At 39.9% G+C, this 72,089-nt stretch overlaps 1 long non-coding RNA gene across 3 annotated transcripts; it reads right to left on the bottom strand.

Moving 5' to 3' along the window:
* Positions 1-3,707: 3,707 nt before the first annotated feature.
* LOC137444717 (uncharacterized) lies at positions 3,708-52,263 on the bottom strand. 3 transcript variants are annotated; one of them, XR_010988230.1, is made up of 4 exons: positions 51,271-52,263; positions 13,352-13,451; positions 10,526-10,589; positions 3,708-3,804 (listed from the first exon to the last, which is right to left on the bottom strand). It is a non-coding gene; the product is annotated as an uncharacterized lncRNA (long non-coding RNA). The 3 variants fall into 3 exon arrangements; XR_010988232.1 differs by lacking the exon at positions 51,271-52,263 and adding an exon at positions 25,841-25,905; XR_010988231.1 differs by lacking the exon at positions 10,526-10,589.
* Between the last annotated feature and the right edge of the window lie 19,826 nt (positions 52,264-72,089).

Raw genomic sequence — 72,089 nt, forward strand, 5'->3', positions numbered from 1 at the left:
TGTCATCTTACTTACACGTCCACAAACTTGGCAACAATTACCTGAAAAAGACCAAAGTGATCATGTTCAGGATGTCTGCTCAAGATGAGTGTTTAATTGTTGGTGTTACTTATCAGTCTAAAGACCAATAATTCATTTTTACCTTTGTGAGGATTGTGCACTTGGGCAATATTTCATCAACATGAGTAAGCGGTACAAATCCATCCCCTTCTTATTAATAGTAACATTTTGTCACTTAGGTAGAATGCTCTTGCAGGGAGACCAAAGATTATTGAAGAATCTAAAGGCTTATGTCTCACATATGTTAAATCTGCTTTACATTAGTCTTGGTCCCAAAGTAAGCTTAAACTAGAAAAATCCAGCTGTGGAAAGTTTGATTTGGTGAATTTTCTAGTAGTATGAGGCTGCCTTCCCTGATCGCTGTTGCAGGACCATAGCACTGAGAAAGGATTATATGGTTTGTAATTCTGGGCTCCCCAGGCAGCCCAAAGGGCCTGTTCACAGATGACACAGCATAAATCCTAAGATTGTATCTTGTTTTCCTTTATGTACAAGCACATGTAGTCTGAAACAAGGGACGCTTTAGCAGGCAAGAGCAAGGCACCATACCTAACGTGCAAATTCAGTTCAGCAGAACTCCAACCAAAGCACACCAGCCTCAAGGGATTTTCTCTCAAACAGCGCTCCCAAGTTCTCCACAGAAAGAAGCTTGCTGAACTACATCTTTCTGAACTTTAAAGAAAACAGCCTAGATTCTAAACTGAATGAGGGAGGAAATGAAGGAGTAACTTCACTGAAGGCAGGGAGTGGCCCTGGTCTATTGCTAGGAGAGCTATAGAGGATCCAGACAATGCAGTCAGGACAAGAAAATGTTCCTACATTAAAAAAAAAATATATCTTTTGGTATAAGAACATTATGCATCTCAGTGGCTTTGTTCTCAGCAGCAAACCTTAGACTGGTCTTTGAGGACTATCTTAAACAACCTCCAGAATGGATGTAAAGTGGAAGCACAGCAGAACAAGCAAACCTAAGGTTTACTTTTCCACATATTTCTGAATTCTTTTTTTTTATTCTCAGCATCCCCCTTCACCCTTTTCCCAAGTCAGTTTCATTCCCATCTTTTTCTCCCTGGATGATTCCTTCACAGCAGGCAGAGAGGCACCACTTCCAGGCAACTCCTGCTGTGCATCAGTTGTTTCCCTGTAGTCATTGTTTTGAGGCTTCTTTGCTTGGCTCAGCTTCCCGAGACCTAAACTCCTGTCACAGCTTCTGTGGCCTTACTTTCTACATTTCTGTGTCATTTAGTGGCTGGTCAGTGAAAACTCATTAAGTTGGAAGCTGACCCTCTACTTATTCTGAAGAATTTTAGATTCAGTTCTGGGATCCAAGTAGGATCTTGTGTTTTAAGACTCATACCTTTCTTTCCCTAGGGATTAATTAAGCTTTTCAAGTTTCCTCATGTGGTATAACATCATAAGGTACCTTAGTTTTGCCAAAAAAAATCAAAAATTATTATTGTTTAGACCTTAAATATCTCCTATTTAGCTTTTTCCTTAAAACTATGAGCATCTGGGAAATTATGCTGCTGCCATTCTGGTTTAGCAGATCCTTGACAGTCTGACTCATATAATTTGACAAACTTGGATTTAGACATTTGTCCAAATTGGAAACTAGTGAGAGCTCTTGGCTCTGGTAAATAAATAAGCCAAAAAAAGCTATGGAAAAGCCCTGCTCTTTCTAGAACTTTGACTACACATTTCTGCTGGTAACTTTGGGGGCTGCAGGTGAGGAAAGGAATGAATTTCACTAGATGTTTGCCATCATACAAGACTGTTGTTTTGTTTTCCTGGATACTCCAGACTAGTAGAATAAAGAAGCACTGCTTCCAAGCCAGTTCCTTTAAGTCAACAAAAAAAATTTAATCTCTGCATCATACAGCTCCTCATCATTCCTGGCTACACCCACACACTTTGCTCTCGTGCAAAACTTTGCTGAAGAGGAAGAAAACTTATTTCTGAAGGAACAGGAGGAAAATCAGGGACAGTGGTGAGACAGGAGAAGAGAAAAAGTCCCATTTGGAATGGGGATGAAAGGACTGTCAGTCACATATATGTGACTCAACCATGCATCAGAGGAGCATATGCCACTATTGGTGATGGAAACTGGATGGAATTCTCTCAGGTTGTACTTAGATAGTGTGCCTAGAATGTGTGTGAATGAATGTGCCTAGAATAGTGTGACTATGAAAGCACAAACTTAAAAGCCACAGGGAAGTAACATTTACTTGAGAGATCTGGGGTAAGATAGGCTTTTTGAGGCTTTAGGTCAGAGTTAATTTGGAGGTCTCCTGGTGGACTTTTTATATCCAGTCACACAGCTCTGGGAAATTGCAGGGGCTGGGGCCAAGCCTACAGCATTATGAACAAATGCATATGGAGGTGTGTCCAGAATTGCCTGGAGGGCTGGCTGGAATGGTTGTAAAAGGTGGCCCCAAACAACAAGCCAGCTGGATTATGTCATTCCTGACCAGAAGTTGTCCCCATGCCCTCAGGATGTACAAATGTTAAAACCAAGTCCTCTGGGTCTATCTGAAAACAAATGTGATAGGATAGATTGAAGTTTAGCAATTTACGTTTCTAGACTAGGGGGAATGGAATGAAGCTGGAGGTGGGGAGATTCAGGCTGGATGTGAGAAGGAAGTTCTTCACCATGAGAGTGGTGAAGCCCTGGAATGGGTTGTCCAGGGAGGTGGTTGAGGCCCCATCCCTGGAGGTGTTTAAGACCAGGCTGGATGAGGCTCTGGCCAGCCTGATCTGTCCCTGCCCATGGCAGGGGGGTTGGAACTAGATGATCCTTGTGGTCCCTTCCAACCCTGACGGATACTATGATACTATGAATAGGTTTCCTGAAACACCAGCCCAGCACCAGTTCAGTCCATGCTTGGTTTATCTGCAAGACATAACACTGTCATTGTCTTTGACCTTGATGGAATCAGAATTTTGTCTTTGAGGTGAGATTTATCAGTATTCTCTGGCTTCTTTCATGTGGCAGGCCAAAAAGCCTCCTAACATAATCAGAGATCTTTTCCTTTTCCTCCCAGCCCTTTCACACAACTCTGCTTAAATAAGTTCTTAGTTACCATTACCATTTTTTCATGACTACTTTTAAGTATCCTAAGTTGTTTTCAGGTAGACTGCTTCCTCTTTGGTCTTCACAACACTTCTTTTGCGTTATTAACATTTTTTTTTCCCGTCAGGGTATATTAAAAAACCAATTGCCTAAATTGTATGAAATAAATTAAACAGGACAACTAAGCTAAAGCAGTTTGAGAAAGAATGTAGAAAGTTACTTTCAAGAACATTTTCCTTTCCTTACTAAATTTCTTTTTGTTACTAAATGTGTAGAAAACCAGGCAGTATTTACTTTGTGTACTGAAAGATTCAAAAGGCAAATGTAAGCATAGTAAGCTTTAATAGTGTACACAGTAAAGCTGAGTATCCTCATTGTTGTCACATAATTATTGTACCATGTGATACTAGATTTAAGAAGTCTGAGAGAATTAATGTTATGTATTTATTCGATTACTCAAACTATTTATTATCTCTCAGGTCCCTGTAGTACTGCTGAAAGTTTTTCTGTTCATTTCACTGGGTAGAACAGCAAAAAAAAATGACACAACGTGCTTCTCTTGTTTACTTACACTTCTTGCAACGTCGTTGTAATCTTTTCATTCTGCCACTACATAAATCTCCTTTCTTTTTGCCCCTCGGGACTCTTCTACACAATTTCTTGAATATGCTTGCCTGAGGGACAAAAAGCATCAATATCATCAGCTCAAATCTTTTTAAAATAGCTCACACTTGCAAATACACTTTTAGCATTATAAAAAAAAAAAATCTTCTTTAGGAATAAATAAATAAATTATAAAGTCTCAAAGATAAGACTTTCCAAGGCACAGGGCCTAAAGACAGGACACTCTCACAGTGCAAAGATACTACTGAAAACTATTATCAGGAGTAGAAGTGGAGCTGGAAAATTGATTTAAGTTAGTCAGGCTTGGCTATATATTGGGGAGTCTGTGCTTGCACATCCATTTTTTTACACCAGTGCTTCTTTTGGATTCTCAGATAAAAGAGTATAAAGTGGGCATTCTCCACTTGATGCAATTTCACTATACAGTGATTCCCATCAATGTATAATTAAAAGTGGATTTCCTTTTCCCTGTTTGGCTGAGGTGGGGGAGGGTCTGCCTAAACCTGGTTCATGTGAAGTGAACAAAGGGAACTTTCATGAGTTCTCCTGCAAACAGTCTATCAGTTACAATTCCTAGTGTTCACACTGCTGCACTGTTCAAAAGGAGCTCTAAAAAAAAAAGTCAAGCAGGGGGTCCAAGAAAAATTCAACCCGCATGCCAACTAAGGGAAAGAAAGAGAAGGCAGGAAAAAAACCCTAGCTTTTGTTGTAAAAAGAACTAATGAAGCTGCTCTTAGAACTGTCCATGGTGAAACAACAAGCCTGTGCACCCACACACATTGTGAGAATGCCAGTTACCCACGGTAATGAGAAAAGGAAACACTGTGGGCAAAGGAAATATATGAATACACTGCTTTTATGGTTTAACTGTAGGGAATCACAGCGCTGGCCCACAATATCTTGTGCCAACTGCCAAAAGTGGTAAAGTAATACATAAGGTTGTCTACTTATATTTTTCTTACAGACAAGATGGACTGGTGGGGGGTAAAATCCCATTATCATTATAAATTGCTAATTAAATAATTATCAATTAGATGGGCAGACAGAACTCATTCCAATGAATTCCTCAGAGGGCTTTCAGTAAAGAAAAACAGTAATTTTGATTATTTTTTTTTATTCATACTTCCTGCCTAGGGGCTCTAAATAGAGATAATATATGATGTATCCCATGTTAGACTTTCACACAGTGTATCCCATGCTAGAGCTCAGGGACAAACACTGAACTTTGGAGCATATATAGATCCTTGCTTTTTTTTTTTCTCTCCAGTTTTTCAGATAAATGGCCTTAATTTCATGATATTAATTAGAAACCCAGGGTTATTTCCTAAGGAATACAAAGAATACTTTCCGGACTTTTATGTGGCTTTGAGAATTCTTTTCTTTTTCCCCAAGTAACTGACAGTACCTTTTTAGTCTGCCATCGCATTTTATTTTCCCTGCTTTCCATAATTCAGAATTGTCTTTGAAAAGCAATTTAAAATGTGTGATACAGGTAAACAGACAGACATTCTGCATGACCGAACACAGTGCAAGGAGTACTCTTGATGAACTTTCCTCTATTCGTTAACACCAAAACTAATGAAAGATTAGACCCTGCGCCTGTGGGCTTTAGATGTCAAGTTTTCAGATCAGGTCTTTGGGCTAAAATGCTATTGTCAGAGTACTGAGCAACAGAATGGATCTTGTCCCTTCCTATACCCCTTACTCAGGGGAGTAATATTTCCTGAGGAGAGGGGTCCCACTGGCTTTAATAAAACTAAGTCAGCTATAACCAGTCATTACTCACATGTGCACAAGTGGTTGCACCCACACTTTTCTTGTCCTAAATGAGTTTTCTAAGACAATTAGAGGCTATAACGATGCAACAACTGCTATTTGAAAAAGCCTCACTTGTCTGTGACATGAAATATTTTCTAGGAAGAGAAGTTCTGTAGACTGAACTGAAGAGTCACACTAATGTTTGGGACATAGTTGTCACTGCTGGCAAACACCAACAGAAATGTAAGGAACGGAAATAGTAACGTGAAAGATGGACTTTTAATTCCAAAGCTAGGAACATTTAAATATGAATGGGGCTTGCTGCAGTCCTCTATCTTTCGTCAGGAAATATGAAGCTCTGGAACCCCTTTTGTTTCCTTCTTTGTTAACTGTATGAAGTTGAAAGGAATTAGATGGCTTAGTTTATTTTCAAGCCCCATTACAATAAGGCTTTCAAAAATTAATGCTGATAAATATAAAAAAAATGCTGAAGTGTCCATAAAGGAGAAAAAAAACCCTTTCTTTTCCAGAATCATCTGTCACTGGATGAATTACTAGGGATAATCATTAGAAAAAACAAACAGAAAATTAGATTTTTAAGGTTTAGAAAGGGGAACTAAATTCCAGCATAAAATTAGAATATTACTATAGGAAGATATTTGAGAACAAAGTGAAGAGATATAAAGTACCTTTAGCAATATGCACACCTTTTCCTTCTTGTTTTGCTATTTCTCTCTGTTAGTTTCTGGGAGATCACAAAATCCCAAGGGAAGTTCCTCATGGTTATATTCTCTAATGTGATTTGCTTTGAGGAATACTTAATGGAGAAAGGTGCCTGCTACATTTTGTTATTGAGTTTTTTGTTCATGGTTCAGGATTGATCCACTTGAGTCTTTCAGCAGGGAGTAGTTTTCCAGTGTGGCACAGCACGACTCCAAATCAATAAGGTTAATAGATGTGGTGGCCACACAGTCAGAGGTGATGTGCCTGGCATTTTCCATGCCAATGAAGAAAATTTCTGATGACGAGATGTCATTTTTGTGCCGGCAGTAATGTCACCTTGATTACCTAGAGCGTATAGCCAGTTGGTAAGTTAGCAAGACTGCAAATGGCCCATTAATCTGAATTATCTTTACAGGAACCATTTCAAAAAAAATTTGCTTGCACCCAAATTATTGGTTGGCCTCTCTGTGATTCTTGAAATGCCAACAGCACACTGGCTATAAGAAAAAAAAATAACACTGCTGTGTAAAAGTGACTGGAGTGGGAATGGCTAGCCTGGAACTTCATTGTGTATTTTTAAACTCTCAGCTACACACTATAAAAATCTGCCAAATACCAAACTTAAGGGGGAAAAAAAAAAAATAAAAAGAGAAAAAGTTGTTGCAAGTTGTTTTAAAAAATAAATATATGACCAGGGGGAGGGAGGAAGAGTAATGCAAAATGCCATTTGCCACAAAGTAATAGCGTTGATGTCAAATCTGGGAGGGCAGTGTGTTGGTCTTCCTGCAGTTCTAATTTTCTCTGAGTTTTTAAAATATGCAGGCTCTTCCCAGAGCATTAATGGGTACACATTCCCAGATGGCCTGCATTGTGAACAAAGTATTGGGCTGGACTGGAAAGAGAACTCTGTTTAATATTCCAATATCTAAATGTCAGGAAGGTGTAATTCAGAGTGCCACCGAAAGATGAACTGAACAGAATACAATTTATGATGACTGTAGTTAACAAATGGCATTAAGGGAAGGATTTCCATAATTAAATCATTAACTAATATGAAATATTGATTTCCTCTCTGCTACTACTGTCAGACTTGCAGTTACCCAAAGAGCACTCTGGGCAGCCTTACCATTTGTGTTATGACAACACTGCTGAGAACTATCAAGCACAGAAAAAAGCAAGGTACTGTGTTGTGTACCAAACCATTTCTGCCTCAAAGAGTTCACAGAATTTTGAAGGAAAATTAATAGCATGGCTGCAAGGGAAGTCTGTGCAAAGACAGTGGTTAAAGTGATGATTTGTATTACGATGCTCCTTCCACACTCTCTGCTGCTTGGTGAATGACTTTTTCTAGCCATCTTTACAGTGCTTCTAGATATCTGCTTATGTGAAAAGTTAAATGCTGTTGCAATTTACATCAAGATCTCTCATTTTCTACCAGCAAGAATTTGAATTTTGTTTTGGCTGCTCTTCATGTATTAGTGTTGTCCAAAGGAAGTTGAATACTCACCATGGAAGTAGTACAGCACATTCGATAATTATTTTGCTTCTATTCCAGTATGCTTATTAAACATGTTAAATAGTGGAATAGATTAAGTTAACTTGAAAATGTGTAAGGACTGGAAGAGACGAGATTAAACAAAAACTACACTGAAAAGAGCCTCCTTAATTGAGTTGTAATCAGTTAGTATTGATCATTAGCCCTTTCTTTTAGCAGTATGATGAAGATAATGATAGTGATGATGATGATGCAACATGCAGTGTTTGGATCTTAAGAAAAGGATGAGGAATTGTTTAGCTATTTGATGATAATTCTTTCTTGAAGGTAACACAGGCTGCACACGATCATATATTACTCTCAAATTCGTGACAGAGCTTGAAAATAAGTTGAATAAGCCAAATTTACTTTTTTTTTGCTTGTTTTATACTTTTCCATATCTACTTTCAAAGAGCTGGTCCACTCTGCTAAGATGGAAAGGGGCTACATTTTAGAGAAATACTTTAAAAAATGTTATTTTACACCTCAGTCTTTCAGCAGGAAATCAGTTCTTTTGCTAGTTAGACATTCAAAAATCATGTCTCATTTGAATAAATTAACATATTTTGTGGCAAAAATTAATTCCAAGGAAGGGACAATAAATAGGAAAGCAATTTAAATTGTGTATTTTAGAGGGGAGGGGAAAAAAAAAAAAACAACCAACAAACTCAACACTGTCATGCATATGACAGCTCAGCTAATTTGATGGGCTTTGATGTTAATTTAGGGTTTACTTTAATTTCAAAACATATTTTTTCACTTAATAAGGGAAACAAAAGAAACTTTCAACCAGTTTGTTATCTGGGAATGTTTTGGCTTCTCAAATGTGAGAACATGATTGTTTTTATTTCCAGGAGGAGATAATAACACTGAAGCAATAAAAAAGAGTCAAGGCAGCTTGCACAGCACAGGAAGTTCACAGCCAGAGACTTAATTTCCCACACAATGTACTGTGCAATGGGCCCATTAACATAGATGAATAGGCTCTTTAAAGGTTTTTTTTTCCAGATATGCAGCTGCCGCTGAATGGTGCTATGTTAATAAGGTACTCACATGCCTATTCTTCAGGTACTCTGGCATTCTCTACCTAGGTAATCTCCATATAGGAAAAGCTATTAGGGGTTGTATCTCCTACCACACCTTCAATTATTTTAACACCTGCACTAATAATCCAGGCAAGGTAGACTAGTAGGGGGCCGAGGGTCTAAGTCCATCCTCTTCCCTCCCAAAGTCACATCTCGGGGGGAGGAGCTGAGGAAGAAGAGGGGGGAAGGAAAAAGAAAAAAAAAAAGTAAAGTCACTTTTATTACACATCAGTGGGAACATTCTGAAAAAGCTTTCATGCCTAGGAAATTGTTATTTCTTCAAACAACTGACAGCCTGCAGAGGAAACTCTAATGGAAATCCAGCTCATGCATTGTTATGCATGGCCCTCATGTAGATACATGGGGGTGGATTAAGTTAGCTTCCAAAGGGTCTATTGTGTGCAGCATTAATTTGCAGTGCTCTTGATATTTGAGTTTGAAGGTTTTACAACCTTTGTGTTTACTTAGATGCACTATATCCTAGGCTTGTTTATTTCCTTACACAATCTCTTATTACCCAGTAAATGTTACATTTATCTTTATTAACTTTCAATATGTTGCTGTAAGTCACAGAGAAGGAAATAATTACAGCCTCCTTGAGATCTATTAGTTTTAGTGGGGTTTTTTTTCTGTTTGTTTTTGTTTTTTTTCCCCTCCCTTTTCTGGTCAATTCTGACATACATCTGTTAAAACACTGGCCTTCTTTATAAAGGCAGTGGAATAAAAGCATAAGAACTGTGGAATTTGTTGTTATTATTATATGACTACTAAATTATAAAGAAATACATTATATTTCTGTTGTCACATATGTACAAATAAATAATCAACAGTCTGCCAAAAGAATCTGACACAACTGAAGAATCTACCATAGTCTCGTACTACACAAGAGTATAAGAAAGGCATATTCCACTCCTCCTGATAAACACACCCTTTCCACTGTTTCCTCAGAATTCATCACAAATTCTTTTGCTATAACATACAGCTCCTCTTCTCCCAAAAGTAAGATGAAAAATACAAATAATGCTTTTCCCGTGCTGCCTTCGCTTGTGTTCTTGTTTTCCTGCAAAGATTAATATACAATGTAGAGAGGCATATTTTGTAAATGCAACTTCCCAGTGAGATTTAAAATCAGATCCTAATGGATTTATATTTGAACACATCAGGGATGTCCAGAAGTGTTAGTTTTTCAACACTGAACTAAGAACTCAAAGTAACGTACAGTCAAAGGAAGCTATGATCCTAATCTGAACTAAAGGGCTCAGCTGAATAAAAATACCTTATGCTCGAGTAACTCAAGTTATGTGTGGCTCCTTCCCTTCCCCCTTCATGTGGAAGTCAGTCAGTTAGACATTTTTGTATTTTAATAACACAAAAGGGCTTCTTGTAGACAGAAAAAAGTGCCTGACTTACAGTAATTAGGGTCTGATTAGTATCAGGTGCAGAGTTTACTCAAAAACTCCAGCACTAAGGGAAGACCTCTTGAAACTACACATAGTTTTCAATTCAGGTTTTGATGCTGTATAATGGAGAAAAGAAATTATCTTCTTTAAGGCTTACTCATTAGGGTCACAACAGCAGAAACAGCTGCCTCATAAGATCTGCTTGCTTGTTAGGTTAGGGGAGTCTATTTGCAACCTGCCTCGGACTGAGTAACACGAAGTGCAAACTGACCTCAGCTGTTGAAGAAGTGAAGATCTTAATCCAACCTTTGGAGCTCAGTATCTTTTCTTATGTCCTAGAATATTATAACAGCAGGAAGAGAAGGAACTACATTTCACAGATCTCTTTGAAGTACTGTGGCACTATTGGTATATGAAACAATAGCACAGCTTCCTCTGGAACATGATAAAAAGTATGTGAAAACGTGGCTGGTTTAGAAAACATACATCTAGCGCTTCTGTTCTCCTTGTTTTGTAACACAAGGGCAAGGAATGATAATAGCGGGATGCAAATTCAAAACAAATGAAAGGAAACCCTTATTTTCCTCACTTTGGATATTTAGGCTGTCAATACACAATGCTGTGATATTTCACCAAAGTCATCTTAAATCTAACAGAATAAACAGTATAACACAAGGATCTCTAGCACTGCAATAGTTAACGTGAATTACTGGCACATGAGAAGAGACCTGGGTCTGAAGGAGTGTAGTCCTCATTTGCTGTCACAAAATTCTGTGTCTTTAACTAGGCCCCATCCTGTTCAATATCTTTATTGATTGGTTAGAGGGTAGAAGGACTCTCCAGAGGCACCTTGACTGGCTGGACAGATGGGCAGAGTCCAACATGATGACATTCAACAAGTCCAAGTGCTGGGAGCTGCGCTTTGGCCACAAGATCCCCACGTGGCAGGCACTACAGGCTGGGATTGGAGTGGCTGGAGAGCAGAAAGGGACCTGGGGGCACTGATTGGCAGCTGGATGAACATGAGCCAGCAGTGTGCCCAGGTGTCCCAGAAGGCCAATGGCATCCTGGTCTGCATGAAGAACAGTGCGGCCAGCAGAAGGGAAAACATTGTGCCCCTGTACTCAGCACTGGTTAGGCCACACCTTGAGTCCTGTGTCCAGTTCTGGGCCCCTCAATTTAAGAAGGACATTGAGACTCTTGAATGTGTCCAGAGAAGGGCAATGAGGCTGGGGAGAGGCCTCAAGCACAAGCCCTATGAGGAGAGGCTGAGGGAGCTGGGGTTGTTTAGCCTGGAGAAGAGGAGGCTCAGGGGAGACCTTCTTGCTGTCTACAAGTACCTGAAGGGAGGTTGTAGTCAGGAGGGGGTTGGTCTCTTCTCCCAGGCAACCAGCACCAGAACAAGAGGACACAGTCTCAAGCTGTGCCAGGGGATGTTTAGGCTTGAGGTGAGGAGAAAGTTCTTCAAAGAGAGAGTTGTTAGCCGTTGGAATGTGTTGCCCAGGGAGGTGATGGAATCGCCATCCCTGGAGGTGTTCAAGAGGGGATTGGATGTGGCAGTTAGTGCCATGGTTTAGTAGTCATGAGGTGTTGGGTGACAGGTTGGACTTGATGACCTTTGAGGTCTCTTCCAACCTTATTGAGTATTCTATGAATACTCAGACCCTGCTTCATGGCAGTGACATGGTGCTGCAATATACAAACCACTTCCCTGACGCAACAGAACAACTCTCACCTTTAGCATTTCTACCAATATCCCTCACCTTTAATAATTTGTGGGCTGTATTCACAGATATCTTTTTAACTGAAACTGACAAGGGCTAGAGAGTGGGAGGCAGTGGGTTTTGTTGCTGTCATTTTTGGGGATTTTCTGTTGTTTGAATGTTTTTTAAAATTATAGATAACTCCAAAGCTTTCCAGAAAAGTGCAAAGAACTGAGGAAAGGTGACAAGGCCCATTTTGCTCTCAGAAAAGCTGGTAAACACCTTCTGGTCATAATGTCCCCAGAATACCCCACTGAAGACCTCCCAGAAGTTATCAAAGACTATATTATTAAGGCAAAAAAAAATCTACTCCTATCCACCCAGCAACATCCATCTTGCCATTAAAAGGGAGAGCTGGGTTCTAGGAGTTACTGCTGCAGCCAGGCAGAGACTGCAGGCTTTTCGTTATTACTTCTGCAACTGTGAAAACATTTTTGGTCCCTGATCTCATTTCTGGAATGACAGATATTATTCTGTGGGTCTATCAACAACAGTCTTTACAGGCACATGAAACTGCCTCCTATCTGTATATTTTTTGAACATGTACATAAACTCTGTATGTACTTCTTTAGCACAACTGCTATTTATTTAATATATGAGGTATGAACGTAACTTACTGCACATTAATTCTGCGCAGTTTGCTTACAATCTCCCCATATTCCACAAGAGGAGTCATATACAAGGAGCACATTATACACCTGAACTGCCTGCTTCAGTTTTCATCTGTGCCTGCTTCAAACAACAGTTCCAAGAAGCATGAGATCTGAAATGTGGTGATGAATGTTCAGCATATTAAGGAAGGACTCTGATTTGTCTTTTGTTTCAAAGTGTACACAGTACTTTGATTGACTAGGACTCCGCCAAGCCCTTGACAATCTGGGGAAGGATAATCTCCTCCAGTGCTCACAATAACTCAAGGCTTTCTGTTCACTGCACTCACGGCATCATGAAGACATCATGACAGACCAGACCAATCCTCTCTCATTACTGATGTCTTTCAAGAAGCTATAGGGGAGTCTCTGCTTCCCCACCCCTCTGGAGCCAGTCAGTGGCAGGCAAATGAAAAACATTTGCCATTGTGTGAACCTTTTACATACAAGAACTAGCCTATCTCATAATGTAGTTATGACTCATACAATATTCATAGTATCATAGTATCAGTCAGGGTTGGAAGGGACCACAAGGATCATCTAGTTCCAACCCCCCTGCCATGGGCAGGGACACCCCACACTAGATCAGGCTGGACAGAGCCTCATCCAGCCTGGGCTTAAACACCTCCAGGGATGGCGCCCCAACCACCTCCCTGGACAACCCATTGAATCTTATGTGAATACCTGGAGTTAACTGTGGTAGGGAGAAGATTAAACTCGTCAGTTTCTTGTTCAGGAAACAAGCAGGTTACCCTTTCAAGGTCTCTGAGTATGACCAGTTGACCTGTGGAAACCAGGAAGAACGGTTAGAGGAACTGTATGTCAGAAGAGGAATTAAGGTACATAATCTGTATGTCTGAGATGCTAAAAGAGACTCTTCAAAGCTGAAGAGTGGTCAATCAGAAGTTTGGTACTATACCAGAAAAAATATAGACACTCTCTAGGGAGTGAAAATGATTGGAAAGAAGCTAGTCAAGTGGAAGAAAAAGTTTAATAAGAGAAGCATTGTAAAGATAAAATAAACGTAAAGAGAGAAAATAAAGGTTTCAAAGTAGAGGAAACAAGTAAAGAATAGTAAATATCTGCACAAAGTAGAGCACAAATCATGGGAGCAGGGTGCATGTGTGACAATGCAGAGCAAACAGGGTTCAGTAAAAGGGTGCCCACTTCTGGAGAATGATCTTACTCTGTGAAGAGAAAGGAAAACCTATTTTCTTTAATCTTGTATGAGAAAAACAATTCTCTGTCTCCTATTACTCCCTTCTGTGCTCATATGCTCATTGCCCAGGGTTGCGAGGACCTTGTTAACTAGGATACATCATCCTGGAAACCTGTCAGGCGCTGTCAGACCTGTTGAATATAAGCCTTTTCTAGGTGCTCTGTGTTGGAGTCACACCACCCTGTAAGATGGGACTATTTGTGTAATCACCAAACAAAAAAAGTGGGAGAATAACAGTAAGAACAGCCAAAAAAGGGGATTACAATCAAGGACCCTCTGTTCTCCTCAAGGACATTAAGGTTGTCTCACATTTGGCTTTGTTTGAAGTCTGGATACTGCAACATACACAAAGACCAGGCTCATTTCCCCGTTCTCTAGCAATCACTTTGCTCTGAAAGACTGAGCATTTCTGGCATGTAGCACTGTAGGCTTAACTACAGTTCTGCCTTCTCCAATCTTCCTAACAGTGTGCTCTGAAGCATGATTTGTTAATAATCATATGGGAAGGAGATGGGATCACAAGTCTCTAATTATTTCCAATGGCTAAAGAATGAATAATATATCTCCTGCTTTTCCTAGTGCACTATAGAGCAGCCCTGCTCTCCTCCATAAAGGCTGGGCTGTCATGAGGCTCCTGTTGTATAGTATGGGACTAACAAATCACCCCAGTTTTAGATTATTGGTTCTTTAAAGCTGCCTTCACTGGGTAATGTTGAAGCTCATTATCAACCTATATATTTTTTCCAAGAATGTTTTCTAGCGTTTTAAAGCACAAACAATGCAGCCTTAGACTTGGAGCTCTTGCAGTTTTGAGGGTCTATTCTGACAGGCAAACTCAATAGGTCTCTTCACTTTTACATCCCAAATATTTGTTGTCTATGCATGCAAAATGGACCCGTGCTTGTTTCCAAAGATGGTCTTGCTTCCACACATGGGCAAGCATCAGTTGCCTTAAAATGAAAGCTCATTTTCCTATCACTTATATTACATATAATAGCATATTGGCCCCAATTAGACCTAGTTTCTCCTTGTACCTGACACAACAAAGGCCTCTGATGAGAGACAGTCCCAGCCTCCCACACTTTAAAATGCATTACAGGCAAAATTCATACAAAATCCTTGCATAAGAAGAGGAAGATTAGAGAACTAATTTCGCCCCCCCCCCCCCATATGAAGTAGTGCTTCAATAACTTGATTTCTTGGAGACTAATGAAAATTACAGGATCATGGTGGTTTTTTTTTTAAACTTTATTCCTCTGTAACTAGAGACTGACTCATTAACAGGAGAAGGAGCAGAATGATCCCAGCAGTCTGCATGTTTAACACCAGAGCCTGTATCTCTCTTGCTCTGCTGCTTGTGGAGGCAGCTCTTAACTGCAGACTCCAGGGTGGTGTGGCTCAGAGATAACCAGCCTCGTTGCTGAGCACCATGATTTTTTACTTTTATTTTACAGCAGCAACCAGGCAGCTTCTTTAAACCACCAGAGAGCAGGAGCAGAGCCTGCAAGAATCTGAGGTAACCATTTTTTTTACAAGAAAGAGTCTTTTAAAGTAAGCCCAGCGTTTCTCAGGAAGGTGTAACATTGCAGCAAGACTGAAGATGGAGCGAGGAAGCAGGAAGCCTGCACATCTACGTCCTGCACATTTTGCCCTAATGTGCTCTTTTGCCTTTATCCTTTTGTTGTAGTTGCTGTTTGTCAAGCCGGCTGCAAAGTTTTGCAGGAGGCTGCCACTGCCAAAGCCAACCAAAAAGACGCTGCTGTGATGGTGCTTCTTATCTGGGGATATACTTCATCCTATTTTGTTTCTCTGAGATGGGCTGCTAAGGAAATAAAGCCCCGTGTAATTTTCAGCAGTGACAACTGAATCAGTTCTTTTGCTCAGAAAAAATGAAATCCCTCATTTTCATATTTCCATATTTAATTTTTGCACTTGCATGTACATTTCTGTTATCTTCCAGCCACATGTTGCTATTTGTCTCTGTAGTGGAGAATTTCTTTCCTTTTCCCTTTTTTTCCCTTTTCTTTCTTTTTTTTTCTTTTTTTTCCCCCTTTTTTATTTTTTTTTCCTTCTTTTTTTTCCTTTTTGACTGCAGGCTATGTGAAGCCTGACTTGCATGTAAAAGATCCACAGGAAAAACACACCCCTCCAGGCCTCACTGGACTGGAGCAAGCTGGCATGCCGCATGCTCTGTGAGGACATTCCACACTCACCACCACTTCAGACGGCACGTGGTGCGTATGTGCAGCTTCACACGCCTGCAGGCTGACATCAAGTGGCCAGTGCAAAGTCCCAGAGAAGTTCAAAAGGCATGAGCAAGCAGGGGCAACTGGACACTGAAAAAAATTAGCAGCCACTGGCTCTTCAAAAAAGTCAGACAGATTTGGCCAACTGTTGAGCACTCAAGAAGCAACTATGCAACTTCCACGGAGCACAACCGGTACAAAACTTGTAGACGAGCTCTGAGATTTATGAGACCATTCTAGGCAACCTCGCTGCATTTTGAGTGTTGTTTATGTTAGTCACCCTTCAGCTATCTGACTTGCAATGAGATTCAGGCTCCTGAGATACTTGGGTACTTTTGAAAAGGTTACATGCAGCCAGAACCAGGTGGCCCAGACTCCTGTGTTCAGCAAGAATGAGTGAGGCAGCTCGTTGCTACAGTAGATCTTAACTCATTGGAGTCAGTGCTTGGACAGACATAATTTCTGCTGTGCTTGCTGTCAGACAAGATTTCAAGCTGTCAGACAAGATTTCAAACAGGCTCGGGTTATGATTTAGTTTTGCTCTACAAGTGCACAGTTCGGTCAAACTCCTTCTGCAGCCTTCACAATGACTGCCTTCAGCAGGGGAGTAAATGCAGTAAGTTTTCTGTTTGAACAATGTTTTGGTGGTGGTTTTGTCAGTGGACCGCAGCCACTTATGGTCTGCTCTGAGCTGCTCCCAGACTGCAGACAGCTCTGCTCTGTCCACGTGGAATGTATTCAATGAATTTGTCCTCCAACTTTATTTTCTGCAGAGGGGACATGCCTCCAGCTCCAGCATTGTACTGCTACCACTAATACCATCTTGGGGCGGTCAAACCCATCAGTGTTCCTGCTCTCCAACAGGCATGCTGTGTCCCTGCAGCAGGACAGACTGATACAAAATTCTTTGCCCTCTGATGACAGAGCTGGAGAGTGATACTCAAGAAATAGAACAGTGCATGGTGTATGCTCACCTGGTGTTGATCTCCCTGCCATCTCACTCAGCTCTCTGTATCTCTGTATTTACAAGTCTTCCCTCCACAGCCCCCAGATACCAGCCAAGTCACTCAACTGTGGTTCCCAATGTTTGTGAAGCGGTTGTTAATTTATAAAGACTCCTATCATGTATGTGAATTGTCACATTTTGAACTTAAAGAGGTTACAACCAAAACAAGTGTGACAATAAGACTCTGGAAAGGTATCAGAAAATTAAGGAAAAGGTAGATGTGGATCTATCTGCAGTTACTACTGAGTTGCTACTATAAACATTAAATATAGTAACCAGATGAATATTTCTATGATATATAATTACTAATGGGAGTCAAACCCAAAAATGGGTGGGGTTTGTTTGTTTGGTTTTGTTTTGTTGGTTTGATTTTTTTTTTTTTTCAGGAGGGGAGAGTGAGTTTATATAATTTGGGAGTTTAAAGGCTTAACTAGCACATTCCCATGAACATTCAGCCAAAGCCCTACACACTTTCCTCCTGCATCTCTTTTCATGTCTTATGGCAAATGTTAGCATTTTCCTTCTGGAGCGGTTAACATGAAAGGTCTTAGTTAAGGGAAGTTTTTTCTCTTGGAAAAGATAATCTGTCTTCAAAGTTATGAGTTAAACAATCGAGTGGTCTAATTGATTGAACATTGACAAATAATAATTGAACTTGTGCCAAACTATGTGAAAAAGATTTACCTTCTGCTTCCCCAAACTGTTTCTCCCTCATTTCGTGCGTCTCTCTGCGTGTGAACTGAATCTTTGGGAACTCCTTCCAGTTGATGCATCATTGAAGTGGTTAAACACATTGCATTATGACAGTCTGTCACATCAGTGTTTCACATTGAAATACTGGACTTGACACATCACTGGAAAAAGAATTCAGACCCAAAATCCAGAGTTCCATTTCATCTGCAACTTAAGATTCTGAACACAGAATTTTCAGCTACTTAACTCAGAGTGTAGAGAAAAAAAAACTAATTAATTATAATAAAGCTTTTAAAAGATGAGAAATGATTTGCATGAACATAATAGCATTTTAGTGGTCCTGCTTGTGTATGGAAGCAGTAAATGTTCTGTAAATTTCCCTACTTATTTTGTCTAACCTCTCTAAGGTAGTTATGAAAGAACTATACATGGGACAGAATCTGACACTCCAGTAGAAAAAGTGCAATTGCATTGCCATGTTTTTATACAACATTCTCTTGAATTTAAGGAGCCCTAAAGCTTTCACCAGCACATGAACTCTTACATGAGGCCATGACATTGATGGAAGTTTAGCCTGCAAACAACCTTCTTGAGACAATGCTTCTTTCAACAACCACATGATCGGATGAACACCTGTATTAGTTTCAGGGCTGCGTCTTCTATTTCCAAAGGGAAAAGTACAAGTCCAAGGAAATAAAAAGCACAGCTTCCATGGTTGTGCAGAATATATTCCATTCCAGTGGCATCAACAGCAAGGGAGATAAAGGGAGGAAATTGTGGATTTTGTACAACAGCAATTTTCCTATCTCTAAAAAAAATAACAACCAACCAACCCAACCCAACGCACAAGCAAAACCCAAACCAACCAGCCAACCAAAAAATAACAAACAAACAACAAGCCCCTACAAAAACCCCCAAACCAAACAACAAACCCAAACAACCAAAAAAACCCTGAACCCAACACACCTTTCTTCATGTTCTGCAATTTTCCCTGTTTGCATGTGGCAATGCCACATTGGACATGTGGTTAAGTCTAACTGCTACTTTCTCTCTGCTCCTTTCTCCCTTTTGGCCAGGAGGTGGAGGGGGGGCAGAGAGAGTGCCTCACCCAGGTTCTTCTCAAACATTGAGCTACTGGGATGTGGCTCAGTTGGTAGCGCATCAGACCCTTAATGGAGAAGGTTGTGAGTTCAAGCCTGCAGTGGGCAGTAGTGTCCTCCCTACTCTAGTCATGAGGTCTGTGGTTACAGGTTGGACTCGATGATCTTTGAGGTCCCTTCCAACCTTAGGAATACTGAATATATACTGAGATAGTTTCCCTTGTCTCTGACCAGGGGGAGTTTTGTGTTGTTAATTGTAAATACTATATATTTTGTACATATTCATTGCATTCCACTGTAGATTGCAGTTTTGCTTGTAAATACAGCTTCCATTTGCTTCCAACTGAGTTAGTCTGGCAAAGTTAATGTTGGGGGTGTGTGTGTGTGAATTTCAACCCACCACAAAGAGTCAACATCTTGAATAACTGTGTTACGATCTTGTAGTGCAAGAGGGTTAGGAACAAGAGCTGGAAAGTCAAAATTTTTTTAGCCCTAATGAGCATATGATACTGTGGTTCAGTAATTCATACAGAAACAAGGGTGAAGATGAATTGCCACAGTTTGGAGGAAAAAGTCTGCCATCTGGACAATGTTGCCAGCTCAAGATAATATGCAGTCTCAGTTATTTGGCGTCTGTCTCTAGCAATGGAGGATATGCAATATATTAAGTCTAACAATAAAGAGACAATGTCTGGAGCCCTTAATAATATCAGAGAATGCTTGAAAATGGGACACATTAGCTTTTATTATATGCATTGCATTTATTGTTCCTATTACTTTCATCTAAAGCCTTTTTGGAACTGAACTCATGAATTTTGAGCACTTTGAGGTTAACAACAACATTTGTTGAAATTTCTAAACTTGCCTGCACACTGGCATGTTTTACAGAGCTCTTGTGCAAAGACTGAGAGGTATTATAATCATCTTAAATATTGAGTGGATTCTAAAGAATATCTCTCTTGCTTGAATACCCCATGGCAATTCGTTCTCTTCTTCCTTCTTTCCTTCCTTCCTTCCATCTCCGAATCATCTGCAATGACTCTCCCTTGCCATCAACAGTTTTCTTATGATAAAGCCCTGACTCTTACAATGTCCACCTCAGATCTGCTGAGTTTATGCTATGTGTTCAAGGCCTCGTGGGGTTCTCAAAGATTTACACAGCTGTGGCTAAGGACTTAAAAATTAACCACCTGACCTTCCCCCAAACACTCAAAGAGCTCAAATTCCTTACTGCAAAGGGAACCAAACACATTTGAAGGCCTGAGGGCCATGATAGCTTTTTATCTACCAGGCATAAAAATCCCCTCCACTTCACCAGTGCCTTTTTATCTACTTTCCACATTTTACCCCATCTTCTATCTTCATAAAGAAGCTGTCTCTACCAGGCAGGCAGTAACTGACCTTTGAGGAATGAGTGGTCACATTCATCCAGAAGCAAAAGAGATGCTAAATTAATACCAAATTCACAGCTAAGAGCTAATCTCTGACTTTGCCGTGGGCAGAAAGGTACTGTTCCCACAGAAATTTACATTCAAGATAGATGTTGAACTGAGGAGCAGAACGATAAACACTCCTGGCATGCACCAGGGAGCAGCTCTAGCTGTGTACCTCTCCCTAGAAGAGGAGAGGGTGGCAGGCACTTGGTATAGACCCTTGTCAGCTTAAACATGTTTCAAGTAAGCTAAAATACAGCAAATTCATACAGTGGGGCTTCATCCCTGAACAGGGACAAAGTCCTTGTCCAGCTCTCCTTGGCTCAGTAAAATAGCACTGGTTTCTTTGCCAAATTGCCTTATAAGGCCACAGCAGGGTCTGGATTTACCCATTACCACAGAGTTTAATGACCTTAAGCACAACATTGAATTACACCTCCAATTGCTATTTCCATCTGATTAAGCACTGAAAAATGCAGAAGGCTGGGTATATCTACACAACACTGGTAAATGGACTAACACATTGAGCAATAGCATGCAGTATTTAATCCTTGTTCAACACTTCACTCATGATTATTTACTGAGGCATTAAGAAAGGGATGTGTTACTACAAAGCTACCAAACTGAAAAGAGCTGTTCTGTTAAAAAAACAACCAAACCCCAACAAAACAAAGCAAAGCAAAGCAAAGCAAAGCAAAGCAAAGCAAAGCAAAGCAAACCCTTAGCAATAAACTTTTAGGAAACCTATCACTGAAATGGGCTCATGAAGCCACTGCTCCCACTACTCATACCAAAGGCTCACCAAAGTCATGACTGCAAATATGCAAATAACGACTGAGAAATGGGAGAAATTGGTTTAGAGCTTTGCACTTGGACATAACCTAATGCAAAATAAATGCAAGCTTCACAGTTCTCCATTTGCAAAATACTTGTCAATTTTCCCATTGTGGCATAAGTGGCAGTAACTCATCCAAATGGTCACCAGCTAGTCTAGAAATCTATCTAAACTGGGCATTACAGTCATTAAGAAATTCAGTGAAAGTGAAAGGCAGGACATGGATTAGAACAATACTACCATTTTTAAATTACTAAGATAGAGCTCCGAGTTGTAATAGGAACCAGAGATAAAAGTTGAACGCCGGCTTGTTTTGTTTTGTTTTGGTTTAAGCTTTCATGTTGACCTCTGCTCTACACAAACTTAAATCTGTTTTACATCAGAAGCTGCAGGGACAGAAGAGTACATGGGAAAAGAACATGCCTGGGAGTTTAGAGAGGGCCGACTAAATTTTTTTGAGCTCCAGTGGGATTGGTGACGTAACTAAAAAGCAACAAACAGCAGGTGAGAGGAAGGATTTAAATATAAATAAGGACACTTTGAAGCCATAGGTTTTTAGTGATCACATTCACATTTGCAAATCAAAGTCCCTGCTTTTTTGAAAAATATGGAACTAAGAAAGAATCCAAGAGCCATAAAACACCAAGCAAGGAAAGAAAATATATTAGAGGAAGAGTGGAATCATGTGAATAAATATTCCCCAGCCTAAAAAATAAAATAATCAACTAAATACCCTATTTTCTTTAATTAAAAATCACTGAATTATTTAAGGATATCTGAGTGAATTAAATATTGAAGACACATCAAGATGTGCCTAGTGGTGTGATTAGTGGTTTATGTAGTTATTAAGATCTGCCCATTTGGACCTGAAATTCAACATCCAATTAAAAAAAGTTATTAGGAATTCAGACCCACAAACAACTCAGCACATCCACACTCTATGCTTTAAAGTGGTGGATATTCTAATTCACACAATTCATCCATTAGTAAAAGGCCAGAGCTTATAATTCTTTTTTCTCAGCCCATGGTTTAACAGATAGCATTTGCCATCCTACTAAAGGTGCTGTTCACGCTCTATCCATGGGATCAGAGTTCAAATAGCAGCACATTCAATCTGGGAAAAAAGTGGTGGTTACAATAGTGCAGTAATAACAGTTGCAGATAACAATCTGAAAAGCTGAAACCACAGAAACATGATGGTTTGCAGTTAGAAGATATTTGTGTGTTTTACCAGAGTGTAACCCATTACACTATCAATTGGGAGAAATAAAAATCCGTTGGGAGGACATGAAATTAGATCAGAGCTCTCTCAAATGAAAAGGCATCCAATCTTGCTGAACTGAAATGTGATCATTCAGACGGCATTTCTATCAGCTCATTTGTCCAAAACTCAATTTAACTTTACCTTAACAAATGCTAATACATATGTGCAACTTGGCTCACAGGAGCAGGCCCATTAGCAGATTGGAGCCAGCCTTCCCCTATGGAGAACCCACAGCCACACATTGTGAATGGAGGCACAAATTCACTCCACCAGCCTTACACAGATAGCTGAGGTGCTGAAGACTATAAAACACGTCTAATGAGCTTGTGCAAGATGTGCTTTCAGCCCCGTTGTCATCAACAGGGACCAGAAGTGGATGCCCAGGAACCTGTGCAAGCAAACACTTAGTGATATTTACCTACAAGACTGCCTCCCCAAATTTGCATCTTACAGGCTTCATATTAGCAATCCTCACTGGATTTATCTACTGTGATCTTCTCCAGCTGCTCACTGAACCTCCATAAAACATCAATACTCACAGCATGAGGGCTCATGGCAGGTAATGCTCCACTACATGCTGCACGCAGAACCACTGTTTATCTCTGAGGCTGTACACGTTGCCTTCATTTAATGTCCACACTTTTGGTATCAGGAAAAGCAATGGGCACTTCTTCCTCTTCATGGCAGTCATAATCTTCTGACTCTTTTCAGGTATTCAAGCATGCTCCCTTGCTCCACGGAGGGTTTTCACACACCCTCATGTTGTATTTAAGGATTTGCCTAGTATGGACTGAATCACTCCCCAAATATTTCTGTTTGTCTCTAGAAGAAAGGGAGACTCTTGATGGCTCTTCTAATCGAATACCTAATTCAGATTCCAGGCAGGTGTTTTGAAGGAGACAGATCAAATTTTTCTAAATTTATCAGGTGAAGATTTGAGTGTTTCTGTTTAGTGAGATGGAGAAATTCCTGCTATTAATGGTTGCTATTTGGCAATAGTTTCTTTTCATTATATGAAATGAGAAAACAGAGTCAGTTCATTATGAACATAGTGAAAGTTATAATAAGGCAAATATAGGCTGAATCCAATGACTGAATATAGGGAAGGTAGTGTAGGAAAATGCAGCATCAATGAAAGATGAGTAGGGAGTGCAGAGCAGAGAAACGTAATGATCTGAGTCAGACTGAAGTCTAAGATAATTTGTTAATGGTTATAGTATTTGCAGCAGTATCCTCCAGCAAAAGCAAAAAAATTGATTGAAAGGAAGAGGATCCACAAAATCCACAACCATGTTATAAGGAATGGAATAATTACCCCCATTTTTCAGGTGGAGGAGCTGGAGCTCTCAACAGAGCTAGCAGTGACTGTTGCACCTGGAACAGCTCCACCAGGATCTGGACTCAGACCTGACACAACTTGTCCTTTGCCCAGAAACTTCTTCTAAACATTCTTCTTATTTTTAACTCTGGGTCTAGAGAGGATTTTATACCCTGCCAGTGTGGCATTATTAACTCTCTTAATGGCAAAGGCACGGAGTAGGGTTTGTGGCCCAGTAAAAAGTTCTTGCTGTTTGTGCAATGTTAAATAAGTCACTTGATCAATGGTGCTCTGATGATTTATTAATGTCATGCTGCCAATGAGAACTCATGCTGAAACTTAAAGTGGATTAAACTTAATTTTAAGATGCTGAAGTGAATATTGTGCCTTTCAAGGACTTACAGAACTGATTGGATATTTATCATATGTTAACACAGAAAGCAAAATACATCTGAATAGTAAAGGAATGTATCTCTATCACTGGTTCAAAGTACTGCCAACAGCACTGAGAGCAAATTGTGTTTTATCATGCTTTCTTGCAGTCACAAAAAATGGCTTGATATGCCAGTGTCATCAGCAATTCCTGTGTTGTGTCCTAACTACCTTTGTGGGTTTTTTAAAAAGAAAGAAAAAAAAGAACAAAAAAAAGAGCCTTAATCTAATTTCCCTCAGATATGAGTACATCATTTGCACATTTTAAGGAAAATAATCCAAAAGGCATGAAGCCCTCAGTGAACAAAAACTACCAAGCATCTGAGTATTGTTAAAACAGCTGAAACAAAACCCTACAAACTGTGTTTTTCTTTTCTCCTGATTCACAATGCCACACTGCCCTAGTTAGTATCATTATTTCTAAAATATCATTAATGATTTATGCCTTATGTAGGGTGACACTGTACCTGCCTGGTACAGATTTATTTAGCACCTGTCTGGTACACTAAGAGAGGCTGCTGCTCTCCTTTCCCTTATAGATATATATTTATATACAGCACTGCAGGGGTAACTGGTCCATAAACAATTACCAGGGACTGGAAACCATAGGGGAAGCCAAACAAAGCTTATACTAAGAAGATTTGATTATTTGCACTGCCATCAACTTTGGTGCCTTTTTACTGTTCAGAAAGACTTAAAATATTTATTGCTATACTTCAGACTTATTGGGTTTTCATCTAAGATGTGTACTGTTTGACAAAGGTGGTTAAGCAGTATCTTCCCAATTTCCCTCTTCAAGAACCTGAACTGTAGACTTCCACATAGCAAACAGTGCAAACCAGCAGAAGCAGAGCAAAACAGTTGATAGTGAGCACCAGAAATCTACATGGGAATCAATATTTATTCATTTATGCATTTACTTTTACATTGGGCAATCTCTTAATTAACCCCACAGACTGAGTACTCATTTCTAGCTGGAGTGTGTCATGCAGACACCAAATTACTTTCAGCTCATGTACTCAAGACAGTATGAAAGAAAAAGTAAGCAGTGGAGGCAGTTACAATATTTGCTTTAGAAGTTCACTCCTGATTCAAGCAAGAATGGAAAGACAGGCTCAGCCTTTGCCATGTCAGCTGAACAGAGCCTGAATCAAAGCACTGTGGAGCCAGCAGTAAGGTGAGGAGATGGTGCATTTCCAGGAGTTCCAATAGAGCTAGGTTTTGGTCCTCCAAGAACTGTTGTTTTGTTACCAGGTCTCCTTGGCTATTTCTGCAAAGGGAGACTCTGTAGCTCTTGAGTTTGTATTCTGTTTGAAAACATGCAGAACTTGTTTCATATCATACATCATATTGTGCACTAACACTCTCCTCAGCCTTACAGATAACTCAGCCTTACACAGATAATGATCATCTTTGGGTAATGCCAACAATTTGTACTTACTGAATGTTTGCAGTGCTCTGCTGAGCCCAGATACTCAACGCAGTCTGCTGAGCAGCAAGAAAGAGTCTCTAGCTCTGCTATGCTCTGCTATAACTACTTCAAGAAATTAGTCTGGGGATTTTGCCAATACATTTACATGAAAAGACAATGTACTCTTCAGCTCCCTAATAGACAGATTATACTCACATCATATTCTGTGAGACTGCATGCATGTCTCTGACATTAAGTTTTCCATGCCTTCAGGATACAGAAGTCTATGAAAGCAGCAACATTTAGACTTCCCAAGTCAGCTTCAGCAGATTTTCATGTCTGTGTAATGAAAGTGAACACTGAGCTATTGTTTGTCATCAGAGACCTGCACTCTGTGATTCAAGCAGGATAATTTCTTCACCATTAGTTTTACTTTGAAGAGGTAGACAGGAGAAAAGAAATTTGAAGTTGGAGAGAGACCTCAAAACATACCAGAAAAGGTCTAGAAAAAGTTCTGGAAGAATCCAGGGTTTATAAAAACAGTGGATTAGTTTGCTTACACTGTTTTGGCTTGAGGGATTGTCCATCATGTGAACACACCATGTCCCTGCTGAGGATTTAGGACCCAGCTTACTTTGAAGTCTAATGTAAATCATGACAACTGTGGCCCTGAGTACTGTCCCGACATCCTAGAATACCCAAGGCCTGGAAATTATTATTATATATATTTTTTTTTGAGTAATCTATTGAAGTTTGCATGTGGGTGGAATGAATTTTATATGGAGATCAATTGAAAAGCAAGTTAAGGTACTTACTTACTATGTAGACATAGCTGTTAAGGCTTTAAAAAAAATTAATAATAAAAAAAATAATCCAAGAGTACAGAAGATTCAGTTAAAAGTTCAGGAAGATTTAGTACCAAATCTTCAGCCCCTTATGCAACCAATTGCTACCTTGTACCTTATAAAATATAGTGGAGCAGTTCAAGTTGATCTGCAGGTGCTATAACTTGTACTTCAAATCTACCTAAATACAAAGAGCAATAAATTACAGCGAGAGCTCCTAGCTTTGTAACCGGCGTGCTAAGACCATTTGCCTTTCTAATGCAGTTTGAAAAAGATAAATCCTCAACACTTAAGCTGCTCATAAGCTTCTTGCACCTTTATATTATTTCCTATAAATAAAAAATATAAATGCTTGTGGTGATGCAATTTGATCTTTGAGTACATAGTGCTATAAATCTAGTCATGATCCATTTCCCTTGAAAACAAATACAACCTTTTCTTTTAAGATGCAGGACGAAAGTAGTTCTGTCCTAAAGACATAAATGCCTCATAATCCAAAGAGCCACTTAGCCCAGGAAGTAAAGGGATTGCTGCTTGGCATGAGTATTCATTGGATCTTAAACTCACAGTTTAACAAGGACATCAAGACACTTGAATGCGTCCAGAGAAGGGCAACAAGGCTGGGGAGAGGCCTTGAGCACAAGCCCTATGAAGAGAGGCTGAGGGAGCTGGGATTGTTTAGCCTGGAGAAGTGGAGGCTCAGGGGAGACCTCAGTGCTGTCTACAACTACCTGAAAGGTGGTTGTAGCCAGGAAGGGGTTGGTCTCTTCTCCCAGGCAACCAGCACCAGAACAAGAGGACATAGTCTCAAGCTGCACCAAGGGAAGTTTAAGCTCAAGGTGAGGAGAAAGTTCTTCACTGAGAGAGTCATTAGTCATTGGAATGTGCTGCCCAGGGAGATGGTGGAGTCACCATCCCTGGAGGTGTTCAAGAGGGGATTGGACGTGGCACTTGGTGCCATGGTTTGGTCATGAGGTCTGTGGTGACAGGTTAGATTTGATGATCCTCGAGGTGTCTTCCAACCTTAGTGATACTGTGATACTGTGGATAAGTGCTCTTCATGCCAAGCAGAAAGTAAGCTCTTAGATGGGAATCTTTTTGGGGACTGAACTATGCTGTTGGTAGCCCAGAGCACCACGACAGCCTTTTGTCTATTTCAAGCAAGTTTATCTGTACATCTTTCCTCATATTTTCTTGCAAGTCCTATTCTCCTTCCTGTAGCTTTTCTCATCTTATGCATTTACCTTTTCTATCACACAAACATCAAACCTCCAATATCCAGCCTTCAAATGCCTCTGCTACCTTGCAAATCAGCCCTTTTTATGTTCACTCTCTTACTCCCTTTACAGTGGCAGTGTTCTCACTCAGGATGTCCCCTTGTTTCCTGTAGCAAAACCCAAGGGAAAATACATATTTTCTGGATATGCCATAGGAAAGGTCTCTGGTACCTTTGCCTCTTTTCCCCCTACCCCCCCCATACTTATTTTTCCCCCCCCTTCATATACCATAGTATGAGGCTGTGACAATAGTAGTATGTATACTAGCTATGGAATCATCACATTATAGGAAAGTCCTTAAGGTGTAACCAGCACCTACCTATTTCTTCTTCTTTAACATTAAAATTACATAATCTCTTCAATTATGGACATCCCCACTTGCCTACCACTGCATACATGATGTTCTGAGTGCTTACTAGGTTAAACACATAAACACTAGCTGCTTTCCATGCATAGAGGTGCCCAAATAAGTCAAAGAAAAAATAAGAATGAAAAAGGTAAGATAGAATTTTAATGAAAAGGATCAACCAGACATTATATAATGGAATGTCTGTATTCTATGACAATTACTCACTGTATTTTGAACTTATGTCCTTTCCCTCACAATGGAAATTGTTCTGTCCCAAAGTTGCCAAAGCATAGTCTTCATCAACACCGATCCAACACATCATCATCTGAAACAAGGTGATAAAGCTGGTATTTATATCTATCAGGGGACTGATTACAGATGATGGCAACTACCACCTCAAAAGGTATAATTCTCTGCCACAGTGTATATCAGTATTTTTCTTAATTATTTCTGACATTCTACCTATTACTCCAAGGACTTTCTCAGAGGCTGGAAATAAAGGGGAAAAATGGGGTTTGTGCCACAGATGAAGAAATACATCTTCTGTAAGTAATTCCCAAAAGAAATCTTGGAAATCTTACAGGGTCAGGAAAGAGGCAAGAAAGTAACATTTGTCACTCTTGTTGAATTGGTCATCTAAACTTACGGTAGCACTAAGGCTGAGTGACTGATCTGTCATCCCTTAGGGAGGAAGAAAAGTGAGTATAAAGAAGTATAGAGGAGGGGTTGGAAAGACCCTTGTGAAAGTAAGTATAATCCAGAAAGCTAAAGATTTAGATATTCCAGCTTCTTATCTCCCATTTTCCCACATACATTCACTTCTGGTTTTAGAAGCCATACACAGCAAAATTGAAGAAACATACAACTGATGTTATGGCAAGAATAAAAGTTCATGGAGTTTAGGACCAGCAAATAACATCTGAGAGGGGGTAGGAGGAAGAAAAGTGTACAGCTGAAGCACTGTAGATATGCACTGAGAGTGGCCAGTGATCACGATCTACAGAGAACACCAAGGCAGGGTGAGGGTGAGTGACAGACAACCCATAAAACCAAAAGATGCCTTGAAAAAAATCAAATGAAAAAGCTTGCTACAGGCCTTTGCTTTTGACACAAGTTTGATGCTGAAGGGACAACTGGATTATGAAGAGTAACTCATCATACAGCCCTAGAGAAATTTCAAACACATTTGGCTGCTCAGCTTAATGACACTGTTATTAAATTCAAGATAAGCAAACAGGCTGTAGCAAACACAAGCTTCTTGTTCTTATCTTAAAAGCCTGCAAAGACTGCAGCTGTCCCAGAGCAAAACACAAAGAACTCCTCATCAGGTTTCCAGCATAGTTTTCTCTTGCCCTCCAAATCTTCCAGCATCCCATGTTGATGACCCACCAGCATGAGCATGGTGAGCAAAACAACTTCCACATGGCTTCTATTTTGTCTTGCATTTCAGAGATGAAAATCAAGCTAAGAGCACTTCATGGAAGCTTCTATGTATAGAAATGCATTGCTGGGTATAACAGTGGTTCTAACATGGGTTGCTTAGGCCATACCAGCAGCATCTGAATTCTACATTTAACAGAATGAAACACGTACCTTTCAGATATTCACTAGTCAGGTGGTGTATCCCTAATCTACACTCAATCGGAAATGAAAATGCCTTTTTTCCCCTCTACTTGCAATGTTGGCTGCATGGTGGCCTGTCTTTAAGAAGGCATTCATTGCCTACCTCTGAGAGATAGAAGGGGAAGGGTGAGTGATTTTCATGCTCTGGCACTCATTGTAGGCTGTTTAATTTGTCAGGACTACTAGGCCATGGTTTTGTGCTTTGACAGGTTTTTGTTATTCCTGCTAATCCCATTTCTGTTGTGTAATGTGCGTGGCAGCATCTGGTGACAACAGAATAGAACACCTAATTGTGAATGAATACAGAGAGCCCTGTTCTGCCACATTGCCTGTTGCATTATTTTTGCATTTTTATGGCTGAGGGTGGGCTTCCAAGAGCTGCAAAGCAGACAGCCCATCGTTGTAATCAAATTTGCCATTTGCATGTGTGTGTTCTCAGCAGCCTTGGTACTTCTATGGCCCCTAGGATTCCCTGAATTTGGCTTTCTGTCTCCCTTTTCTGAGTGGAGAGGATGAACTTATGTATTGATTAAACAATCTCCAATTACTTTAGCTATTAAGTCACAATGTAATGCTAATGGTTTTAAGTGCACTTGGACGTCACTAAAAGGAGCAGAATGGGAAGAAGTCCACTGCAGTACCTGCTCAACTGTTGCTGCCCTTGGCCACAGCATAGTTTCATTCACTTGCTGGACATGGGGACCAGCAACTGCCCGGACATCTCTTCTCCATCTGAGCATCTTTTTTTTCTGTTCCACGCCATCATGATTTATTGGGGCTCACTGACTTTAGATCCACTTGATGTGTGCTAGTACAGTGAGCAAGTCTGGAAGATAATAGGCTGTGCTCAGTATTGCTCATATAGACAAGCCTATGAAAATGGCACAGTGACCATACATGCTCCCCAAGTGCAAGATTAGGATATCTGCTCATAAATAGTGGTCTTGTGAATTTTAGGGGAAAGAGTCCAGTTCAATGTCTTCAAAGGTTCCTGAGAGTAGATGACTAATTTAATCAAAAGTTTAGATAAATACCCTCCTGGTAGGATACTGACCTGAGCACACAGTCTCAAGGTGTGCCAGGGGAAGTTTAGGCTCAAGATGAGTTCTTCACAGAGTCATTAGCCATTGGAATGTGCTGCCCAGTGAGGTGGTAGAATCACCATCCCTAGAAGTGTTGAAGAGGGGATTGGACGTGGCACTTGGTGCCACGGTTTACTAGTCATGAGGTCTTGGGTGACGAGTTGGACTTGATGATCTTTGAGGTCTTTTCCAACCTTATTAATTCTATGATCCTATGTAATGGGTTAAGGCACTCAACCCATGACACTGTATCTGTGTACAATGTCAACTGGTTCCATGTAATGTTAGTATTGCAACTTAATACCCTCACTTAAAATGAGAAGTGTTGAAAAATATCCTTAGCAAGAAGACGCTGTCATAATTTACACCTGGTGTAACATAATATCCCAATGGGCTGAGGCTGTTATTTCATGGAGCATATTCTGAATAAACTGATCAGCCTTTCTGATAAGAGGACTTCACATATTTTCAGCTTACATGCTCCTCAGTCACGAGGACTGACAAAATTTCACTACCCACATCAACCTTGCAGAAACTTTCAGAATCTCAATTAAAACAAAGCCCTTAAAGTCCAGACATCTGAAGTATATGAATGACAACACCAAAAAGAAAAACTTGAAAGAGAGTGTCAAGTATTTTCAATTAAAATGCAAGCTTCATCTTTTTCCTGGTAGCTCATGGTTCGGTTTTCCTCCCAGAAAACAACAGAACTCTTCTATATTCACCACAATAATACAGAATCAAAACATGAAACCCTTTGGATGTGGCAACCCAAAAAAAAAAAAAAAAAAGATCTAAAGATGCTATAAAATTTAACAGACTACTCATAACATAGAGGAGTTAGAAAAATGTATAAGACATTGAATTTACTATGTATAAAAGAGATGGCCAAATAACACAGTGAATATGAAAGCAATTTCAAGACTGAGGCATGAAACAGCATACAATCCACATGTGAAACTGAAATCTTGTCTTATGCTTTCTCTTATCTGCTATAGCTCAGTTCTAAACTGAGTTCTAAGGAAAAGTAAGATAGTGTGAGAGCAAAAATATTTATGTATGCTATGCATACAAAATAGACAACCAAGGGAGAAATGTACCTCCTTATCAAAGACTTGTATTAGATGTATCCTTCTTCTAAGCATCTGTGGACAAGTTCCCCAGAAAAGATGCCTTTCATCAACTATGGGAGCTGTTATTCGTTATCATCATCTGTTTATAATCAATGAGAACAGTTGGATGCTCAGCACTCTTGAAAATTGAACCAATTATTTAGGTCAGTAGTTTTTAACCTTTTTCTATTTGTGGACTCTTAAGCATTTTCCAGTGGATGTGAGGCACTGTTAGAAATTTTGTTCATGTAGATAGCTGTCACTTTCTTTGGCACTTACAACAAACTGCCTAAAATTTATCCTTTCCCATTCATCCTCTTATGAAAATACCCTTAGACTCCAGGCTGAAAGCCCCCCGAACCACATTAGTCAAATGCATAAAATCTTGGCTAGATTAAAAAAGGAAGGCTACCTGAATCCAAGCATTTTTGAGCACCTTGATAAACTATGCAAATAAGACTTTGTTAGTCTAAAACCCTACTTTATTTTGATGACAACCCAGGAAAGGAACAGTTCTGCAGACATTACTCTCCACTGGCACAAGCAATTGCTGCTCTGCCTCTGCCCCACTGGTTCCTCCCTAGCCCTGGCTGCCATGCACTGGCCTTTCTCTGTGCTGTGGCACTGAGAGTGGTCAGACAAAGACAAGTGTCTTTAACTCAAAATTGCTACCAAAAAGAACTTGAGTGACGCTGCACCACAACAGCATTCTTTGTACAATCCCCAAGAAAAATGTGAACATAGTCTTGATCAGAGAGGGAGGGAGAAGAGCAGAGACAAGCATGGAATGGCACAAATTAAAATGTCCTAGTTCCAGACAGTATTTGACTTTACATTCCCAATCATGCAATAGAACCAGTGCAACATGGACTGGGGCTGCCTTGGAAAGGAGCTCTGGCTGAGGTCTGAGCATCGCTAGCTTCTGTAGTCTTGCCTGAAGGTACATTCCACCATCACTGGTGACCAATAGCAGCAGAAACTGCTCTTGGCACTTGCGTTACATGCGAGGATTGTTCTGCTCACACACCGTGCTGTGTCATAGGACAATTGCTACAGTAAATCCAGACACTTAAGATCACACACTCATGTGTTTTCAAGAGTTAAAAATATTTCTAATGTAATTTTATTGTTTATTATAATTATTTTAGTTACTGGGATACATAGTGATTACATATTTTTGACTGTTATCTTCATTACACTACTGTGTTATGATTTGTACAGCCTGTGTGCAAAACAGAAGTTCACACTAAATAGAGCAGGCTCTTAAGTTTCCAAAGCAGCTCAACCTCCGGCCTCAGCTTAGTCAACCAAGTAGTGTACCTAGGTCAGCCCTGTGCAGGTCTTGGTGATCCCTAGCACAAGCTCTCTGAGAAACGCTCTCAACCAACCAGCTCAACGACCTACAAGCTCATTTCACATGTTGGAAGTCACCAAACAACTGGCAAAACAGTCTAACAAAGTCACTGCTGAAAAGTTACAAAAGAAGGGTGTGGAGGGGGAAAGACCACTCCTGTTTTTAATGAATTAAACCTTTAGGCCTGACTACTGTATTTAAATTAAATCTATTTGCCTTTTTACACAGTTTGAATAGATGCTTTTTAATTATTGCTAATTGTTTAAGATATTGTTGTATGCCCCTGAAGATTTAAACTGAATAAATTTAATTCTTTTAAAATCTCCTTCAGCTACAGGCAATACAGTAAGAAGCCCCATAGGTATGGCAGTAAAAATAACCATAAAGGCATAAGCATTTAAATGAGGAAAGTAGCATGGAACACTTCCCACTAGACTACAGGGAAAAAAAGAGGAAAAAAAAAGAGAATGAAAGAAAAGAGAAGAAAGAAAGAAAAAAAGCTATGTGTTTTGGAGACACAAGAACCAAACCATGAAACACACAGTTGAAACATTTAGGATGACTATGAAAAAGGTCTATGTTCACTTGTTAAGGAATGTGCTAAGGCAGACTAAAGCATATGAATGGCCCTTTCACAGGTCACAGATTCTATTCAGTTCTTGGACATTGTTATTATCCAACAGAAATAGATGGGCCTAATTAATATTCTGAACATACCTGAGAGAACATTCTTAAGGAAATCATCCTCTGGTGGTTTAGGTTTGTTATGTTTTGGGGGTTTGGGTTTTTTTTTCCTTGGGTGCTATGCGCTTTTTGGTTTCATTTTAAACAAACAGCAGACGGTACAAACAGCATCTAGTTAATAAACTATAAACAGAATTTTGCTGTTAAAAGTTTAATAAAGAGTCTACTTCTGAAAATATTTGTCTTTGCAAAGATTTGGATGATTTTTTTTTGCATTTTAGTAAACATTTTTTCCATGTAGATTAAAGCCAAACTGCGCAGTCATTTTGCAGGCAATTATATTCTTGGCACTTTTCTGAACATAATATAACAATTACCACAGCAACTGCATTTTTATCAGAGCACTCCAAGCATGTAGCAGGTTAATATCAGTGTTCAGCAACTTCAGATAATATTTCTAAGATGCTAATGTTTAGCCAATTTCAAATGAGCAAACAGCTTCTGATGTGAACTGAGTTCTGGTCTTTTAAGATAATGTAGTTATTTAGGCCCACATCTTATATGGAGTAGTGCTACTGGCCCCCTTAACAAAGTCCTGTTAAACTTGACGGGAGCCTGTGGGAGAAAATCCAAACACAGGGCCAGATTCGTGGAAAGAAAGGTGAACTCTGATGACAAAGCTCACACTTCATAACATGTTCCACAACTGGGTTAAGATCTCAGCTCTGCCAGCCACTGCCTGATGTGACTTGAGCCTTCCCCGCTGGAGAATGTGAGCGATCCACTGAGTGTCCACCCGATGCTAACCGCTGCCCTAAAATGATGTTGTTATTGATCTGTTCCACAACGGATTTTAGAGATGTATAGCTTGATTTCAGTATTTGACTCCTTCTGAGCAATCTCAATTGAAAAAAAAAAAAAAGAGAATATCTTCATTTTTTGAGGCTTGGCTCCCCTCACTGATGACCCTTGCAGGAGCATTGACTTCACATAGCGCAGGAGCAGGCCCAGATAACAGCTCAAAGTCACCCGAGCTGTACCACTGCTTTGTTGAGTTCAGGACACTGCTTCGATACTGTGACTTGTTCTTATCTTAAATGTCTGGATGGCATACAAATATAGATAAAAGTAGATGAGTAATTATCGCATCTATTCTCAAGGCATGCATGGAGGGAGGCAGTAAAGAGGAGGGGAAGTTTGTGGGTTACTCCCACACATAAATCCTCTATGTGTCAATGGGTGAATAGACACTACTTTAATCTATTGTGCAAAGCTGTTTTATAACAACAATAAGCTGGAACAGAGAAGAAACTGTATTAGAAAGGCAAATATCAAAATACATGACTACTAAAATGCCTGCAGGAAATTAACACAGTCTTGCAGTACACCCAGAAACAAGAGTCAAGCATTTTGCACTCAAACCCTAATAGAGTATACGTGGGGAGAGGGTGGGGGGAGATCCCTTTGAAATAAATAGACCTATTCATTTCAGAGACAGTGAAAAACAGACGAAGTTTCTTTGTCTTGCCACTTTAGAGCCCCTTGACAGCATTTTCCTTTTTTTATTGTCTTTTAGATATAGATGCCCCTCTGCTTAAGTATCACCAAAGCTCCTAGTAACAAATACCTAAATATATAACAGATGCATACGTGCATCTTGGGATAAATACATTATGGACAATTAACTGTCATCATACCCCTCAATTATGTTTTCACCCGTGCCTGTAGTGTACACCTGTGGCTTGTTAGTGATGCAGGAGGTGTTCTAAAGCACCTTTAAGGTTCAAAGGTAGCTCTGCAAAAATCTGTTTTCCTCTTTTCCTAAATGTGCATTACATAAATGCAGAAAGAGAGAAACAAACACAAGAAAAAAAAAAGGAACAAGAACAGTCCCTTTGCTTTTACCAAGCAGCACTGTTGCTGGAGTGAAAATTTTTCATGTCCCTGTTACATCACATAGGGAAGGTTGTTTCCATGAAAGACTGGGCCTGATCCTGATTTCTGTAGAAATTAATCCAGAGAATCCTGTAGAAATTAATCCAGAGAATCCTGTAGAAACTAATCCAGAGAATCCTGTAGAAACTAATCCAGAGAAGCAGCAACCAAACTCACTCTGTCACACTTTGTACCATCATTTTGAATGTCACATTTATCATCTGCGTGGGGATAATATAACAATAGCAAACAGCATTTGAGAAAAAAAAAATGTATAGTCAGAAGTAAAAAAAACCCAAACTTGTTAGAAGTGCAACTGAAACGGATACATATCTAGGCTACAGTGTAATTTAGTCTGCAGCTTTGCAAAATGGATATTTGTATAAGTTAAAGTAGCTATTGGATATCCTTACTATAATCACACTTAAACCCATAATAGTTCCTGCAAGGATTATTTGTTATTAAATATGTGAGTGGCATAATTCACTAAGGTCTGCATGTGACATTAATGGTAGGTCTGTAAAGAAAAATATGAAACAAAAATATACTGTACAAATGTTCTTATAATTGTAGCTAGAGGCAAATCCAGCACATAAATACCATTTTGGGTTAATGTCCCAATGGCATGGACACATTTGTGTTACTGCTGTGTTTGTTTGTTTATTAATCTTACATTGTCAGCATTAAGATTTCTTTCATTCCTGTCCCGCATTTTTCCAACCCTAATTGTTACCTTCCTCTCTGGATTACTACACGCCTTGTTCAGGGAGGCAAACAGACAGTGTGAGGCTTTCTTGAACTTCAGAATGAACAATGGGGTGATCTTTGCAAAGCGGGCATTGACTGCTCTGTTAACTTTCACATGTTACCAACACACCATCCCTGGAGGTGTTCAAGAGGAGATTGGACGTGGCACTTGGTGCCATGGTCTAGTCATGAGGTCTGTGGTGATAGGCTGGACTTGATGATCCTCGAGGTCTCTTCCACCCTTAGTTGTACTGTGATACAAGGAATTCCCCCCAAATCTCACTTGCTGGAGTCTGGATGACCCACCCCCCTGCGCAGCTGGCTGAAGTACCCAGGCTGTGTCAGTGTGGGATACCTGTCCTCACGGGCTCCTTGTGCTGTGAAAGCCACCTCAGACCCACTGCTGTCATCTCTTCTGGGTGGTGCATCCAGCAAGTCCTGTACTCAGCCACAGTTCACTGAGCAAAGCTACTCACACATAAAATACCTCATCAGCTATGAGAAGGAAATCACAGAACATTAGAGGCTGCAAGGGACCTCAAGAGAGCATCCAGTCTAAACCTGCCAGGGGGGTTTTGGATGTCTCCAGAGAAGGAGACTCCACAATCTCTCTGGGCAGCAACCTCTCTGTTCCAGTATTTTGTCACGCTTACGATGAAAAAGTTTTTCCTGTGTTCACATGGAACCTCCTCTGCTCCAGCTTGCACCCATTGTCCCTTGTCCTATTGTTGGACACCACTGAGCAGAGCCTGGGTCTGTCCTCCCAACACTGCCTTTCACATGTTTATAAACATGAATGAGGTCACCTCTTAGTCTCCTCTGCTCCAAACTAAAGAGCCTCAGCTCCCCTCAGCCTTTCCTCAACAGGCAAATGTTCCACTGCCTTCAGCATCTTTGTGGCTTTGCACTGGACTATTTTAAGCAGTTCCTTGAGGTCCTTCTTGAACTGAGGGGGCCAGAACTGGACACAATATTCCAAATGTGGCCTCACCAGGGCAGAATAAAGGGGAAGGAAAACCTCTCCCAACCTAGTAACCACACCCCAAGATGTCTTTGGCCTTCTTGGCCACAGGGGCACATGGCTGGCTCATGGTCATCCTTCTGTTCACCAGGATACTCAGGTTACTTTCCCCTAGACTGCTCTCCAGTGGGTCAGTTGCTAACCTGTACTGGTCCATCCATGATGTTTTGTCCCAGACACAACAAGGACAAGCGTAGTGTCCTGTATTTCATTAAATACCATTATTCTTCCTGGTGCAAAATTTCCTGCATAGGCAGGACATAATTTATCACACTTCTGGTACTGATCCAAATCAAACTTTGGTGCTGATGGGCTGAATCAGTTCAGTAAAGCTAATCACTCCTAATTGTAGGATCTCTTGTTGGCTTAGGGCCAGTAAGATGTTTACTTAATAAATTTCAGCAGAGTTTCTTAATATTTTTTTTTTTCCTTTTGCCAAAAGACAGCCTGCTTCTCAAGTCTTTACATAGTTTTTCTCAAATCATTTACAAATGTAAAACTCAGTTATCTGTATAATGAGCAGTGGCACCAGCTGACATTTCTACAGCTTTTGGAGTCTTCTTTTTGTCCTTTGCTTGTCTCCTATATCTGTGAAGCTGAGTCAAAGGATAGAACACTGAGATATGAGCAGATGAAAACTGGGAGCTGTGTTTTGTGCCACAACACAACTGACTTACCTGAGAGACACTGAAAGTCTGGAAGTTGGTCTATAACATTAATGAAAGTTCTTACAGACATTTATTTATAGATGAGTAGCAAATATGTTTGTCTTGACGAGAAGTGACTTGGGGACATTTTGACGTGTTCAAGCAGCCCTGTGAAGAACTGGGTTAGCTGACTAAATGATAACAAGTGACTGGCCAGTCAGCATAAGCTGTGATGAGTTATATCATCTTTACTAAATCCATGGTCTCTAAAGAGTTTAATCACAGCTGGATGACACAAAGCCAAATACAAATTGCCTTGCTTAGCAATGACACTCAGCTAACTTGCCTTTTTGTAACCACATATGAGCTAAATAACATAAGGCAGACCATAAGTGGGTAGAAAAGCAAGAGAAGAGACTTAAATGCAACTGTTTGAAAACTGCTACCACTCTAGCTATGGGGAAAACCCGTAGCAGAAACAGGAGAGGAAATGTTAAATTTGGGAATCCCTTTCTGATACATGCTGTATACAAATCCTCTGATGTTTGGATGCTTCTTTGCATATGTTAAAAAGCGTAGAGATGACCAAAATGTAGAAAAAATGTGTTACAAGGAATAATCCTGCAGGATCCAGGAAGTGGAATGGATGATCTATTAGGGCACTCATTTTTAGCAGTTTTTATCCTGGAAATATTTTACTACTTTTCCTAAAAAGCTGTCTCAAAAAAAAACCAAACCAAAGAAGCAACACAAAACCACTTAAAAAGGTCTTTCCTGTTCCTCTTTTGGTTATTGTCATCAGAAAATTTATCCAAAACCATCTCAAAACAAAACACAAAAAGGCTTTACCTTCAGACACTGAACTGCAGTATGCGAATTGCAATAGTTTAGGATCCAGCTTTGATGATGATAGGAAACACCCTAATGTCTATTGTCTACGCACTCCTATTGACTAACCAGGGCAAAATTAGTGTCAGTAGCATTTACTTTGTTCTATAAATGGTCTGAGCAAAATCTCATAACAAATCCACAGTGTAGTCAGAACTCATCTGTTGTTTGTACTTCCTACTTCACAGATGAGACAGTCTCCAAAGACAGGGCAGGCTGAAGACTGGTTGGACAACTCTATAAATGAAGTCTCAAGACTCTTGTCATTCTAGCTGTCTAAATTACTTGAACAGGACTCAGAGGGATTTAAAGGGGAGAAATGACATGACAAACAATTATATTCTAACACACTATTTATAACAATGCCCTTTCAGATTATTGTTCCACTCAGACTGACACATTACTGTAATCCCAGGGATGAATCAAGGGACTTAGAGTTAGATCGCGCACAGCTTGTAGGCATGGGAAAAAAAAAAAACCCACAACAAACGAATAAAGAACTGACATTCAGGAAATATAGAGCAACTCAAGGATAAATTCTGCTGGGATGAGCTTAATTTATCAATGCCAATAACAACGGTGAACACATCGCAAGAATACATGCATATTAATTGAAAATAACTCAGATTAAATCACTGCAGTTTGACATTTTGAGATAGGCACTTTATCTTTTCAAGAAAGAGAGCACTATAAAATCTTTAATCTGAAAACACATCTTAATTGCATGTTATCACCTCCTAATTGCTTCTATATTATATTAAACATTTTGCTAATTACTAGCCTGATCATGGTGTAAATAGCTTGAGGCTAGAGCTCATAACCAGCTGAAGACAACTGGGCACAATGAGGGCCACAAAGAAGTTTATCACTTCGGTGTATTATCGTGGACTTCCATCATTATCAGTGTCTATCACTCTTTATCTCTGCTTCCCTTGTGAGATAAAGAAGAGAGGCAATAATGTAGATCAGAGGTTGGGATGCATTTCAGTTAATCCATCTATTTCTAGCTCTAGATTTCTAATATTCCCTGGGGACAAAAGTTGTCTGCCTACGGCTGTCACTAATCTAGTGCTTGAAGACTGAGGCCAGAATGCTATTTGCTCTACCACAAGGCTAGGTAATAGAGGTGCTCCTGGACAGCTGGAAATGTACACTGCATCTGAAACCAAAGGGCATGGATGAAATGTGTTGCTGTGAGCAATCTACCCACATTACTTTAGACCCTGAGTAATGCATAGACAATACATAAGGAGAGTCTGAGGCAGCAGCTGGCAAATTCACCAGGAAAGAAAAAATTATTTGTGTGCAGGCAATAAAAATGCTCATACAGAACTGCCAGGTGACCCAGCAATGCAGGCAGTCATTTGGGCAGCAAAGAAATGATTTAGATACAGTAATCATTTAGACAATTGCTTGTACCTGAAAGGAGCTGACCAGATCAGCATTTTTAGGTTTCTTTTGAGAGAAAGACAATTTCATCCAACATCACATTCAGGAATGAAGTAACTTTGTGGGTTCCAAACTGCAAAGGCAAAGCATAGATTTCTAAAACATGACTTGCATTCCCCAAAGAAACAAACCTTAAACTGATGTAACTCAGGACACAAGTAAATCAGCTTTTCTCACTGTCCTCTCGGCAGAACTTAAGTGGGGGTGGTGATACGTGTTCTATGAAATTCACTCTCAGTGTTTAAAATTAGACTTTGACTACAGTTACTTTGTCAGAGCTTGCTGTAAGATGCCAGAGGCCCAAGTTTGTCTCTATTAATACAAGCTTACTTTTTAATCTGACTTTGCAGCATGGCAGCAGCAAAAGATCAATGCCTGGAGCTTCATTTGCAGGATGGAAAAACTTCACAACTTTCACAGAGTAAAAAGTTTACAAGTCAGGCAGAAAGAAAGCAGATTGCAAATATGGGAATATGATATGTGGTGAATTTAGGCTTTAGTCATGAGATGCAAAAGCAAAGCATTCTCAGCTCCAAACTGATTTTCTCTTGGAAGACCATGTTTAATGAAATTGTACAAAGTTAATTAATTAGAAAATAAGACTCAAATCTGAAAAATCTTTCTACCCTCCCTGCAGGGACTCACTCCTCTGTGATACGATAAGTAGCACTTGCCCCTTGCTTTGACTTTCCCCCTCCAGATTCCCCCTCTCATGTCTTACCTATGGATCATTTTCTTTCCACTGCAAGGGCTACATCACTCTGTCTTTACCGAAATTTCTGCTTTTCAGGAGCACCATAAAATAAATTAGAGAAGTGCAGTGAAATAAGAAGTGCTGACACTGTCTCTTTGCACTTATCTGTGTCCCAGCTGTGCTTGCTGCCACACGTGCTGCCCAGCTCGTAGGATCCATCTCTCTCCTCCCCTATCACTGCTGCATCTCTCCGGGCCATCCTGTTTGTGTAACACTCTCCCATGGCAGCACAACTGCTTTGGTGACTTGAGCTTCAGCGTGATGCTGACAGGAATCTGGGGCTGTGAAAGACTTTGTGTCAAAACTTCAGATATGGGGTTCCCCCATCAAAGTTCCTCTTCTGTGAGCATGCAGAGGAATGAAATACAGGGCAGCTAACCTGAGGGAAGCAATGATGCACAGCTATTTTATTGCCTTGTACAGGTAAGACATTTGTAGGGACTATCTTTTGATGAGCACACAGCAGAAGGTCCTGGATTTATCTTGGCTGCCAGAATCCTCTCACTCTTTCAGGTTCTTACTATTTCTCTGTGTTTCATTCTCTCTTTTTCTTTTCTAGGCTGTGTCTGTTTAAAACATCTCAACCCCTTTCTTCAGCTCCTAAGCAGTCTTTCTACATGCTTGTGCTCCCCCCCCCCCCCTCCCAGTTCCTTAATTTGCCACCTATGCTTCCCCTCTTATGGCTGTGGGAAAACTGTTCTGATTTGTACCTTCCTTTATATTCCAAGTGAGGGGAGGGAGACATTTCCCTGTGGAATAAAAACCCTGCCATGACAGGCTGGGGCAAGGATGGATCCCCTACGTGGTAGCAAGTGATGTCAAAAATACCTTGTATCTGAACAGAGGGGTGCACACTGCTTGAAGGAAAGCCTGTACCACGAAACACAGAACTCTTCCAAGGGCTGGTTTCTGCTGCTGTATTTTAAGCCCATGCTGCAGATGAGTTTTATGATATTTGCTTGTTTGTGTTTTCGCCTCTAAATCCACATATATTATCTCCACAGCCACTAATTCTTGATATAAATGATGCTAAGCAGTAAAGTATGGTCCATTAACTTGATTTTTAAAAGTATCTAAAATTTACGCAGTGATTTAAATAATAATATAAATTATATTAAGTATGTGCAGCAGCAGAGGGTATGGCCTCCTAAACAGAATGAATTTCTCCTTGGAGAGCACTGATTAGTTCATTTTTCCTAATGAATCTTTCGTTATAGTCAGAAGTTCCTTTTTTTCCCCCTCACTGTCTCACTTATGAAGCATGCATATGTATATATGTATGTTCCATTTATATATTTGATAGCTAGATTAAGTAATGCCCTGCTTCACCTCCAAAAAGGGCACAGCACTTCTCAAGGAGGAAGCTGTGTCTCTTAGGTGGGGGAAACTGAGGCCAAGGCAGCCCATCAATGAGTCCTTGCCGCGATCAATCTATGGGCCAGCCACCTCCAAGTGTGTAGTCCATTGCTAAACTACATTCTGCAGAGAAGTCAATGGAACTGCTGCTTCTCTCTGCAACTTTTATTGCTGAGGCCAAGCAGAAGGTGTTACCCATTATGACTGATACAGCTATTATTGCTTCTGCTCCTTCAAAAAAGTGAAGCAGATGGCTTTGCAATGCTGTCTCCAGCATCTAGCAATGTCCCTCTGCTTCAGCTCTCCCCTCACTCCATGTGTTCACACTGCTGTCCCCCAGGGTAGTGTGAAGGAGAGAAAAGTCCTCTCACTCCCTCACACGTGCTTTACATGCTCCTAGAAGACAGACTGCCATCTGGCCTGATGAGTTTTAAGACAAACTGCCCTTAAGATAACTTTCTTTTACTTTTAGTGGCACTCCTTTGGTGGTTGTTTACCAGCACCCTGGTCATTTAGGCTGTAGCTTAAGATGCATCATGGTTGTTGATTTTTTTCCCCTAGAAATATCAGTCTAGTTAGTGCTTTCCAACAAGTGGACATTAATTCATGCTAAATTACTGTGGGATTCCCAAGAAATTAGATATTACATTCACATGAATACTGAAAGAAATCATTATGATTAATGGTATGATTTATGTATGCATGTTGATGAAAGAATCATAATCTAGAGTGAATTAGTGGAGATTTATGTACTAATAATTTTGTTACTCTCTAAGGTCCAGATGAACGCCAGCAAAGTGATGTTCTATTGACAGCCAGTTCATATTAGCATATCTTAAGGGGATAGTATAACAGCACCAAGTAACAATTCCTAATGTGTATTCCATTTTACCTTTCTTTCTTTCCAGAATCCATATTTATGGCATTGCTAGGAACAAGGTTTCACATTTTGCATCTTCACACATGTACCAAAGAGTCAGTGTGGATCAGATGAATTAAACTATTTTAGAAAATTAGAATAGAATAGAATAGAATAGAATAGAATAGAATAAGAATAGAATAGACTAGACCAGACCAGGTTGGAAGAGACCTTCAAGATCATCATGTCCAACCTATCATCCAACACCACCTAATCAACTAAACCATGCAACCAAGCTCCCTATCAAGACTCCTCCTGAACACCTAGCTGACTGATAAAATAGCTGGCTCCTTTTAAGAGAGGAGAGCAAATGAACTCACCTGCTCCATCCATGTGCTTCTGAGTGAATGAAGGCCGTGTGGCTGCATGCAGGTAAGAGGAATTTTATGCCTTTCAAGACAGCTGTTACAGCTCCCCCAAAGTCTGTGGCGCCCCAGGTCACCACTCAGGAAAGCCATGACAGCATCCTAAGCACACCCTGGCCACCCACAGCACTACAGGCTGACACACCACACTGAATCCTTCCCTGGCTGTCACAGATGCATGGCACAAGCTTTACCATCCTACTGCAGTCTTTATTGCTGCAGATAACAGAGCCACGGCATTTGAGGAGCACTGAGTCCATGAACTGCAGTCATGTTGGGTTTTCCATACGGGGAAACACCAAGAGAAGCTTAAGTGCTTGTTGCTTAAGCTGAAGCACAGCTGAAACTGAAGGTAGCGAAGGGCCTTTCCAAAAGTAAGTCTGTGATGTACCAGTGTCACGCAGTCACCTTGTGGGGTTTGAAATGCCAGCTGATGGTAAACATGCAAAGTAAAGTGCGTTACTTAATATTCTAAAGAGACAGTGGTGAATCATTTTACATTAATCACTCCAGCAAATGTTTATAAAATGCATCTCTGTGTATAATCACTACCTGATCCTACCTCTGTAATTCTTCCAGGAAACAGAAAGTGGAAGGCAGGTTAAACTATTTCAATTACATTTTTTAAACCAGGGTGAATAACTGACCGAGCAAAATTTGCAAGGCTTTTCTCCTTGTGGACTCTTAGCACATCATCCTTCTCAAGTAGTTTTCAAAGAAATGATATCATCGAGTCAAAATCATCTTACATTTTTGTAATAAGCTACTGTATCAATCTGTAGCAACTCAGAGAGGATTCCTCCCCGAGGAGTTTAGAGACCAAACTGCAATTTCCATGAAGAAACTGTCCCTTGAGCTATGTGTCCCAGACGGTAGTGATGTGAGTGAGCAGCAGCACTACTGCTGTACATCAGTAATTTTAAAAAAGGCCCAGAATGCTTTCCCCTGAATCTTCCATTTAAAGTTAGATATTTTACCTTTTTGCTGCTGGGGCCATACTTCCTTTGTAGCACAAAACTGAATATTAGAGGCAACGTTCTAAATTTTATACAAGCCTGGATATATTTGCTTGTAACAAAACCTGTTGAAGGATTAGCTTTCTTCTATATAGAACCCAACTGGCAAAGGAGAAAATACAAATAGCATTTCTAGTGACAGCCAGCCTGTGTCTATGCGTTTTACCTAGCTACTGCTTATGGAACCTGTAGCCCCTGTGATATATTATGCAGAACACCTAACTGATTTTAAATATCCTCAGTTAAACCTTAATGCAAGGGAAAGACCTCTTGATCTTACAAAAGGCATTATTGCCGGAGATTAAACTGCTTGATGCTATGTATTGTTCTAGCTGCAGTCAGGAGGGAATATTAATTGAGATGTTCCGTGGATTACAGTGCCTATTCCACGGTGGTTCACATGTTTCCTGGTGGTCTTTCCAACAGGAATAGCACAAATGAGTGGAATAAGATGGATCATTTTGAACCTTAGTTGTTAAGCCATTGTTCTGTTGCACACAAAAGGTAATGCTTGGTTGATTTGCTTTATTTCTGAGCCCTTCTGATTTTTTCCTTGTGCACCTAATCTCTGCCACTTCCTCTGTGAGTCATCAGCAGCTGGACCCAGCGAAACCACAGGAACTAGCTCCTGGTAAAGAGCTCTAATAGTGCTATTACTCAAGTTCAATTCTCTTTAAGCCTAGTAAAGAAGCATCATGAGTCATATGGTACAGATGAGTTCTTTTGCATTCGCTTCTTTAGGAAAATCAAAACCCGTACTTTGCTTTTTCAGAGTGATTACAATGGGAGTCTCCTGTCTCACTCTGTATGTCCTTTGCAGCACAGATAAAATGCCATTTTCCTTTCAATTCCTTGTTATTTTTTTCCCTCATATGCTTACTGGTTGTCCTGCCTATAATTTCAAGTGAGTTCTTAAAAATAAAGCAAAAAAACCCAACAACCCCAAACAAACAAACTGACCACAACCCCTCCCCCCCAAAACCAAAACCAAACAAAAAAACCACCAAAAAAATTTCAAAACCATTTAGCTTCTCCTTCCTGCTCATTTCCATTACACAGAAGTGCAATGTGATTCACACCTCTGCCTCAGCTGATTTGATTAGTTGCTGCTGCCATACACCTGCTGCTGTCACGGCAGTGGCATACATTCCTGCTGTCTGACAGAACAGGTGGACATTGTATGGTAGACTGAAAAGAATGGTTTCAGTGGTAATTGTTCTTCATCTCTGCTTACATAAACCTAGCAAAACTTTTTTTTTATATAAAAGAAGTCTCATGATTTGCTTCCAGTAAATGGTCAGATATCTTATTTTAAAATTAAAGGCAAATTGTTTAACTGTAAAAGAGAATAACCTCATCAGATGAACTTTACAGTAAGTTGGTTGGAAATGTTCATAACCTTTGTTCATTTCTGATTTTTAGCCATTTCTGTATATGAGAATTTGAAGACTTGGGAGAGCTCTGGGGGGTCTCTGACTCTTGATAGGATTTTTAATTGAAGGAGAGGAAAGGAACAAGCCATTCTTAACATTTGAAAATGGTCCTTATTGAAAGAATGTCTCATAGTTATTATCCTCTCAGACAGCCTTCTGATGAAATCTTGCACGCTGGTTGTAGGAGCTTTTCTGAATGGTAATGCAATGTTGCTCTGGGACTGGTAATCTGTGACAGTCTGTAGCACTGGGCAGCAGAAAAAGAAATAGAGTTTATTGTTCTGCCCACTGAACAGAGTGAACTGTACAGAAAGAGTGATTGTCCATTGGAATGGGCTGCCCAGGGAGGTGGTGGAGTCGCCGTCATTGAAGGTGTTCAGGAGGAGACTTGATGGGGTGCTTGGTGCCATGGGTTAGCTGTTTGGGTGGGTTGGATTGGTTGATGGGTTGGACACGATGATCTTGAAGGTCTCTTCCAGCCTGGTTTGGTTTATTCTAAATAAAGGTTTATTCTAAATATGGCTGTTGACAAAGATTCTCTTGCAAAGTGAAGGGATACCTCTGACCATACAGATCCTTGAATTGTCTTTAAAACATGAAACAGGGAGACCCTGTAATCCCACATGGTTCCCAAGTTGAAAGTATTTCAGTAAAAACCTGAGGAACAGGACAAGCAGCATTTAACTGGTAGAAAGAATGGAAGAACCCAAATGCAGAAAATACAAAACCTCCTCAAGAGAGGTAAAATGAAATTTCAATCTCTAAATCAGATTCTTTATTTATTAGAACAGTTGTATTTAGAAGGATCAAGAGCTCCAGTACAGGCATTCCTGAGTTGCAATCCACACATCACAAGTGGTACACAAATGTCTGCACTATGACATGTGAGCTTGCGTAGAGAGGGAGGCTGAGGCTGCTGTCACCACCTCTGCTGATGGTGGCACTTGGCAAGAAAAAGTCTGAATGGCATAGTCTGAAGAGATGAACAATTCTCCCTTTCATGCAAGATACTAATTTTGTAGGCCAGTAGTGTGTCTCATCTAAATACACACAGTATTCCTCCACTCTGAACAAACCCAAATGTTTTGATGGTTTCATACGGTAAATGCAATCTAAATACCAATTCACCAGCAGTGCCAAGATTTAGAACTGATTACTTCTGCCTCCACAAAGACAGTGCTGTTTCTCTTGATGTATTTCTCCAGCTAGCTATTAAATTAGTGGCAGATTGTTTTGTAGAATAGAAGTCCGGCAAATATTTGAAGCCAATATTGCACACGCTTTGACTCTGCAGTTTTGCAAATCTGCCCATCTGAGCTGTTGTGTTAAGGAAGAATTGCTTTTCCTGAAAGCAGGGGGAAAGCATAAGCACCTAAAATTTTAGGTAACTGTGATTCTGTGCTTTGGAAGTTTCCACAAAATATAAGGCACCTATTTATTTTGTACTTCCATGTGCAGTCTTGAAAATGACACATTTGTTCAGGATTTACATCTTATTTATACAACCCACATGAAGTGTTTCAAGATTGTGCTACTGATGATTTTTCAATTTTCAAGTACATAATGGGGTTGGATGGAACCAAAGATCTTTTGATTTTCATCCAGTTCTAAGAGCTGTATCTGATTTATAGCAGGAGCTGGTTTCATGCTCTTAAAAATATTGCAACCAGTTTGCAGCCGCTGGATTTTTTTGGGGTTATTGTTTCTTTTAATGCCATCATAAATATTCATGATAAGTTCCCAAGATCTACAAATATAAGGTGACCTTAGACAAGAAAATCAGACTTGGGTGGTATAGAGCCTTAAGTCACTGCTTTTTCAGCTTTCTAAGAATCACAGAGACAACTGGAATGTCTCTGCCTAAACGTCACATGCAGGGCTTACAGCAAATGTTTTTCTATGTATTTTAAACAGCACCAGTGAAAAGCCATTGCACTGAAGCTATGCTAGTGCAGAGCCTGATGACACAGTTTGACACACATACAGTTACCCTGGAAGAAGTTGCTGTGTGTGTTATCATTAGCTTTGAATGGGGCTTTTAATCACCTTAGTACAAATTTGCCAGTGTGCAGTAGCACAGCTTTCTGGCCATAAGAATGGAAAGGGAAAGCAAAGTCAGCTAGAAAATGTTTGGAAGAATTAAAAAACAAACAAAAGCCCAAGCAAACAACTCAGACTCACAAAGGTTAACTATTCTGTTTGCAAACTGATTAATTGTTTAGCAAAGAAAACTGACATTGAAGTATACCAAAACATGTATTATGGTGTGTGATACTTTATTACGTGAGAGGGTGCTATGTTATCATAACTCTATGTAACAAACAGGTACATTTTGCTTACCCTTCAGCAAAGATCTCTCTTTTTCTTCTTTTTTTTTCCCCCCTCTGAGTTTGTCTCCCTCAGCATTTCCACACACTATCCATAACAGACATGTTTGCGTTTCTGGTGAAATTTTTATGTTTTCAGGACTAATAATAGAGTGTCTCTGGAGACAGTAATTGCATCAGTACCACCAGCCAGTCAGATAAGCCAGGGATGGGAAGGTAGGGGGTCCTGCCTAATACAGGAAGATGTAAGAAAAGACTTGAGAAGGTGAAGTAATTCCACTCAGGAAGATGCAGGACTTTGAGGGGGTTGATCTTCAGTGGCATAAATTGCTTAAAGTGATGCTGAATTACACCAGCTTGCCTTAAATATTTGGGTCATCTGATATATAATTTAAGTATGGCCTCTATGACCCAGAGTTCTAATGATACAGATCAGTAAGTAATGACTGAAAGTACACATTATTGATAAAACCCAGGATTTGTTCCAAAATTTGTAAGAACACATTTTTTTTTACTAAAGCACTACATCCACAGCACACTTTCTCCACCCCCCACCCCCCACCCCCCCACGGTATTCACAAGGTTTATACAAATTACAGGTAATATTTTCATAAGTACCCATATGATTTAGATATCTATGCCCCATTTTTTAAATTGAAGGAAAATGTTTAAAGTGATTTAAAAGAGATTGAGGTGATAAAACATTATATATATATATATATATATAAAAAATCCTGCTAGGCTCTTCTTAAATTCAGTATCTGACTATAAATGCTTAGATGTCTCTTTGAAGGTCAGTGAGATCTAATATACTAAGCAGCCAAGCTGCTTTCAGAACTGTGAATTAGACCCTGAAATAACATAAGTGCTTTTGAAAATGAGATCTAGGAAAGTCCTGTACACACGCTGGCTTTAGTAAGTGTCTAAAAGAGTTAGCCATAAGTTTTAACAGCTTTAGGAACCCTTGACAAAACCCTGATATTCTTCATGTATCAATATCAGAATGTAAATCAAGTGCAGGCTTACAAACAGAAAGAATATAAATTCAACTGGGTTCTAGTGCCTATTTCCAAATCACCACACAGCCTGTAAGAAAAGGTAAGAGAAATCAAAGCAAGCTAAAAAGAAATTTCACATACTCATAGAATCATAAAGTCCTCTAAGATCATCCAACACAACCAAGCCCACTAAACCATGTCCCAAAGTGCCACTCCACATGTTTTTGGAACACCTTTGGGGATGACAACTTCCTGGGCAGCCTGTTCCAGTGCTCTTTCAGTAAAGAAACTTTCCCTAATATCCAATCTAAATCTGCCCTGGCATAACTTGAGGCCATTTCCTCTTGTTGTATCACAAGTTACATGGGAGAAGAAACCAACACCCACCTCACAACAATTTCCTTCCAGGTAGTTGTAGAGAGCAATAAAGTCTCTCTTCCTCTCCAGAACCCCAGTTTCCTCAGCTGCTCCTCATAACACCTGTTCTCCAGATCCTTCTCCAGTTTCATTGCCCTTGTCTGGACATGCCTCAGTGTCCTCCTCCTTGTAATGAGGAGCCCAAAATTGAGCAGCGTTCGGCAATGTCAATGTCACTTGGCTGGCTCAAAACCAAGCAGCACAGGGAAAACTGCACCACTAACCAACAGATCACAACCAAGAGTACAGATCTCATCACTATTTCCTCTACTTTCAGGACTTAAAAAATATGTATGGAAACTAATACCAAGTGTTTTAAAAACTTTCACCCCAAATAAACAAATGAAGAATAATCTACCAAGAAAAACTGAAACCGTTTTTATCTGGTTGGGGTTTTTCTTTCTGATACGAAGTCTTTTAAGAGAGCACAGAGACATTCAACTGATTATTCATCTTTATAGGATACTGTACGCCAAATACATCACATCTAAATTTCCTTTTTCTTCCTATAGCCTAAATAAAATTTATCTTATGCCTATAAAACCTGGAGAACTACCACAAGAAATTAAGGAAACAAATTTGACAACCAGGTACACAATTTTTAAACTGAGGATATGGAAATTCTTCATGACAGTGAACACTATCTAGGCAACAGAGTGAGCTAAGAAGGTGTTTGTTGTTATGATGAACATAAGGAAACACACCTGCCTGATTTTCCTTGAAAATATTAGTCAAGTCAGCCCTACATAGTGCAGAGGATGCTCTAGATATATGGATACATTATTTGCTAATGCTGGCTTTAACATATTAGGCATCAAGAAACACTGGGGTAGATATGCAGTTAATATGAAACCATGTCTGTGTACCTTTATGCTTTTTATATATATTTATATATATATATTTTAAATATAAAAATATTTATATTTTTCCTCAATTAAAGCACCAAACCCCTACTTTCATGACAAATACCTTTAGAAATGCATAAATTTCACAGAGAATGATTTTATTAACAAAAAATAAAATATTAACCCCTCCACCTTTTTCATACCCGATTCTCAGCAAGTCACATCCTTTTTACGGTTCACAAACGTGATATGTCATTAAGAAATGGTGCCACTCCTGGTTCCATTGGCATGTCATGTTTCAGGGCATTAGAAGGCATGATGTGCTGACATAACCATGCACGGCCATCATCCAAATGACACGTTATATCCTGGCAGTTCAGAAAGAGACACATTTGGTTCTTAGCACACATATTCTGCATATATTGTAATCCACAGATGCAAAGTGTAAGAGATTGAGGAAAAACCCCAAGGAAATAGTGCGATCGTGAAGCCAAACTATGCTTTATTCGGCATTCATCCAAATTCATATTTCAGTCTCCCCTTATATTGCACGTGCAGGATTTTGAGCACAGCCCCTGATTGATCATTTATTCAAAACAAAGAAAACTAAAAATATTTACAACTAACTATCTTTGAATACTAGAAGAAAACGGAATCACTTTTCATTAGCTCCATAGCTCTTAGAGTTCGACTTTGTATTTCATTCTTTCTCAGCTCTCTGGGTGTGCTAACATCTGGGACTCATCACACCGCCCAGCATTTCAACAAAGATGATGTCACTGGTGCCAAATACTTTGACAAACATGGCTACTGCAGAAATCCAAAGAACTAAAACACCAGACAAATGATGTTTACAATGAGATAAAAAACGAATCGTTTCTCCCCTCAGTTTAAGCGCGTTAAACACAGCCTTTCTTTCCAGAGGGAAAGCTCTTGACTTCAAACTGCAAAAGAAAGGTAAAGAAAATTTGCTTTTGCTTTTTTTTTTCCTTTCTTTTTCTTGGTTCTTTTTTTTTTTTTTTTTTCAGTCTGTGTGTTTGGAAGATCTTTTGATCTGCCAGTGTCCATTACAACCTTGGGGAAGGTTAAGTTAACCCTTTGAACAAACATTCCTACCAGCATCCAATTCACTCGAGCAAAGTAACTTAATCGCCCGATAAAATGAATTCAAACTGCTCTAAAGAAAATGAACTGACATAGCTTAGCTCTGATTACAAGGAAATGAAGAAAGAGAGAATTTGCTGCTGACATACACTGAAGGGCCCAAACTCTCAATTCCAGGTTTGGAGGCAGCAGGCAATGTGATTTTATTGCATAGAAGAATTGGTGCACGCTTGGCCAAGGTACAAGTAGTGCACCAATGATGCTCACCATCCCTTGCAGTGCTCTTTGAAGGGCAGCACGGGGCAGGACAGCAACAGAGGACAGCTCTGTGCAAGTCTGTCCTTTCCCACCCTGCTGAAGAAGCAGAGGCGGCAGCCATGAAAAGCACTTCAAGTACTGTCTCTCTTATCCAGTCGAGCATTGGAGGAGGAATTTCTTTCTTACCCTTTCTTCCTGTGCACCCATCCAAAACCTAGCAGGCCTTTTCAAGGATTGTTTTGTTAAAGACACAATTCAAAAGGGAATTATTCAATTCAGTATTGACCCCTCCCACCAAGAATTCATAAAAGCAGCATGACTTGACCAGTCAAGGGATGCAGGAGACTTCAAGGACACAGGTTTATCAAGTGGAATAGCATTACAAGCTCTGCATCTTTCTGCTGCCAGTGTGCACCTACCATTAGAGGAACTGTGATCAGTGGTTCCTCCAACGAGTGTGTGAATGAAAAAGGATGATTAATGGAGGCACAGAAGCGCCAGTTCTTGATATCAGGCCTAAACATGGCACTGCAGCAATTCCAAGGCTTGATAACTGCACAGAGAATTTCTGTGACACAAAATAATTCACATTACATGCAGCTAAATCATGTAACTACCAAACAACCACAAGCAGTGAGGGAGGTACTTACCAATATATGCCTACTACCTAACAAAAGACAGATAATGGTCCTAGATAAAACTCTTCAGTCTCTATTTAGAAATTCAAGAGAAAATTGTATTTCAACTAAAATACAAGAAGAAAAGTGAAATTCTAATTTACATGTAGATGGTAAATAAGCAAATCACAACATGGCAAAGGTTTCAGGTAAGTATTTGAGCCCTTTAATCACACTGCTAATAAAGTTTGAATAAAATTTATTAGTTTATTATGCCACAGTATGAGTTCAAATATTAAGCTAAAATGTGATTAACTCAACTTTCGTCTGGCTCCAGAAGCATTCATCTGCACTTGATATTGGTGAATACTTTCACACCAGCAGCTATTACTTTCAGCCCTGAGGTAGAACATCTTGCACCCAGAAGTAGCAGGAGCACATCGGTATGTTTTTTCCCATACACATGGATATGAGCCTCGATACAACCACATTATCTTGTTATGCTTAGCTGTGCCAATAATCCCCTTTTGCTCTCTACCACATGCCTTCCTGTAAAAAGCTCTTAGCTAAAATTAAAAGAACAGGGAGTTTTATAAAACAGAACAATCCCACTGAACATGTGATCAGTACCTTGATGTTTTTGAAAGCTCCTTGCAGGCTCTAGACAAACAGTAAGGTAACAAGGGCAGATTGGTATACTAATTGTATACCAAAAGTATGCCATTCTGTCAAAACATTCTCAGGAGGATGTCAAGGACTCTTTTTTAAGTAAATATCTTGCTTGTGTCATCCTTTTACTAAAGTGGAATGAGGTTCTCCAATAAAAATAATGCATATCAAGTACCCTCAGATAGGTGTGTGTACCTATATCTCTGTCCCTATCTCTATACCTATACAGGTATATATCTGATCTTTGAAAGTGCAGCATGAGAGGTACATTAATAATTTCACCCATCTGGCCAATAAACATTCCTGCCAAAAGAATTATGCAAAATTACATAAATCCTTTTAAAAGAGAATATCTTTCAAGGAGACATAAAATTCAGATTGAGTTACTTCACTTTTTTGTTTTCCACAGCTGTGTTCTCCAGAAAACATTTTAGTGAGGAAAGTCTCTCTCTCCTTGTAAAATAATCCAAAGAGAAGCCAAAATTCAAACCTGACTGCAATGCACAATACCGAAGTGGCATATGGTGCAAACTACAGAAAAGTGTAGGAGGGAGAAATAAACAAACCTCAACAAAATAAAAAAAAAAAAAGGCTTTTCACATCTGAAGCAACTGATAAAATAGCAATGAACAGCTAAAGGCAAACACTTTTTCATCAGAGCATACTTTAACTTTTAAATAGAATACATATTCTAGGGGAACTACCAAATAGTTAAAGCATTCTTAAAATGTGCATTGCAGTGCTGGGCTTCTCTGCTGTGAAGAAAACAACAAAAAAAAGGAAAAAAGAGTTAAAAAATTACATTTAAAAAGCCCTCATGCATCACAGCAAAACATCCAATCCTGGAATGCACATTAGCAAAACATTCAAGCATATTCCTATCCAAGCAAACCATACAGGAGAGCACAGCGTTTCAACAAGTAACATTAAGAAAATTAAGGATAAACACAATTATTTTGCCAGTTTTATCCTCAAGGGTAAATAAGTTGGTTCCAGTTTATCCAAGATGCCGAAAGATCAGTTAATTTCATCCAAATAAATAGTGAATTCTGCATTCATTTCAGTCTCATAACAAATGGGAATAGAAAAGTGTCTGCTGCCATAGGGCCTTAGCAAGTACAAAGCATGAAGCTACAGGGAATGTCAGCCTTGCACAGTGCTGCAATAGTTCTTGGCTGGGATTTCGGAGAAGTCACAGTATAAATCCAACTTAAGAAAACACTGCTCTATCACAACTTCATTTTCAGAAGCAGAAAGCAGCTCCTTCATGTAGATTTATAATGGAAATTCTTGTAATGAACCTGCACAATGCTTTCCTTGCAACTTACTCTAGAGAAACTTTTATGAGCAACTCTCACAAAATTTTCAAGATACAGAAAAAAATTATGAGAGATTGCTACTTACCAATTCATTTCCCATAGTTCTCTCTCTCTGACATCCGAGAGCCAGGGCTGCAGGAAAGGCTCTTAAAACTACTGTAAAATCTGAGATATAAAAGAGACTGTAACTGGCTGGCTTACCAGCCTCAGTAAGGCAGAGGTGCCATGATATTTGTTCTCCTTAATTTATTTTCCTCCTTCTAGGCACTGAATAGGCCGTAAAGTGAGAAGTACAGAAGCATGAAAAGAAATAGAAAACTTTCTTCTAGTCCTTTTATCCTTTAGAAATCTAACTATCTGCAGAAAACAGAAGAAAAATCAAAGCGCAACATAAAAGTTTTAGCATAAGAACAACCAGTCTGGATGAGAGCAAAGGTCTTTCAAGTAGAGTTCTGCTTACAGCAGCAGCCAGTGGCAAGAGCAGAGGGAAGAGCAGAGGAACAAATCTTGTACTTAGGGATCCTTCTGCTTGGCTGTAGTTTTCCAACCACTGGCTGGCAATATGCTCAGAACTTGCTTCAGTGGAGGCTGCTGTAAGCCAGGATGTCTGGTAACTCTTTCATGGTCTTTTCTTAATGCTCATTAGCCTGTCAGTATTGGCAAAGAATAACACGGGGAAAAAAGAGAGATGATTATCAATAAGAATAAAGAGTAAGGAGAAATTCTCTAGAAGAGCAGTTGTTGCATTCTGCTGCCTCAATGACCAAACCAGAGATGAGAGCTTTTTAACTACACATAAACAATTTCAAAGCCTCATTGCAATTGTTTAGTCACTGAAGGCTACAGGGATTTAGTTGTGTGATGCCAAAGCGTAATTAATTGTAATGCAGTTCAAATGGTAATCATTATAGTGACATTAAAAAAAAAAAAGTATAAATATTATCTCTTTGCATTCAGAAATCAATGAGGTAGATACAATTTCTATAGAAGGCTGAGTGGTATGTGCAATGGGCAATTCAAACCATGGCACTAAACCATAGTAATGAGGAATTAAACTATAGTTAAGGGTAGGACATTCTTAGATGAGGGATAACAAACATCATTTTAAATAGATTTGTTTAACATTTCATAAATGAAAGTCAACAACAAAGGCAAGTCAGCTGTGGAATAGTTTTTGTTTCATTGGAGCTGTGGTATTAGTAATATGACCAAAAGAATGGAATAACATGAAGTGGGTTCCTTTCAGGTATTTTTTTTCAAGATCCTGTTTACTGTTGCTTCTTACAAGTCTGGTGTTCTCTTTTGGACTTTCTATCTAGAGTAGAACTACAAGGCATTCATATGCTCAGAGAGACTATGAAAACACTCATCTAAGTTCCAGTCTAAGTGATTTTACAACCTGAGTTCACTATGCAACCAACAGCAAAATTCTAAGCAAAACTTTGCCAGAACACATAAAGTGACTGCAGTTTCTGAAAGAAGACAAAGCACACACACCTCCAAGTCTGTGAAATAAGTTAATTCTCCTATATTTAAAGAATGAAGTGGGAGCAATTTACTTTTCTACTATTTCAAGTGGATTTTGATTTTTCTCATGGCAAACTTGTTTATAAGCATGAAATCCATGTACAGTGCTCTGGTTTTGGCTGGGACGGAGTTAATTTTCTTCCTAGTAGCTGGCACAGTGCTGTGTATATGAGAATAATATAGAGAGTACACTGATGTTTTAGTTGTTGCTAAGTAGTGCTTATCCTAAGGCAAGGGTTTTTCAGTTCCCAAGCTCTGAAAGTAAGAAGGTGAACAAGAAGCTGGGAGGGAGCATGGCCAGCCATGGTATCGCATGCCACAGGACATCGTGCTCAGTATGTGAACTATGGGGAGATGGTCAGGAGGGGCAGACGGCTGCTTGAGGACTGGCTGGGTGTTAGTCAACAGCTGGTGAGCAGCTACGTTGTGTTTTCCTGGGTTTTAATCTCTTTTTTTTTGTTGTCTTTCTTCCAATACTACTAATGACAATACCAAAAATAACAACAATTACTTGTTATGAACCTGTTATCTCAACCCATGAGTTTTACTTTCTTTCCCTCTGATTCTCTTCCCAGGCATGGGAAGGGATGAATGAGTGACTGCATGGAGCTTAGCTGCCAGCTGGTGCTAAACCACGACATATAGTTTTGTAGGAAATAAAAAACCTTTAGTATAATTTACAGAACTAGATAAATTTACAGAAAATGAGTATTTATTGGCACCCAGACTCATGCACTCACACATTTCCATTTCCTACTGGCTCCAAACTTTATTACGTCACAGTGAAATTACTGCAACAATTCTGCTATCAGACAGGACTTGATTACCAAGCAAGAGCAGAATTTATAGCCTCTTGATTTTATATTCCTACAATCCAAGCACATACACCAGCTTTAGCTGAAAAAAAGAGTTACTGGCTACCATCACCATATTTGTCAGCTCAGCTTAGCAGGACACAAGGAAAAAGGTACATTAAAAAAATAAATATGCATTTCAGCTAGAATGGGGCTCATAATAATGAACAACAAGTATATTGGTATAAAAATATATCGATTTTACAGATTGAAGAGGGATCTAAATAGGTGAAACACAGCCGTGCTAAAATTGGGACTTGCAGCTATTGAGAGCCAATCCCCAAATGTATAAACTTGTAAGAAAGAGTTAAGATCACTTTCTACAAAAGATAAATACTTTTTGTGAAGTTATTCTGGGCTGCTCCACGACCAAGAGCATTCATCTCATAGTCGATGGAACTCGATCAACCTTCCAGCATTTCACAGGCTTCCCACTAAGGCTTTGTGTTTTCAAGCTTTCCATAGCTGAAAGCCACGATACAATGATAGAGCTAAAACATTACTGCAAAGAGTTAGGAATATTATCAAACAATATAAGAAGATGCTTCACTATGATCTTGTACCACAACTTTTCACATTAAACTGTTCAAGGCACTGTTTGGAAATTCAAGTTTTGGTGCTAGATTCAAGCTGCTCTTTGGGCAAGCAAAAACCTGGGAAACACCATGTCAAAGAGTGAAGGGTTTTGGCATGGGGAACTCATTAGTTAGGAAGAAATTGTATTTTCATTACGTACAGAAATCTAACTGCCAATAAGAAAATCTAACTGCCAATAAGAAAATCTACCTTGGGTGGCATTCTTCCATGCCTCCACATCATGATCATGACCATGTTAGAATTCCTCAGGCAGGCAGCAATCTGAAGTCACTCATTAAGACAAATTAGTACCACCTTCTGCCTAAATTCATGCCAATTTCATTCCTTACTATATAAATTATTCTACTGCCTTCGTTGCAATTCATCAGAGCCAGTTATCAGCCAGTATGAGTGAAAATGGCAGAATCAGGCACAATGCACACTACAGGAGATGGACTTTCAAACAGTTGCTCTGACCAAAATTTTGTTCTCTTTGCCAAAGCTTGGCAGCAATCTTTCAGTCTCTTTCCTTTTGAGGTATTTTATATGAATGTGCTATAGAATTTTCTGGCTCACAGACTAAAATCTCCTGCGTTGGATCTTGGAAGGAATTAACGCAGCGATCAAGGAATGTTTTCCAGTTTCAGTTTATATCACAAACCCAGCCTGCTGTAATGAACCAGTCTGTGTGTTCCTTTTTTCACTTTTATCTGGACAGCTATATTCTTCAGCGCCGCAGGCTATGTTTGCAAAATTGTGGTGGTTTCACCCTAGCTGGACACCAGGTGTCCACCAAAGCCATTCTATCACTTCTCTCCTGAGCTCAACAGAAGAGAGAATCACTGATAGGCTCAGCTTTGGCCAGCAGTGAGTCTGTCTTGGAGTCAGCTGGCATTGGCTCTATTAGACATAGGGGAAGCTTCTAGCATTTTCTCGCTGTAGCCAGCTCTGTAGCCCCCGGCTACCGAAACCTTGCCATGCAAGCTCAATAAAGCTCAACATCCAGGCATGATTTTCTGCCTTTCCTGCCTTCCCCTCCTCTGCTATATTTTGTTCTCCTTCTCAAAAAAAAAAAAAAAAGATAAAAATTTCCCCCTTCTCTTTGTTATTTTCCCTTCTGTTTGTTGTTTTCCCTTTATGTGCAGCCCTTAATCCAGCCTGAAGTACAGAACATAGTCATCTCTTCACACAGAAATTAAAATGCAATTTAATAAATTAAGCAAGAATGGAAATGCTTTAACAATGCCCTCAGATGTTTCTTTATTAAGGAGAAAAAAATGTTAATAAGAATTCTAGCCAGAAATTGCACTCTGCTGCCATTGTGGATAACTCCTTCCTCTCACTACTATTTGCTAGGCTGTGTGTGTCAGCAAATGATACAGCAACCTTTTGCTTCCTGTTGTGTTTTGGAACAGGCAAAATATTTCAGTTACGCTGCATGGCTGGATTGGAGTCATCTGCCAAGACACAAAGGAGTGGCTTAGCTTGGGGGCAGGTTTCCCTAGGAATATAATGGGGTACCCAGTGTAGTTCTAAGGGGCCACTCTTAATAAACCAGTCACGTGTTAGAGATGGGATTCTGGATCTATTTTGCAGGGACTTCAAAAATGGCAAAGAGAAATGGTTTCAGCAGGAGATAATGGGCTTTATGACTTTTCCCAAATTATTCCCCTTTTTAGTAGCCATCATCTTGTCGGGTGACATCTGGAATGATTAGAGGATGATATTTTAGACTGACAACTGGGCTGTCATTCACACTGTCAGTCAGCAAACATCCAGGTTGCCCAGGGTTACGAAGCTAGTTTATGCCTTTGTCCTGTAGTATTTAGTGCTGCTGATTCTTTACCTTGATTTCAGAAGAAGCTGCTCTTGCCGCTAGTGTCAGAGGCAGGCAGTGAGCTCATGTTGATGGTGTGTGATTGTTTTAGCATTTCTGTGGCAGCTCATCAGGCAGGACATAACCCTGCAGTATTAGGGTGGGTCTAGCAAGTTCATCTGCTTTCAAAAACATAGAAGGGCACTGTTCATCTGTGCCTGAAGAGCACATCTATTTCTTTTAGGCTTACATATCTGAATAGGAGCAAAGCGGTTGTCTGCAGAATTATTGTTCTAAAGCGGACCAGGAAATAAACTAGCCCAAAGCAGCCTTGGTCTCCAAGGTCCCTGTACTTTCCTCAGCATACAAGATCACCCTCACCAAGTCATCAGCAAGAATAAACATGCTCCACAGCAATGACATCACATTGCTCAAGTGTCCCTTGATATGCAGTCTAAATTCCTTCCCGTCCATGTACAATCTGTGCAGATCCCTGATCAAAACAAAGGTTTCTACTCCTGAATGTTTCAGTTTGGGAACCCACCTTTGGGAACTAACCCCCTGGTTTTCAAAGGGAAAATTCATCTGCAGTTCTCAGAAAAGTCAAGGTGGTGTGAGTGTCTTCCAGCTCCAATGCTCAAGATCTGTTACACAATAATCAGGAACCCAGGAATCAAAGCAACAAACACAGACTACCCGCAGCTTCTTTTCATTTTTCTTTGCCTCAATGTCTTCTTCTTTTAATGCAAAAATAACATCTGTTACAGTTACACTGAGCAAGTGGGATACTCACAATATGGAATATTTTTAAACTAATAAACTAGCTGATAAATTAAGGCAGGACCAGCATCCAGTGTGTTATCAGTGAGCAGGGAAGTCACTGTGATTTTGGTTTCAGACAGGTAGCAGTACAAGCTGTCTTAGTGCGCTGTTTCACAGGCCAGCTTAAAACTCACAACGTGAACTTGTGACATCTTTGTGACATCTGCTTTCTGCAAACAGGCTTGCAGCCCTGTCCTCACAAAACACAAAATGAAAGAGTGTGCTCAAAGGAAATTTGCTTAAAAATTCAATAAAAACCTCTTAGAACACTGGCAGAAGTTGCATAGCCTGAAGGCAAGGAACTCCTTCAGTAATATTTCTGGATAATGTTTCTGAAGCATACCAAAAAAAAAAACTAATAACATTTCATAAACGAGTTGAAGAAAAAGGATGACTAGTTCTGCTGGTTGTCTGTAGCTGAGTCTCTCCACAAGGCTGTATTCTGACTCTTAGGTATCTCATTCCTTGTGCTTTACCAGAAGATGCTCACCAGTTACAGCAGGACAGAAGCTGAAGCTGGATTCAGAGAGGCATGTAGATGTATGTGGACATAGGTACAGCAGCACAGAAGCTGAAACTGGAATCAAAGAGGCATGTAGATGTATGTGGACATAGGTACAGCAGCACAGAAGCTGAAACTGGAATCAAAGAGGCATGTAGATGTGTGTGGACATAGGTACAGCAGCACAGAAGCTGAAACTGGAATCAAAGAGGCATGTAGATGTATGTGGACATAGGTACAGCAGCACAGAAGCTGAAACTGGAATCAAAGAGGCATGTAGATGTGTGTGGACATAGGTACAGCAGCACAGAAGCTGAAACTGGAATCAAAGAGGCATGTAGATGTGTGTGGGCATAGGTACAGCAGCACAGAAGCTGGAACTGGAATCAAAGAGGCATGTAGATGTGTGTGGACATAGGTACAGCAGCACAGAAGCTGAAACTGGAATCAAAGAGGCATGTAGATGTGTGTGGGCATAGGTACAGCAGCACAGAAGCTGAAACTGGAATCAGAGGCATGTAGATGTGTGTGGACATAGGTACAGCAGCACAGAAGCTGGAACTGGAATCAAAGAGGCATGTAGATGTGTGTGGACATAGGTACAGCAACACAGAAGCTGAAACTGGAATCAAAGAGGCATGTAGATGTGTGTGGACATAGGTACAGCAGCACAGAAGCTGAAACTGGAATCAAAGAGGCATGTGATGGATGTGGACATAGGTACAGCAGCACAGAAGCTGGAACTGGAATCAAAGAGGCATGTAGATGTATGTGGACATAGGTACAGCAGCACAGAAGCTGAAACTGGAATCAAAGAGGCATGTAGATGTGTGTGGGCATAGGTACAGCAGCACAGAAGCTGAAACTGGAATCAAAGAGGCATGTGATGGATGTGGACATAGGTACAGCAGCACAGAAGCTGAAACTGGAATCAAAGAGGCATGTAGATGTATGTGGACATAGGTACAGCAGCACAGAAGCTGAAACTGGAATCAAAGAGGCATGTAGATGTGTGTGGAAACAGTGTTAAAACAAAAAAGGAGGAAAAAAAAACCACCAAGCTGTTTGAAGCATATTTTGGCAGCATTGTTCTGGTGCTCAAAGCAACACTCTTCTGGAGAGCAACAGGAAAGCAAGTAAATTACTATAATTTATTCATACTAACTTTTTTAATAGTCCACTCTGAGTCTTTTCGAGTAGCATCTCACAAATATGCTTGTTAAGTATAAATTAAAACTATTCAAGAGGTAATATTTGCAAAGCACTTTTGCATCCACAGATGAATGCTGCTGTATAATATGAACACTGACATATTTGACAAGGCAACAGAGTTAAGTGTGATACAGAGTCAGACTAAAGATTTTCTTCTTGTCTGAAAAGCCCTTGTTTTGTTACTAATATTAGAGCTACAGAGGCTTATTTGACAAAAAGCACCTCCTAATTTGAGACCTGTAGCTCTTAAGCTCCATAGTAGCAGCTATTTACCTGGTTGGCTCACTCTTCACAAAATGTGCCCATTAAGCTCAGGGTATAGAGCCAAAAGAAAAAAGAAAAAGAAAACTAAAAAAAAGAAATCCCAGCTGCTCTATTGAGCATGACTGAACAGACAACTGTGCTGGTATGTGTCTGATAAGAGACAGGAGAGGAAGGAGAGATAAACCTCGGGGTGTAAGGCAGGAGTTTGCATATTCCACTTAGAACAACAGGGAAAGCCATTACTGCCTTCATTGGGAGTAACTTGCAGCAGCACAAATTCTCTCTTGTTGCAGGTGTTTGGAGGATATTCCCTGAGTGAAGCTTTATGATATAGAAACATACATACACGTACAGCACCAGTTCATGTAAAGGGAATTCATGCATGCATTCTCAACCAAGAGTAAATTTTACCCCTTTTCTTGTTCACTGACGTTACACAAGCATTTTCTCAGCTTGGCAGGGCTAAATTAAATTGGGCAATGTTCTGTGTGTGTTTGATGTCTGCTAAATGAAGTGAGCTTCCAATTCGTCATATTTACTCAAGCTCACTCAACTCTAGTAAAAATTAAAATGTTCCAGTTAATTTAACGAGATAATTTAGCTCCCTCAAATCTTTCTTGCTCAACATTTGTTGCTGTTTAGAAGTCAGGGGTATGTGCTGCCATGTAATTCTTTGGACAGCTCTGAGGACTTAATAGTGAACAGTAGACATTTTAGACACTGGACTGACAGTGTGTTTAATGTCAAGCAAGTCCCTGAGCTGCCACTGGAAGGAGGAAGTCTAGGATCAGGCCCTCTGGAACCATTACTTAAGGAAAAGTGATCATGAACACAAAGATAGAATATTTAGGAAAGAATCAGTGTGGCTAAGGTAGCAGTTGGAATATTAGAAGTAAATAATTGTCACACTGAGTAACTTGGATACAACTAGAAAGTAGGAAAGGACTCCAAACACCAAAATAATCAAAGTAAACATACATACGGATTTCCATGCTTGATACAGACAAGGAAGCCAAAACATCATGCAATATTAGTGGTACACAGATGGTAAAGTCCACTGATATTGATACTTAATGAAATTAAGGGAGACTGAGAATTTAAGATTGGCCATACCTGGAACAGTAAGATTTACTTACAGGAGCTGTAGCATTGTCTCTCTGCAAACCAGCATCATTAAACATTAGCTGTGGGCTTGAGCACTAAAAGATAGAAACTCAAAGTAACTACCAAGTCCAGAAATCCCTAGAAATACTCAAGGACAGTAGCCTGAGAGATGAATAGCACCACTGAAACATCTGCTGTATTACAGATCCTCAAAGATCCAATGTACCAGATTGCAGCCTATACCAAAAAAGAATCTCTTGCCCCATTCATTTGGGGCTCTTCTAAGAATCAGAGACAGAACAGTGGTTACTTTTGCTGGATGGTTGTACTAAATCACAGTCAGATATTGGTCACCTTGCTCTGCAAGTCACAAGGAACTTCACAATCATCTCAAAGGCCTTTGCAAGGATTTGTGGGGACTGTGGGAAGAGAGCAGAGGGTTGTTCATAGTCTTTCTTCTCCCCAGAGAAAACAGGCTGTTTATAACCTAGATCACATCTCTCTCTGCAGAAGCTGGAAGTCCTGGGCTGCCACAGACACAAGAGGCTGGTGCATTTGGCACACTTTAGTCCTTCTCTCTGTTAAGGATATAACAAACCTAGAGAGAGCACCTCCTAACAGAGGCGGATGCCTAAAGCTAAGTAAAACTAAACACATACAGGTTGCCTTCAGCCTTCAAATACCTTGATTTCAGTGTTTCTGCAATTTCCTAAGAGACTGTGGAAGACAGTCATGTTTTGATAAGAATTCATTAAGCATGTTAGCAGCCTGGCAGTAATCAGTATACCCTGAAGAACAGGTAGAGGGGTGAACTGCAAAAAAGCTAGTACATAAACACCGAGCAATTCAAGCAAAACGGTCCTAGGGGCTTGAGCAAAATTGCAGCTATGTGCCCCTCCTGCTGCAGAATCAAAACCAATGCAGAGTGCACCTGGTTTCATTATACAAACCTTGGCACAGACTTGTCAAAAGTATTGCAGATGTGTCAAAAAAACTGCAGAGAGATCAGGATTTTAAAGCAAAACTAGGGACAGCTAAATATCTCCAATAGCCAAAGGTGGCTATGGTTCACCCTAGGAGGGATGCAAGCTGGATGGGTGAAGAGGTACCACAACAGCAAATACTTTTTTTGTCTTTCTTTCTCCTAGTGAACCTTAAAATGTTTTCACTTAACACCCATTCAGGAAGAGCAGTAACACAAATATCAATAATGGTAGTGTTGAATTGCTGTGAGGAAAAATCCAGCAAATATGATGCCAGAATAGGAGGGCAAAATAACAATAGAATTAAGTTACATTACCAATTACAAACCCAATTTGAAAAGCCAGTATTAATTCTGATCACACTCTATCAAAAGAGATAATGGAGGAAAAAAATAATTAAGAAAAGCCAAGAAGCTAAAAAAACCCTGAATAAATCAAAACCCCTCACCTGAAGAGAAGTTGAAAGCAGAGGGTTATTTACATTAGAAAGGAGACACCTCAGAAGGGCATGATCCAAGTAGAAAAACTGAAGAGTTGGGAGAGGTTAGGAGCTTCACCTAAGAAAATGAGATTTACTGAAATGAAAAGATGGCAAAAGCAGCAATGATAAAAGGAAACATTATTTTTGTTTCATAATTAACCTATGGTAGCGTGCTGAATACAATTTGGTCAGCTTTCCACTGTATAGTACAATGCCATGGAAATGAAAGTGCTATGAAGTATCTGCAACAATGTCTACAAATGTTCTAAATCTAACAGACATTTTTCAGAGAGAGCAGAATATTTCATTTAAACTTTAATGTGTTGACTCAGATCCTTTCATTGTATCATACACTAGATAAAAGTTTAAAAGAAATCAAATGCTATCAAAGTGTTTGAGAGACATGAATTAACATTTTCTAGCCCCAACAGAAAAAAAAAAATAAGAGAGAGAAATGAGAATTCTTGAGAATTTATTATTATAATTTTTGTATTTAATTTCTTACAGCCTGGAAATTTCAATTTCCAGCTACTCTGGAGCTCATCAGCAATGGATTTCTTTTAGAGCAAAAAAATTACCACAATTAAACTTTCTGCAAAGTAAAGAATATCCTCAGTGAATAGAGGGAATGAGAATGAATTAATTTTGAAAAGAATCTCCAGTACTTTCTCTAGTTTCAGACACTCAGACTTGATTCCTGGGGTGTTACATTGTGTTTATCTACTAAAAGATGTTCATACTCTCATCCATAGCACCTGTAGGAGGAAGGATGTGGGACTAAGAGAGTCTCCAAGTGGTGGGATTTCTCACTGAGGCTGCAACAAGCTCAAGTATCAGCTATAGCAGCTCCTCAGCCACACACCTCTGGCAGGGATTCATGAGATGAGGATCCACGTGCTGGAGCAAGTGCAGAGGAGGGGAACAAAGCTCGGGAAGGGCCTGGAGAATAAATCTTATAAGGAGCAACTGAAGGAGCTAGGGCTGTTTAGTTTGGAAAAGAGGAGGCTGAGAGGAGATCTCATTACCCTCTACAATTACCTGAAAGAACATTGTATAGAGGCTGGTGCTGGTCTCTTCTTATAGGTAATTAGTGATGGAAGAAGAGGGAATTGCTTCAAGCTGTGACTCAGTAGATTTAGACTGGAGAGTAGGAAAAGAATTTTCATGGAAAGAGTGATCAGGCATTGGAGCAGGCTGCCCAGGGAGGTGGGTCAGTCACCAGCCCTGGATGTGTTTCATAGTTTCATAGTTTCATTCAGGGTTGGAAGGGACCACAAGGATCATCTAGTTCCAACCCCCCTGCCATGGGCAGGGACACCCCACACTAGATCAGGCTGGCCAGAGCCTCATCCAGCCTGCTCTTAAACACCCCCAGGGACGGGGCCTCGACCACCTCCCTGGACAACCCATTCCAGGGTCTCACCACTCTCATGGTGAAGAACCTCCTCCTCACATCTAGCCTGAATCTCCCCACCTCCAGCTTCATTCCATTCCCCTAGTCCTTGGATGTGGTGCCTGGGGGATATAGTTTAGGGGTGAACTTTGTAGACTAGGATTATAAATTGGTTTTGGTGATCCTGAAGGTCTTTTCCTACCTGAATGTCCCAGTGATTCTGTGATTTCAACCTGTCTTCTCAATCAATAACTATGAAATATCTTCCTGGAATGCCACTGAAACCTTGCAGCTCTCCTGTGAATGGAGAAGAGAACTAATGTTAAAGGAATTTGGCCAAAATCCTATCCTTTTCTACCCCAAAACTCAAATCTGGTAACAAAAATGAGAGAATGAAACCAAACCAGAATAAAATAAAATTTCAAGTTTCTTTCAGGCTGGAAATAACTAACATTTGGGCCCACACTGAAGAAGGAAAAAGCAGACATGTGCACTGAGTTTGTGAACTGAGCATTACTTGCAGCTCCTTCAGATGAAGAAAAACGCAGATGAGGTTGATAAGACAACCCAGAGGTTTATTCTGGGTGTTGCAGCATGAAAAGGTTGCCTTTCCTACGAGGCAGAAAGTCAAATTAGGTCCATGTAACTGTTCAAAATTCATTAGAATGACCTTACTTAAGCTTTGCTTCCATGCACACTATGATATATGATAATATAGCCTGGAGCAACACCAGTAGCGGTGGTACTTTCTAAAATATTTCCAGCACTTGAAAGCTGTTGGATTTGCAAAAAAAATTTCTAAAAGGATTATAAAAGGATGAGCTGGGCCTTTTCCTTTCACTTTCTCCAAGCCAGTATAATAATATTACACAGAGCTTTTCATCTTCAAAGATCTTTACAAATCTTAGCAATTCACAGCAAGTGAACGGTCACAAAAACACCATAAAACTAATTTTTGCCATCCTACTAATTTTTTTTTTTCCTTATTACAAGAATTAACTTTAAATGGCAATAACTTCTTTAATTGGGCTGGTGTTGCGAATGTAATGTTAAACTCATTACTAAAGGAGTCTGAACAGCCACACCTCCCATAAAACTATTAGTCATAATGATAACAAAGTGTCTTCTGACTCCCTGCTATTCTAATAGAAGGTGGCAGCACTTTTCTCCTTCCAGTGCATCTATAACCATCTGTGGCAGATAAGAACATGAAGAAGTAATTTTATTGTTCTCCTTTTCATTTCCAAGCAGTTGCTCTAATAACTTATAAAATGTTGCCACAACTTCCAAGTCCCTGATGTGCAGCCAGATAATTTCTCTACTTAACACTAAAGGTCTGCACTTGCCAGGTGGGGGCAAATGCCCTCTGCTCTTCCTGACTTCAATGGATGCTGAAGGCACCCTCCATGAACTGACAGGACTGACTCTTCTGGGCTTTACTTCATATACAAAAAAAACCCCAAAACATTACACCACATCAGCTGCCTCTCAGTGCAAGGGATGGTATCTGCATCCAGGCCTTGACAAGCAGTTCTGTGCAGCTGAAGACTCACAGGCATCATTGCCCACTTATTCCCAACAGCACGTGGGAAGCTCAAAGGCTGCTAGCTTGCTCCTGGAGACCTTACCAAGGAAAAATGCCTATTGAAGCTGGAGCACTTTCTGCTCCTGGCACTATTACGAGTGTCCCAGTTTGAGCAGTCTAATAATACTTAGCAATAACTTCTTTGAAGCCAGAGAAGAGGTCAGGATTTTTGATGGCCCTAAAACATTTCCTAACTGGGGCCTAATTCTGCACTCCTTTCTCACACTGAGTAGCACTTAGCTGGCCCAGTGATGCCAAGCTGACAGCTTGCAAAGACTCATCACTGCAGAGGCAGAAAAAGACAATGTAAAATCTAAATTTACACTTAGTGATTACTAGATAGAGACCAAATACCTGAGCTTTAAACATCACTCACTCATTTGTCTGTCTTAGCTTGCTTCACATAAAGAAAAGATTTCACATCATCAAACTGTCCTTGGCACAGGGATCCAATAAAGTCCCATGAACATTTCATAAATGATTAATTCCTGCTCTAGAGAGAAGGAAAATGAAGCAACTTCTCCTCCAAAGCACGTGGAGTTAGAGTAAGGAGGAGGGAGGCAGGATCTCCTGGCCTCTGGACCAAGACTGGTCTTATAGCTAAGTGCACATTCTGGAGAGTAGCTGAATGAATAGCAGGCTACATACCTAAAAGTAACAGAAACCAGAAGAGTGACAGATTATAAAGAAGCCTGCAAACTAAAAAACACTAATATTTTTTCTTCACAATCCCCTTGCAGTATGTTTTTGTTTCCTGCCAACTGATTCCAATACTGAATACTAAAGCCTGGGTTCTGGCCTCCTGGTAATCAGTAATTTGCAAGAGTCTGGTCACAGAGAGGTCAGAAAACCATGTAAATTGCTTGGGTGGGAAAGCCTTTTTCACAAGAGGAAGCTGTAGGTGGCAGAAAGGCTCCCTGCAACAATTTTGCATTCCCTAGACATGGTGATATAGAAAGAGAGAAGAGAGCAATGCTGATCTTCTCCCATCAGGCACCCTTCAGCTGCCCTCTGTGGCAGGGATGAATTGCCAGGTCTCCAGTAATAGTGAGGGAGGTTTCTGCTGTTTATAGCAGCGACTTCAACACAGCTTTTTAGCCATCAGGCAAGCAATTTTTTGAAACAGGGTCCCAAGGCTGAAAATGTTAGAGTGAGTGTTACTACACATCCAGTTGCACAGGTTTAACTTTTACTGAGGTAATGAGAGGCGATGAGATGATGTATTTGACAAGGCTTCCTTCTGAGGGATTTACCGTGATGTTTGCATTTAATTTCACTATGAATGCAGCTTTGTGATGTGGGGAAAACAGAATCTGACCAAACACATTCTGTGAGCTCTTCTGCAGCAGCAACTGTTCTTATTCACAGGCAGAACCAAGCTGATGGATTGATCTGGGGTAGATCATTGGAGAGAAAGGTCTAATTTACCAAGAAGTGGCGCTCCATGATTTTCACTTCTGGTCTACCCAAGAGTACCAAGACTCCCTTCCAATGTGTCATCTGTCCTCTCCGGTAGCACAGTGTACACCTCTACCATTCACTCTGCAGACCCCCCAGGAAAATGGCTGGCTCAGCATTATGGGAAGTGCTTCACTGAGGAGCTGATGCTACCACTAAGCACACAACCCTCCACCAAGCAAGTTATGCAGCTTCCTTCCACATGTCAAACAAATATTTCATATTGAGCATATTGCAAAATGAGCACTCAGCTTTGCCAACTCCATTGTTTAGCTGCATGCACCTCAAACCCTGCTTGCTAGTTGCTGGAACTGTAACAATCTTACTGAATGAGATGAAAACATTTTTACCTAAGATATATGACCTGAATATTCTGTTATAGATGTTGCTAAACACACTAGAAGCCACAGAAGATTTCAGTCAGCATTATACATGATGTTACTGTCCAGACACAACCATTAGAATTAAATGTAGTTGCAATACAATAAACACCGCCACATCTCCTTTCTAGGGACATTTTTCAACCAACCTCTCTGCTAAAATCAACGTGGCTGGTATGTGCTATTTAATTAATATCTAGGCTCAACAATCATCCTTTGCTTTTCTTTAATTTGAAGAAAGAAAAGCCTTTTTTTTTTTTTTCTCCTGGATTAACAAAATATTAGACAGAAAGACTGTGGAACATAAAGGCCATGGATTGCATTTTGCACAGGATAGGTTCTGGTTGAATGAGATCTGGGACGTGTGCCAAATTAATAGAAAAAAATCCTGTTCTTCCTCTCCAATAGCCACAATGTTCATTATTAAGAAAAGCATATGAACCACAGGATTTGATTTTAATAACACCAATGTCTTCATTAATCTGTGCTTTCCATTTAGCCTCATTATTGAGTAAATGCTGAGTTAATGCAGTACCTATTATTGTTGGATTTTCCATGAAAAACCTCCTTTCCCTCTTCTTTTTTTTTTTTTTATCCATTCAAGGACTATCAGGTGTGTGTGTCATGTTTTTAAACAGGCCATCCACTGTCAATGGCTGTTTTCTTACCTCAGGTCTGTGCAGCTACTCTAATAATGTGCAGTCTACAATTGCAGATAGTAACAAAAAAAGCCTCAGACAATCCAGGGGAACAAAACCTCAATAAACCCACTCCTAACTCAAAACCATATTTGTTTTGGTGTTGTTTTAAATGCTGTCGTGTCAAGGAGCCTCTTACTATCACCTGTAACTGAGCTGATCTTTCCTGGATGCTCCATGTGGCCTCCTTCTAAATCAAGATTGCTGATGGCCAACACCGCTTTGTATCTGCCGAACAAATAGTGGCCTTTTGTCCAGCACAAGTTCCTAAACAAACTTAATCTCTCTAACACTGTGACAGATGACATTTAGATGTCCTTGTTACCCTTAAAATGAGTTTTATTGACAATCAGAGAACAAAAAGAAGGCCCAGATAAAGCCCAATGTTTTATAGGCCTGCTAACAACATCTTAGTTCTTAGTGCAGAGGGTGTAGAGAAAGCCCAGAGTTGCCCCCATTTTCCCCTGCTTTGCTATATCACCATGACAACAGATATAGAAATCACTTAGTGACTCCTAGAAAGAAAACACAGTGACACAGTACCCCTTGTATGGCGAATCAAACTAAAGCCTTCATTCAAATGGCTATTCAGCTTGGGCATTCATGTAGAGGATGGGGTGGATTTTACACAGGTAACAACAACAGAAAGGCCAGCAAGCACTCCAGCCACAGCATATGGTAAAGTCTCTGTTTAATTAATGCATCCTCAATAGAATTTATCCATTTTAAATTTGTTTTCTTTTACTTGAAACATCATTAATGTAAAGGGCAACATTAATCAACATCTTGCAACTTAAAAGGGCATTAAAAAGTGATCTTCCCCCCCGCTCACCCCCGCCGCATGCAACAGAATCTTTTCAAGTACTTCTGCTTGCTGCGACTGATTCCAGGCAGAGTCCTTAATCATAAGGCAAATCTAGAGAGGCCTCTACTGGCCAGCCACTCCATTTGCAATTTTCCTATTTGTGAGGGACTCCTTAAAGCAAGCAGCGGAGTAACTACAAGCTTTTATCTTAAAGTTGCACACAGAACGGATTACTGATAAATATATGGCGCAAAACATAGGGAAATTGTACTTTTTTTGAAGCTATCATGTAGAGTAGAAGAAGAAAAGTAAGAAGGCTAGAAAGATTTATCCTGGCTGTGATGTATTTGCCTCTCTGACATTTGGAGACATTTTAAGATTACAGGTTTAAAAATTAATGGCTAGTAATTATTTTTTTTTTTCTTTGTGTACAGAACTCCCCTTAAAGTTGAGGCTTAAATCTCTTTAACTCTGAAATTCTTCTACACATGTGGCATTTTATATATGTATTTCTCATAACTAGGGTAAAACATATATCAGAGCTCAGAGAAATTGAATCAGGAGCAGGGGAAAAGGAAGTTGTTGAATGATAGAG

Source organism: Melanerpes formicivorus, unplaced genomic scaffold (genome assembly GCF_026170545.1).
Source record: "Melanerpes formicivorus ecotype bairdi unplaced genomic scaffold, bMelFor1.0.p_v2 SCAF_12, whole genome shotgun sequence".
In the NCBI taxonomy this organism is placed as follows: Eukaryota; Metazoa; Chordata; class Aves; order Piciformes; family Picidae; genus Melanerpes; species Melanerpes formicivorus.